The following is a 72089-nucleotide window of genomic DNA, read 5'->3' on the forward strand; positions in this document are numbered from 1 at the left end:
GAAAATACATTAATAGAACCAACCTAGCAAGAATTGGAGCTTAATAACATAGTCCACTACAGAGTTCTTTCCCCTCATAATTGTCTAGCTGAATGGCACTGCTCAGTTTCACTGTGGTAGCTTGAATGTAGTTGGTCTCCATAATCTGATAAGAAGAAGCACAATTAGCATTGATGGAATAGGTATAACCTTGGTGGAGGAAGTGTGTCACTGTAGGGGCAGGCTTCGAAGTTTCCTATGTTCAGTGTCTCAGTCAACTTCCTGTTGCCTGCAAGATGTAGAACTCTCAACTACTCCTCCCATTGGGAAGTTGAAAAATCATAAATTAAGCTATCCTGAGCCTGAAAACTTCTGGATCTTTCCAAAAGAACCTATCTGTGACTCTAGAATTATTTTCAATAGTACTCTAAGCAGCTACTATCAATAATTAGAGTGTTGTGTAAACGGCAGTATTTGTCACCATTTATCAATGGTAGCAACGTGCCTAGTCCATCTTTTCTTTGGACCTGTCTTATAAACGTATCCCATGTGAGGCAGCCAGCCCCACCTCGCTTGATAATAGCCTGTGTGCATATTCAAGTTTGAAGAAGGGCGTGTCTTCAGTGGTACTGGAGAACCTTCGATAGCTGAAGAACATCAAAGCAGTGCTAAGTGAGTTGAACAGACTTCATATATATAGTCCCCAGACCAGGGTGACTTAGAATGCCACATTGAAATAGAGAATTTTAGCCATTGTGAGATGTGGCAAACAATCAGAAGATTTAACAAGGACCTTCTGAATTACTCTTTATAATGGACCCATTTCTTAAATGTTTACTTTTTTATTGTCAAAAATGTCATTGAAAAGAGAGTCATTAAAGTGTCCTGATTTTCTGTCTGTAGACTAAAGTCAAACCTCTGGATAGATTCCTGGTGGTGCTGATGGGATTTTCAAAAGGGAAAAGTTGTGCAACTGTATCTGAAGGAGACAAAAAGAAAGAGACTTTATTAGAAATCGAAATGCAGCATTTTCCCTTTTTCCTTCTCAAATTTTTAATGAACAATGGAATTTGCAGGGAGCCAAAACCCCTTTTTCTTCCTGGTTGCTCTGCAGTTCTTCAGAAATTACTTTCTGTTTACAAAAATGCCTTTTGTGGAAGAGAAAGAAACTACAGTTTTCAATTAAAGCATCCAGAGCCGACCGCACCCCAAGCAGCTTTATTAGAATAATGGCTGATACAATGCTGCCCTCTAGCAATGGCTCACACTGGGCCTGGGCCCTAGTAGTCCTCTCCCCATGTCACATGAAGTCAGTTGGACCCCTCCAGACACCCAGAACATGTTCAAACAGAAAAGGATGTTTCACATAGATTGACTCTCCAGTGAGAATCTAACAATGATAGTTAACTAAGGCTCAGAATGACCAAGTAACTTCCTCGAAGTCACACAGCTTATCATTGATATACCCAGGATTGGAACCCAGATTCATACCTTGTTTTATTATTATCCCATTTATTATATGCCCCCTGCTCCCTTGTTCTCTGGCTGACTTTCTGTGATCAGGATATGGAAAGTTTGTTGATGTCAGAAAAGGGAAGAGTCAATGATTTATTACCATGGCAATAAACCAATTGTTTAGCTTATCTTAACTTTTAATGAGAGGAAGAAGAATACACAAAAGAGTGAGCACGAATTCCTGGAAATTCCAATGTGGAGTAGAGTTTATGGATGTGCAGTAAACCTCTCATGCAAGCTTGCATGCACCTTCATTTGTACGCAACCACAATTAAACATGACTGCAAAAAAGTTGTGGCCAGTTTGAGTCAATAGGGAGAACCTGCCTTCTAAACCTCTTTTCATGGTTCTCAACGTGTAATAACACAGTTGAGGTTAGGGTGAAAAGTGAGAGGCACATGCACATATTAACTCATGGATTCATTCATATATATATGTATATATATATATGTATATACACTCTAAATAAAATTAAAAAATTGAAAATGGACTGCTGTATGCATTGGTGTGTAGTCTTCAAGCACAGGCATGCTAATCTTCTCTGGATAGTTTCACTTTTAGTACATTGCCATCAAAATGCATGAAACAGACAAATAAGCTTTTATTATACTCCATTTTGGGCTAGTGTGGAAATATTTCCTAGCACAACAATTAATAACTTCCTTTCCTTATTCATGTGTCCCTTTTCATGATGAAAAAGTGAAAATACCAGAAAATTAGTACTGACAAAGAAGACTCAGCACTTGGCATAACCATCAAAATCTCTTCCCCTTGCAGAGTCCTGGGCCCAAGACTTCTTCCTGGCCAATGAGAGGATGCCTTAGGATAGTTTAGCTTCCTTAATAGTTCATAGCTCAGACCTGAGGCTGCTCACTCTGAGACTACAATCTGAGAGTGTGTGCATAAACTCCTAGGGTTAATGATAGTCCATAGTGATTGATTCTGTTCCCTGAATATTGAAAATTTTCCCCATATGGAAAGAAAAATTCATGTTGGGGGAAAGGGGTGAGCAGGATTACTTTTTATTCAGACTTCCACTGTTATAAGCTTCAAATATTAGCTGATGTTCAGCAGCAAATTTGTTCAGTGATCCCTCAGAGGGGTCATCAAGGCTAAAAATAACAAAGCTTTATATGTGCAGTAGTTCCCTTGTATAGGCATCTGGGAACAGATTTCACATGTTCAAATCCCAGCCCTACTGCTTTCTTTTCTCAGTAGCTTCAGGTCATGTGGTGGTAAGAACAAGAATAGCCTCAATGGGCTCTTATACTTGAATGCTTAGGCACTAGGAAGTGGAACTCTTTGAAAGGATTAGAAGGATTACAAGGTGTAGCCTTGTTGGAGAATGTGTGTCACTAGGGGTGGGCTTTGAGGTTTTAAAAGCCTAACAAGTCCCAGTGTCTCTCTCTGCCTACTGCCTGCAGACCAGGATGTAGAACTCTCAGCTACTTCACCCACACAACATCTGCCTGTGCTGCCATACTTCCCAACATGCTGATCATGGACTCAACCTCTGAAACTATAATGTGTTCTTTTATGAGTTTCTATGGTCATGGTGTCTCTTCACAGCAATAGAAAGTGACTAAGATAGGGCAGTTACTTAACATTTCTGTGCCTAAAGTTCCTAGTCTAAAATAAGATCAATATGGTCACCTGATTCTCAAAGTTGATAGTGGTTTTCTTGCAGAAGCATAAAGCTAAATCTGTCCAAAGAAGGTGCGTTAGACTTTTCATTGTTATAGTAACACACCTGACATAAACACCTCAAAATGAATAAAGACTTATTTTGGCTCACGATTTCCAAGGTTTCAGTCCATGGGTCACTGGCTCAGTTGTTTCTGGATAATAGTGACATGATGGCAGAAGGATGTGGCAGAACAAATTTTGTTCAACCCATGGTACCCAAAAAGCAGAAAGAGACAGAGCAAAAGGGACCAAAGTGAGATAGAGTTTCTCCTGACCTACTTCCTCCAAAAACTCTACCTCTAAAGTTTCCAGTGCCTCCCAAAATAGTGCAACCAGCTGCTGACCAAGTTTCCAACATGGCTCAAACATAGGAGCCTATATTTAAGGGCCATTTCAGATCCAAATTGTAACTAGAGGCCAGTACTAGTTAAACCTCTCATTGTTGTGTCCCAGAATCAAAGTTCCCAGCTACAGTAAGCCTCTGTGTTCCCTTCTTCAGCTAAAGTGGGGTCAAGTGGTGGCCCTACATGGTCATGGAGCAAGGTGCTCGCCACAAGGCAGTGGATCAGTCAAAAAACAACAAGCAGAGTAATTCTACTGAAATCTTCCCCCCAAAGAACTTCAGAAAATTCTCAAGGATTCTAAAACACACAGGTGAGGGCAGGAGTTGGTGATATATAAGTTCTGCTTGCTTCTGGGGCGTTATTTTTATCCATAAGTGTGAGGTATAGAAAAACAAGAACCACCATTTTTTTCCATCTGACAAAAATGGTCCCAAGTACTTGGGTATAGGATAGCCTGGCTCCATGAAGCTGCTGAGTGGCTCTTGAAATATTTCTAAAAATAGCTGCCAGGGTTGCTGGACAAGGGAATGGACTCTGAAAGAGTGATTGGCCTTCATCAGTTCCATTTATCTCTAGTGAGAAGAAAAAAAAGCAAGAGGAAGATGAGCGGCTGCGGAAGAAAACTGAGAAATTGCCATTGCTGTCCATTATCGTGGCCATAAGAAAATGAGTTTTATTTTGAAGATATTTTCCTTCCTGTATGCATTTTACAGGCATGAGTTATGACTTCCGTATCAGACATTTCTTTTTCAGTAGATTTTTGCTTGCTTTTCTGAGATAAAAGCAACCCTAGCTGAGCATGAACATCCACACTCTACTTGGGTCTAGACTGGGCCAGATGTAAGCCAATGGGCAAAGAAAAGAGGGTGAAAACTGGGTCCCCTAGGGCTGGTTGTCTCCTTGCCTAAAATTTGTGTTGCCCAACTTACTGAGCTTTTTTTTGTTTCCCGAGGCAACAGCACTAGTAATGGAGGCAGCCCCTAGAGCCAGATTCTCACGTACACTGCTGTGGGGCTGCCAGAGTGTCTGCCAGTCTTTGCTTTCCTGAGAATAATTTCCCTCTTCCTGGAATTAGATCCAATGTTTAGGGTAATGAGGCAGCAGACTCAGAGAAGTTTTTTGGTTCTGCCCTTGGTGTTCTTGGCATTCCTTCCACAAGACTAGATTATTTGACCAACCAGTCTCCTGGACTATTGCATCAGGGGATCCAACTGTCTCTGACCCCTTCCTCTACCCTACCTCCAAACTGTCACCAACATAGATTTCTATAATGTTTCAGATGTTATCAATTTTTCTGTTTTTAAAATATCTTTGAATACTACACTACAGACGTTTTTACTGAACAAATAAATTGATCCTATTTCTATAAAATTTCCTGTTTTCCTGCCTCTTGTTTTCAAGTCATCTTATCTGTATCATTTCCATGTATTCTTGCTTGTTGTATATCCCCTACTTAATTTTGGTGGAATTTTAATATGAGAAACGGTCTTAACTGTCCCTCAAACAGTGGTCAACTCATTGTGTTGAAAGAACTCAAGGGTAAGAAAGATAGCTTTCCAATATGCATCCCTAAGCCTGAATCTGATGCCCAGGCTCATGTTGGAAGAAGAGACTCGACTCCCAAAAAGTATTTTCTTGCCCATACATATGCAACTTTTCCCCTCCATACACACACAAAATAAAGGTTAAAAAAATTAGAGAACTCAATAAATCAAATTCTAATGTCCATAATTAATTCATTTTTCACAAATGGCCTTTATTTTTATGATTACAAATGTAATACATGCTTACTGTAGTGAATCTGGAAATCACAGAGAACAGTAAAAAGAAGAAAATTAAAAAAACACCTATAACCCACCACCTGAAGGCAAACACGGTTCATATTATGTTCTAACTACCTACACCTGTTTAGACACCAAGACCCTTAAGAAGAGCGCTGGCCATAAAGCACAACAGCCAAGGGGAGCAAGGGCAATTAAGAACTGAGGGGATCACCCAGATGTCATAGCTAGAGATTCCACACCAAAGGACAAGGGCCATAAGCAAGAGATCAGAAGCTAACAACACAAGAACAAGTTAGGTACTATAACACTGTAGTGAGATGGTGCTTGGCAAGGGTTTATAGCTCAGTACCTGTCACGTGGCACATTACCAACAACTGTTAGCCATTACTATCACTACTATTAATATTATGGGTCAAAACAAATGGTTCAGGATCGAGACTATAAACAGGGCAAGGGCCCTGGAGACCCATTTAGATACTATGAGTTGGGGCATATAAGGGTGATTCTACTGGTTTGAAAGGGTGGTATAGAAGTGGGTATCTCTCTCTTTATAGGCTCCCTGCCAGGTGGAATGGGACAAGGGTTTCCTCAAGTTTGCCTGATGACGCATGGCAAGACACTCTAAGGTGTTTGGAGGTAGGACATGATTTCTCCTGCCTAGAATTCTCCCTGGACCAAGAATTCAAACTGGCCTTGATGATGATGACGATGCTGATGGGAGTTCAGAACTTCATACACCATACACTCTTATAGTCCACACTGATTGTCAGGGCAGGTCACAGGCATGTAGGTGAAAGAGAAGGTAAAGGCAACCAAAAAGGAGATAATGCGCCTGGAGGGGAAGGCTGGAAGGTGAAGGCAACAAGGTTTATGATAATAGCTGAATGGAATGGGTCCAGGAACCAGTCCTCAAGTTAGCAGCCAAGTCAGAAATCATGTACGACTTCAAGGAGTACTACTTGTTGGTGGGGGGCTTCTGTGCACTCTGTCGAAGGTGGTCATGAAGACTCTCCTTGGGGTCTACATGTTCTTTCAAGTAGTAACAGCGTTTCGAAACATGCTGGTGCTGTGAGAAAGGGGGAAAAAAGCATAAATAAGAACCACAATTCCTTTGACCAAAGGCACTCTATCTGATTACGTTCAGTAAACCAGCAAGTTGAAGAACTGGTTAATTTATCAGATGTGTAAAAAGTGTGGCCAAGTGCTAAGTTGATGAAATTCTCTGGAGACTTGAGTCCATAACACATGTGGCTAGAAGTAGGACCCAGTCCATAAAAGAAGTCTCGCCCTTAAAACTCCACTTACAGTAAACAGAGAGTTGGGATTGGGCCTACTGAGTTTTCCTACAATCCGAAACCTTCAGTAACCTGAGTCAGACATGGTTCCTGAAAATGGCTAATAAAACCAAAATATCCCTACTCACTGATAAAATTCTACACTGGGCTCTTATGGTCTAGGAACTCAGTGCCTCCTCTAGGCTATTCCTTCATTCAACATGAAAGACTATGGGCTTTAATCCATCATCACTACTTCCTTATTTTTCTAATCAGAAACTGTGAGCATATGTCCCCCTGATTACCTCCTCGGTCTGCTGCTGAGAGCCCAGTTCGTTATCCATGGCCTCCTCATTGTTCCGCTTACAAGCTGTTGGCCCAACTTGGCTTGAGTTGCCTGAGGATTCCTTCTCTTCAGCCAGCTGGCACTCAGTGTACAGAGACCTATCTATCAGCTCCTTTAGGCTGCCGGCCACCTTCAGGAAGATACGACCCATTTTGGTGGCAATGGCTTCCGAGAGTCCTTCCAGAAACCTGGTCCGTAGAATGGAATCAGACCAAGATAAATGTCGGGCCAGCAGCAGGAAGTCAGTGGCATACTGCCTGACTGACTTCTGGCCCTGCTTGGGATGGCAAAGAACAGCACTTAGGATGTCTATCTCGGACAGGGAGTCATATAAGCCCTGTGATCTTCTCAAGAAAGATTTATTTTCACTCGAGAGGGGGTTTCCTACCTCCATCTGCAAGATGGACCACCTCTCTGCTGCCCCCAGATGAAGAGACACCAGAAACGCCATTTTTTCAGAATCGTCCAAAAACCCCTTCATTTGCTTCTCCTCATCAATCTCCTCTGCGTCTTCCTCCATAGAGGAAGCGGCCCGGGCTGCTTCTTGCTCTTCTAAGAGGTAACAGAGTGCTGGGGTCAGCATACCAAAGGATGGCACTTCTTTGGGTGGTTGCTTCTTCATTTCAGGGTTTGTGCCAGTCATGTGTGGTGTGCTCTTTGCCCCAGGGAAAAAGTGAGAGGTAGATGCCTCTCCCAAGTCTGGGGCTTTGTTACTCAGAGTGGGTGTCATTCCAAAGGCAGTCTGTGGTGTGGATATTGTTCCAGGTGCTGGGGTCCTCATGAGTGGTGTAGACATGTCTCCAGAGGTTGGGGCTGTCATTTGTGGCATGGCTATCCCTCCTGACGCTGTGGCCCTCAGTAGTGGTGTGGACATCATTCCTGAAGCTGAGGTTCTCATAAGAGGTGTAGATACTGCTCCAGAGCCCGGGGCTCTCAGTGGAGGATTAGCCATTCCCCCAGAAGCTGAATTTGTTGGCTGTGGCAAGGATGTAGCTCTAGAGCTCACGACTTTGGTTTGTAGAGTTGACATTGTCCCAGAAGGCATGGTTTTCATTAGTGGCATAGACATCTCTCCAGAAGTCATGGGTGACATCAAAGGCATGGGCATGGTTCCAGAGACTGAAGCCCTCATTAGTGGCTTGGACATCTCTCCAGACATCACAGTTGCTGGTTGTGTGGTGGACATAACTCCAGGACCTGGAGTTCTCTCTAACTCTGTGGCCACAGCTCCAGCAGAGGGTCTCCTAAGTGCTGTAGATATGCCCAAAGAGGCTGGTGCTCTGACTGGTGGTGGAGATATCCCTACAGTGACTGGAGCTCGCACTGGGAGTGAACACATATCTCCACAAGCTGTGGTCATCATTTGAGGTATAGACTTTGCTCTAGAAGCTGGGGTTCTCATCAGTGGTGTGGATATCACTCCAGAATCTGTGGGTATCAGAATTGGTGTGGAATCTGATACAGGGACTGAAACCCTCAGAGGTGGCATGGACATCATACTTGAGGCTGTACCTGTCATGTGTGGATCAGATGTTGTCTCATAAACCGGGGCTCTTGGCGATGAACCTGTCTCTCCAGAACCTGGAGGTCTCATTAGTAGCAGAGGCCTCTCTCCACAGGATGAGGCTTTTGAGAGCAATGGAGCCATGTCTGATGAATCTGGGGCTCTCGTTAGGGGTGTGGACGTTGTTCCAGAGCCCTGGGATCTCATCTGCATCCCTCCCAAAGCAATGGGTCTCGTGAGTGGTGTGGATACGCCTCCAGAGTCTTGAATGTTTATTGGCTGACTAGGCATCTTCTCAGAGGCTGTGGCTCTCATTAGTGATGAGGATGATGCCACAGGACCTGGGACTCTTGTTAGAGGCATGGCCATGCCTCCAGAGGTGGTGGTTGGTATCTGTGATGGAGACATTGCTCCGGAAGCTGCGGCTCTCATTAGTGGTATGGACACACCTCCCGAGGCTAGATCTGTCGTGTGTGGCATGGACAGAACTCCAGAAGCTGTGTCTCTCATTAGTGATGCGGGCATTGCTCCAGAAGCTGCAGTTGTCATTTGTTGCATGAACATTCCAGAAGCCTTGGATGCCGTTAGTGGCTTGGACAGTGCTCCAGAGCCTGGAGCTCTCATCTGTGGCATGGATATCACTCCTGAGGCTGTGTCTCTCATTAGCAGTGTGGATGTTGATCCAGAAGCTGTGGCTCTCATTAGTGGGGTAGACACTGCTCCAGAGGCTGTGGCTCTCATTTGTGATGTAGATGTCAATCCTGAGGCTGTGGTTCTTATTTGTGATGTGGACATTGATCCAGTGACAGGAGCTCGAATTTTCTGTGTGGACACTGACCCAGAGGTTGCAACTGTTGGTTGTGACCCAGGCGTTATTTCAGAGGTTGTAGCTATACCTGGCTGGATGGACATCCCTCCAGAAGTCGAAGCCCTTATTCGCTGTGCAGAAACTGCTCCATTTGCTGTGGCCTTCATAAAGCCCATGGGCATTGTTCCAGGTGTTTTGGCCATTGTTAAATGTGTAGACATCACACCAGGGGCTGTGGTTGACATTTGTTCTGTGAACATTGCCCCAGGGCTTGTGGCAGCCATCACTGGCGTGGACATTGATCCAGAGACTGGAACTGTCTTTTGTGATGTGGCCATAATTCCAGAGGCAGGGACTCTCATTAGCTGTAAGGGCATTGTCCCCGTATCAGAAGCTCTCCCTGGTAGTGTGGACATCATTCCAGTGGCTGGGATTCTTCCTGGTGGAGCAGACATGATTTCAGGGTTGATATTTTGTGCTATGTCTGGGGACATCACTCCAGAACCAGATGCTGACATCAGTTGAGTGGGCATCACTGTGGAGGTGAGAGCAGTCATTAGCAGTGGGGACATCACCTCAGCCTCTGGGACCGACTTTGGTACTGTGGCTATATCTCCAGTATCTGGAACTGACAGCAGTGGTGCAGACATTGCTCCAGAGTCAGAAACTGGCATTGGCAGTGAAGACATGACTCCAGAGTCTGAGCCTGACATGAGTTCCATGGGAATTCCTTCGGGGTCTTGAGGGTTTGTTGGCTGAGTTGAGGTCTCTCCAGAAGCAAGGGCTGACATGATCAGAGAAGATAGCACTTCAGAGTCTGTACCTGACATTAGCAGTGATGATATCTCCCCAGAAGCTAAAGCAGTCATTAACACTTTTGACATTGCTTCTGTATCCTCATCTGTAATTTGCAATGGGGACATTGCTTCAGAGCCTGGAGCTGTCATTGGTGGTGTGGATGCCACTCCGGGGTTCATATCTGGAAGGAGGAGTGGGGATATCTCACCAGGATCTGATCCCAGCATTAACGATGCTTCAGAAGATGAAGTACTCATTATGGGCACAGATACCATTCCAGAGGATGGAACTGGCATTGCCAGTGGTGATACCTCTGCAGAATCTGATGCTGCCATTAGTGCTGTGGACATAGTCCCAAAGTCAGGAATTGTCATCATCCCTGGAGACATTAATCCATAGTCTGAAGTAGACAACAATGGGGACAATGTTCCAGAATCTGAGGCTGGCATTAACAGTGGAGACAGTGTCCCGGAATCTGAGGCCGGCATTAGAAGTGGGGACAGTGTTCCAGAATCTGAGGCTGTCATTAGCAGGGGAGACAGCGTCCCAGAGTCTGAGGCTGACATCAGCTGTGGGGACAATGTCCCAGAGTGTGGTGTTCCCATGATAGGTGTGGTGGGCAGAATGTCAAAGGCTGGGGACGTCATCAGCTGTGTAGATGTCCCTCCGGGATCTGAGGCTGAAGTGGAGACTATAGGCAACTGCAATGGAGATTGCAGGATTTGAACCTCTGCTCTGGTCTCTGCCATTGGTCTGGAGAAAGCTGCCCCCCTGTTTTGGGGGTCAGCATTTTCCTCCCTCATCATATTGTTGAAACGCAGTGAATGCAATGGTATTGACGTATCGGCCATGGCTACAGGACAAGGCAGATAGAGACTCTAGTGTGTTGGCATCAGAGCCCTGGGGAAGCCCCAGAAATCAAGAAAATCTGTAAATGAAAAAGAAGTTTAAAGGTCAAAAGCCAATTTCAGGAATAAATTCTAATAATTCATAGAGACCTACTTTTATGAGTTGACATGCATATGGCTTTTAAGGTTATTCTATCAGTTCGAAGAAACTATATAGCAAATACCCCCAAATCTGGAGCAATGTTCCTTTCAAACTCTGTCCTTTTTAAACCAACCCACCCAGTTAGTTACACAGCACAGTCTCAATCTTTTTAAATGTCAACAGCAGGCTCCTGAGCCGAGGAAGTCCTGTCTCAAATGGGTCAGCAGCACCACCTTCTGGCCAACAACAAAAAGTTCAGGTTTTTTTGACAGTGCTTTTCCACTACAGAAGTCAAAAGTCTACCCAGGTACTGGTAGGCAAGAATCAGAGAGCCTTTGATAATTATTAGTTCCTAATACACATTGAATACCACCGATTATTTAACCCATATTGTACTATTATGATATCCCTGAATGTCTTTCTTAGGAAAGTAGCACATTAATCTGATCAATGACTGAGAATAGCATTCCACAAAGTAAAATTTTCTTAATACTGTCATTATTATTACTATTAATAACAGCCACCACTGCAATACTGGTTACTCCGTAGGTGCATGAATATCACTGAACTTTAACTGTACAGAATTTTAAACTGCCTGTGATATGCAAGACTTTGCAACCCTGATTACACTTGGGTCTTAAATTATTATTTCCATTGTGACAGCTTTCTAAGATTAGCAAACATTGTAGCTAAAATAAGGCCACAGTGATGGTAACACTATATCTTTGCCTCTTCACCCTTTTCTTGAGGTTGCATGGTCTTTGGTATCACTAAGGATGCGTGTAATTGTTTGTCTGACATCCAAGACTGTAAATCAACAGCAGCTTAGTCTTTGTCAATGTGCAGAATCAAGTTGCCCTGTTTCCCTGAAAGGGAGCTGCTTACTCCCATAGCCTCACCTCCCTGTCCTGCTTCCATAAGCACCCACAGAAGGGATGCTTTGACACACAAGTTGTAGACCCATGCAGACAATCATATAAGATTAGCATATCCCCATAGCCTGATCATGCCCTAAAAGGCTGGATACTGGGGAACCGTGTCAAAGAAATCATCAGTCTCATGGCTTTGTGCCTCCATCACAAGGGGAACACTGACAGCAAATATACCAACAGCAAGCAGGACTGGAGCGTGCACTGGCTGGTAGTTCTTCTAGGCACTTTACCTGCCTTACATCATTTCACTCACACCGTAACACTCCGAGATTTCTAGCGGTCCTCCTTACGCTGGGAGAATGAAGACACACAGAAATTTGATCATTTGCATGTGACTTAAAAGATTCTCTGGCCCATTCAATTCTATAGCCCCCTACTCCTCGCTAACGGCTGTAATGATTCACTTCTTTTCATCCTCAAACCCATTGACTAGATAACCCCAAGGTAAGGTGCCAAAGAAATACTAGAGACCTGCTGACACTTCAGTTACCTTAATCTTAATTCATGCCATGGGAAAGATGAGCCAAGAGATCCTACAACTCTACCTTCCATTATCAAAGAATCCCTGTACGTACCCCAATTTTCCACTAGGCACAACTTAGAAAGATCTTACCTTACCAGTGACAGAGAAGAGTGATTGTGCCCTTTGCACTGCAGCTCTTTTGGTCTGACCAATTGACTTATACCCCGTGCCAGTTCATTGCAGCAAGGCCCAATGCCCGCAGCTGTTCTCTGCAATCTCCCTTAGCTATCCCCTGCCACACCCCCCTCTTGCCCGCCAGCCAGCCTGCCGGCCCGCCCACCCGCCCCACTGCTTTTGACTTGCTAGTGCATGCTCTGGCTCTCTGGTCCCAGATTCCTGCCTCTATATAGGCTCTGACATTTGCCGCTGGCCGCCTTTCACTTGTCAGCCCTCCAGACGCTCCGCTTTAGCTCTTGACCTTTGCCCCTTGCCTCCAGAAATCCCACCAGCCTCTACCTCACATCATTCTGGCCATCTCTGACTACCCCAAAGAGATCGTCACAATGAAAGAAATGAACTGGAAAGTGTCCTCGGTCAGGAAATGAAACCTGCAGGTCTCTGCAACTAGGCGAGCACAGCTACTCAGGGTCCTAGATAATGCAGCTGCCCAGACTAAGAAGTGCTGGCTCAGTGTTAGAGGGAAGGACTAGGGCTGAGGACCCAGAGAAGTAGCATCAGTGAAACTCAAGGAGGTTCAACGGTAGAAAAGGCGGGGAGACTGAGTGGTACGGACTGGGAACTGAAGACCTTAACAATGACCCATAGTCACGAGAAATTTTTCAAAACTAATATGCCCTAGTGACAGAGACAGGGTGCAATATAGTGGCCACTGTCCATTCTGCAAATCTAGGATTCAACAGGAAATTCCATAGGTTTCAAAGACCTGGCAAGAATATCGTACTTAAGTATGCCCAGTGAGGACTCATCTCAGATAAACAAGGATGGAGCCTGCTTTCTAGAAGGAGGCACAAGGTCAGAGAAGAGGCACAGAAAAGTAACAAGATTCCCTCCCCACTCTCTTTTACTTTTTCAATACTGGGTTGCAACCTGGGATCTTATACATGCCACCCAAGCTGTCTACTCCTGGGACACACCCCCAGATCCACTCTAGGCTTTCAGATTAATGCTACTGAAGCATCCTTTAGTCTGGGGGCAAAATTGGCCATTACACTTCAGACAGTCAAAGCCATCAGGTGAAGTTCAAGGAACTCAGGTTTATGGACTCAAAATTGGATGTCAGAGCCATTTACAATTATCACCCAACAGCAACTCATAATAAGCAGCAGACCATAATGAGCTTTTGGGCTATGTACTAGATACATATTCCATTATCTTGCATTATATTATATTATCTTCCCGGCAACATGTGGAAGGTAGTTACTGCTGTCATTTTATTTGACAAGTAGAGAAACAGGCTTGGAAAAAAATCTATGACCAAGCTCGCAGAACTAGTCCCAATAAGAAAAGTTGAATTTGAACCCTGATCAATTTGCCTCAGAAATCATTTTCTGTTTACAGTCTATGGCTAGAAACACTCTGAATGCTCTCCTTGCTGACAGATGCCCACCCCACCAAGGAAGGAAATTCTCTTACCCCAAGTGGTTAAACTATAGTGGCAGCAGCAGTGATGTTAGTGGCAGGCATAGTAAGGCCTGGCCTTGAATACTCTTCTCATAGGTCAACAATTGTGCCAAGGGCTTTGTGAGGGTTATCCCATTTGTTCTGTACAACTAGCCCTTGAGCTAGACCTTGGTAATTCCCAGTTTACTGATGGGAAAGTTGAGCTTCAACAGGTGTTGTGGTTTAAGTGTAAAGTGGTCCCCGACATGTTTGTGCATTTGAATACCTGGTCGCTGGCTGGTGGAACGGTCTTGGAAGATTGTGGAACATTTGGGACATAAGACACTGATGCTGGGCTCTGGGAAGGCACTCTGCCCTCTTTCCAGTTTTGCCTTCTGCTTTCTGATGCATTCCGATGGGAAGTACCATCACCTCTGCATGCTGTGAGCTGGTGATGCCCAGCCACCACAACTCCCACATGCTGACACTCAGACCCTGGAAACTGTGAGCCCTCTGAAGTTGCTTTTATCAGGAATTTTGTCAGTGACAAGAGAAGTAACTAGCACAGTAGGTGACAATGACAAAACAAAGAACAAAGAAACGCACACCTCTGCCGGACTTGAGTTCACTGCTCAAAATGAAACTTTCCGATCGGTTTCCCCCAAATGAAAAATCAGTCATAGAAAACCCATTGTCAGGTCAGAAAGAAGGCTCAGCAGATTAAGAAAAAGCACTTGTGATACAAGGCTGATGGCCAGAACCCGAGGTGGAGGGAAAGAATCAACCTCCAAAATTATCCTCAGATATGTGCTCCCTGGAAACATACATGCCTGCACTCACACCACACAACACACATGCACATGTATGCCCACACGTATGTCTGCAAACACATACACACACAATAATAATGATAATAATAATAAGTGAAGTGTAAAGAAAACCCATTATTTTAATAATAGCTTCACAACAACCACTGTTAATATTATTATTGTACCTAGTGATTAAAGCTAACAATTACTGTGTCAGGGACTGTAGTAAAGGCTTTGTTTCCTTACGTGATCTCATCTAAGGAAGCATCCCTATGAAGTGGGTGTTATCCTCACCTTCATCATCCAGGTGAGAACCCAAAAACACAGAGACATTAACTAACTTTCCCAATGTCACCCAGTTATAGAGCTCAGTTATATATAAGAACAAAAAGTTGGCAATAACCTGAATACCTGATGCTAGAGAGCACAATTGCTTAAGGGTTAAATGAGCCTTGGTATGATTTAGCAGCCCCTAATATATCTATTAAGAATCAAAATTTAATGTGGACTTAATTACAAGATCCATTTAAAATAAAATAAATGCATGCGTTTTTACTCTGTGTGATGTTGTACACATGTGTAATCCCCAAACTCAGAAGTCTGAGTCAGGAGAATTGAAAATTGGAGGCCACCTCTGAAAGTGAGGCTGTCTCAAAACAAGAAAATTACAATTGTTTTAAATGTGCATATTTTAATAAAATTTGGTGAAATGATAATATAACTACATTTCTCCAGAAAGTTAAAGTCTCGAAGAGCATTTTGAAATATTAACAGTAACCATACTTGAATGGCAGAATTACATAATATATTTATTTTCATTTTCCTTATCAATATTTTCTCATTTGCCTAAGATTGTCCCATTATAGTTATTTGCAAAGAAAATAAGCAAAAGTTAGTTTCCCTTTGTAAACATGTCTGACTCCCTGTGTGTCTATGTCTAGCCCTTTCCAGTCCTCTGCATGCACTTGTGAGGGATGCCCAAAATTCTCCCACAAGCAACCTTCCCCCCCGCAAAAAAAACTTAACAGTTGCACCAGTTGGGCCTTTCCTTCTGAAGTGACCTCTAAAATTGTATCTTGAGTGGCTCGCTATTATTGCTTTTCTTGGTTTATATATAAAAATTACTCTTTCTAACTTTCATTTGTGTTTAATACGCAAGTAATCTAGGAATTTGAAATCTCAGTCCAGATAAAGTCCTGAGACTACTCCACCCTGCTTCCCCACAAGTCCCACTGCTCGGGCTGCTCAGAGTTGGGTGTGTCTCCTTGCAAACTTTCTCTACTTGCAATGGCATTTAAAGTTTATATCATGCAATTGCTTGCAAAAACCCAGTGTGCAAAAAGCTACAGCTAGAAAACTGTGCTAGCCACTCCAAGGTTTCATGGTCTGGTCCACTGCGATAGTTTTCATCAGCTTGCTTCTAAGAAGGCTACTGAGAGAGGGCTTTTGCATACTCAGCCTATTTGGGCACAGAGTTCTGTCTTATTAAAGTAAAAAGTCTCTAAGAATACAGAAAAGGAAGGTCTCCTAAGGCAGGAAAAGTCCACAAATTGCTGCTTAGCATCTCTCAGATCCCTCACGTATCCACCCAGTCTGTGCTGATCAATACAGCTAGGAGGTGTCGAGCTCCTGCCGCCTTGCAAGAGGTAATTGAGTTTGGGGGATTGCAAGGCTAGCTGCTTGGGGAAATAAGAATAAACAAGAGACTGTTCAATATGTCAACAAATAGCTTTCTAGCTGTTGAAAATAAGCCTGCCTCTAGATTTCCAACAATATTTCCCCCAGCCCTAGAGAACACACACCCAGTTACCTGAAAACAGAGAAGCTTAAAGATCAAGCTCTAGTTCGGGGTCCCCTACCTTCCCCCATCATTCAGGAGAGAAACACACACACACACACACACACACACACACACTATTTTGCTCTCCATCAGATTTAACGCTTAAAATGCCCATCCAGTTCTTTGTAAATCAAGTGAGGAATGGTTAGCATTTACTAAGTTCTTGTTATGCCAGGCACTGTGCTAAGCATTTTACATACACTATATTATTTTATTGTACAAAATACCAATAAAGTGGAGGAGCTGCCCCCATTTTATAAAGCAGCTGAAGAGCTGAAGTAGAGAGAAATTAAAATGCAGTAACTTACCTTGGCTCTTACAGCTGAGAGGGAGTGAAGCTGGGCTTGTCACTCGGGTCTGTCTGACTCAGCCAGTGCTCACGGGAGAGTCACACACGCTGTCTTTGAGTCTCTGAAGGGCTGTCATATGGAAGAGAGGGTAGGTGTGTTCTGGGTAGCTCCAAAGAAAAGGATTTGACTGTTACTTGGGAATTATGCTTTCATTGGATGTGCTGCAAATTCCCCCAAACAACATGTATATGCATGTCCAACTCTATAGGGAAAAGAACATTAGGAGAAGAGCAAACGGAACAGCCTTACATTAGGTGCCGTCCTGAAGGGTCTGTGGAATCAGCGAGAACAAGAGGACTGCAAATGGGCAGTATCCCAATTTTCTTAAATAAGGAAACTACATAGCAGTGTACTGTAAACTCCAGAGCTCTGTGCTTGATGTCAATCCTTAGAGATCCTGCTGCAGACTATGAGGCAGGTAATTTATAAGCAGCTACGATGTGAGTGGCATCAGGAGGTACCTAGTGGTACTCACAGGACTCTGCAAATGAGACCAGTCTCCCAGACTATTTCTAGCCATTGCAAAGCCCCCAAAGTGTGGGGGGGGGGGAGGCTGACTTTTGGTTACCAGAGTTTTCCTTTTCCAAAGAAAGGCATTAAGAAACAAAACAACCCCAAATTATCATTTCCTAAAGAGAAAGGGCTTTCTTTAAGACACCACAAGTAAAGGAAATAATCTCAGAATAAAAGACAGTCCTTTCAACACAATACATTTGTCTCCCTTTTACAAATCATTTACTACATAGTCCTCAGGCTTTCTCCTTGCAGAGGGGGGGTGGGGGACAGGACACACTGCTGCAATATTTCTGGAGGATGGAAACTTGTCCAAGGACCTGCTTTCAGGAGTCACTCAGAGTTAAGATACCAACACATATAAGATCCGATACCTGTAAGATACCAAGTCTTTCTGGCCAGGAGAGAGGAGAAAAGTTTGACCTTAGCCTAAGTAAGTACATAAGCATAGATAAAGTGTCCACAGGAACAAGTCACAAAAAGAAAAGTTGCCAAGTGAGAAGGAAAACCCTGCTGGGGCGGGACTTGGCCGAGACATTTGACCTGTGCTACCCCTTGGACCATACAACTTCCTTGTAGGAATACGTGTTGATGCCATTAAGCGTTTCTATCACAAATTAGTTTCTGACCTGATGATCCCCAAACAACCTTCAAACTATTACTTGTCTTCTCGGGGCCGACTTTCTAAAAGTAGAACATAAAACATGCGAAATACCAGTTTCCAGAGCCCGGAGCTAGGTCTAGAAGGGATTTTCTTGCCGGGGTCCTCTCCGCTTCCACATTTTTACATATGCTGTAAATAAAGGCACTGATGGGATTCTTACATAACTTTTCTAGAGCTGAGAAGCCTAGCAGAAAGGTTTACATTTGAAGTCCCATGGTTTACAATATGTCTGTCTGCATTTGGTCATTTTCTCCCATGGTCTTTGCTGCCAGTTCACTGGAATCCAGCAGTTTGTGCTTCTCATGAAAAACCCTTACAGACCATATGCTCATTGTGCGCCCCGCACCCTGACTAACAGATACCTTACTCTACAGAACAACTGAGCAACCATCCTGTTTCTGTCCTCAGCTTTCAAATAAGCAAAGAGGAGAGACTGGTATCCTCCTATTTGATGAATCCGTCTCCTTTCCAAATGCTTTTAAATTGTGATTTGACTATGTCTATTGACACTGACCTTGTTTCTGAAGGTGACCACAACACAGTATACACCACTTGCAATAGCCTCTAAAACTGCCTTTCTCAAAATAAATGTATGGTGTGGAGCCCGTGCATCAGTTTCCCCATAGGAGGCTAGAAACATACACATTCAATTGTCTGGGGATCCATTTTCAGGAGTCAGGCATAGGAAATAAGAGGTGAGTCTAAGAAACCGGCAATTTAACCAATGATTCCCAGATCCCTGAGTTTAAGAACCATTTCCCTTATTAGGAGTGGGAGTGTGTTTTGTTTTGTTTTGCTTTTTTAACAATATGCCTTGTTATGGAGCCCAAGCTGGTCTCAAACTCATGATGATCCTTTTGCCTCAGTATCCTGCATGCTGGGATTACAAGTGTGAGCCACCATGCCCAGATAGGATATGTTCTCTGATTTTACCATCATACAAGCCTGAGCTGAAACCCCAGTACTTCTAATCACTTCTTAAGCTATTCAGAATAATCCCAGACCTATCTCATACCTCTTTAAGAGCTTTAAAGAAAACAACATGTATAGAGTTCTGGCACATGAGCTGAAGCTCAGTAACCTCCCTTCGTTCTGTTTCTTCACAGACTCTGCCGCCTGCCTTCTCTCTCGGTTCAGCTTCTGCCTCTGTTGCCAAACTGCTCACTCTTTCGAGGTCTGGTATTCAAACTTCCCAAGAAAGAGATTCTCATTGGTCCAATTTGAGTCACCAATATACTTGGTGGGCAAAGTTTTCATCCCTGGTTCCATCATAGGTTGCTTGCCAGCCTATAGAATGACTGCTCATGGATCAGGTGCCCATTCCCCGCTCAATCAGCTCTTGCCTGGGGGGGAGGGGGAACAGAATCACGTGGTACCAAACATAGCCACCTATTCATAAGAAACTGCTACTTCCCTCGGCTAGGGTCTGTGGATAGAAACTCCTTAGAAGGGGCCCGTGGGTGTGGCAGGAATTCTGAGGCTTAGCCGGTCCAGCACACCTAGGCTGCTCATTTATCCAGCCTGCCAAAGGAATGAAGCATTCAAGTTAACTGAAGTCTCTTTTTAATTCCAACTTTTCATCTCCAGCAGGCCAGAAACAGCAGTTTAAAAAAAAAAAAAAGCTAGAAAAAAATTAGACCACAGTTGAGGAGGGGAAAAACTTAACCCTAAAAAGAGATCTGTTTCTAGAACACGTTTTTTTTTCTTCAGTGTCCAAAGCACTTTCATACCCAGTTCCTCATTGCAGAGCTCACAGACTGGCAGCCACAGGCTAGATCCAGACTGCAGACAGATTTTATTTGACCCATGCAAGTTTTTTAAAAAAAAAAAAAAAAAACATTTTTAATTAGTTGCCAACACTTAGAAGTCAGGAGACTTCCCATAAAACCCTGGATTTCTGGCTTCTCTGGGAAAAACAGAACGATTCAGATTCTCATTCCGTCATGACAAGTGTCAGCTGGGACTGAGAAGACTGCTCCTTGCGGATGGGAGCAGGAGCTCACTGGATCCTCCCAGCCACCTTGACTTTCTCACAGTGACCTACTTGGCCCCTAGAGGCTTTTTTTTAAGTTAAGTAACTAGAGAGAGTTTATTCTGTCCTTCCAGCACGTGGGTCCCAAGGATGGGGCTCGGGTTGTCAACCTTCACAGCAGGCATCTTTACTCACTGAGCCACCTCACCGCCCCCCCTTTCAGGATTCTGAAGCACGATTTGAGTCCCTTGGATAGGTGGATAAAATGGTAAGAAGCACAGATTCTGCATCCTGACTGGGTTGGAGTCTCCACTCTGCTCTTTACATTCGGGACTCTGGGCAAGTTATCCAACTAGTCAGACTTTTTGTTACTCATCTGTAAAATAGGGATGATAAAGATATCATCCAACTCAAAGACATACTGCGTCAACTAAATGAATAAACATGTACTTAGAACACTAGCTGACTAGCTGGAACATAAGAAGCATTAAATACCTATCCAATTCCTCCTCCTCCTCCTCCTCCTCCTCCTCCTCCTCCTCCTCCTTCTTCTTTCTCTCTCTCTCTCTCTCTCTCTCTCTCTCTCTCTCTCTCTCTCTCTCTCTCTCTCTCTCTCACACACACACACACACACACAGTCCCTTCATCCCTCCCTCACCCTCTTCAATGCATGGAAATCCTCAGCCCTGATTCAGAGTTTGCCTAAGTTGCCCAGACTAGCCTAGAACCTGAGATCCTCCTGCCTTGCCCTCCAGAGTTCCTACAGATAGGCATTTTCCTCCAGGCCTAGCTGTTTACTAATTTCTACTCTGGCCTACAATTTCCTTATGTGCCTCTCTGACATCTCAAAGTTTCTGAAAGCCAACATTTTTGTAGCAAGCTCATTTAGTAGCAGAATTGGACCTGGATTGATACTAAGCTATTTATTCCATTTTGAAATATTGATGTGTTTTCACAAGATACTCTCCCAGATTCCATTAGTGGGTGTTGTTTAGTATATATTTTATGCACCAAACTGCTGTACAAAAGCCCCCAAATTTGAAACTACAAAAAATTGATTATGACTACTTTGTATAACTACTCAGCAGATAGAAAAACTCAGCTAGCTTCAGAACAGTAAGCAAACAACTTTCCCAAAGCTTCGTGACTTATAAGCAGAAACAATTCAGAGCACTGGATATGAAGCCCATCGTGGCTAGAATTTTCGTATTTCCTGATGTCACAGTAGGCAGATTGATGCAGAGAGCAGCTACCAGGCAGGGTCTCCTGAAGAGTTGAAGACTATCACAATTTATTGAGAGGGGCAGAGTCTACTTTGGGTAGTGTCTTTTCATCACTCTATTAATCTTTGCTATATACCTTTGGGATAAAATCAGGAAATAGATTATTGTCTTCTTTTTAACAGAAGAGGAAACTGAGGGCCAGAGAAGAGAAGTAATTCACTCAAATTCACACACCAAAAAAGGGGGAGGGAGAAAGAAAGGAAAAAAACAGGCAGATCTGAAACTCCAATTCTGTGCTTTTCCTTCTTAAACCCATGGCCGGTCCAACAATGACATACACTGACCTTTTAACATACTGACCCTCAGACGCTGAAGACAGTGCTAAAGTTTGCAACATACCTGATGAAAGGATAGTTTCCCAAGATCTCAGCAAATATAAAAATGAGACAGCATGTCTGGGTGAACCTCATCCTTCCCTGTTCCATAAGCAGCAATGTGCAGACATCATCCAGTCTGAAGCCAGGGAGGGGAGATTTCTCAAATCCCAAGAAAAATCACAGAGACCCTACTGTTTGCTCTTCTCTGTTGATTTTTAAGAAGCTGACATTTACTTATGCCAAAGGCCAAAAGAAATGAAAAATCTACTGGAAAGGGAATTTCATCAGTCATGAAGCAAATATGTTAAAGAAACCTTTGCACAGTATCAGTTCCCTTGTTTGAAATGCAGAAAGCAGAGCGGAGTTATTTCATATTGTTAGGGCATCAGAGACTGGGGCATGAAAACAGCGTGTCCGGGACCTCTTTGTAGCCCCCTGCCTTAGCACAGGGGAGTTTGGAGACATCGACTCTAACTTGACAAGTTGGAAACAAGAAGGCGGGCCATAACCCGGGTGACCTCCTGTCACTCCTAAGCTCAATGTTTGAGTTCCTGCTACCAACAAATCCTGACTTTGATCACACACCCACAGCGACCCAGATCTCTGAATTCAGCAATTCTTTCTCAGGTTTCAGCGAGGCATTGGAAGCCAGAGCTATTTTGGGACACTTTCTCTGCTGTGGATGCCACTTTCGGAATACGCCAGGAACATGCTAAGGACCTGGAGTGCTCGCTCTATTCTAATCCCGGACCTGTTTGGGGGTTTGCTCTCTCTCTCTCTCTCTCTCTCTCTCTCTCTCTCTCTCTCTCTCTCTCTCTCTCTCTCTCTCTCTCTCTCTCTCTCTCCTGATCATTTGGAGGACAGTCACGCCTGCCAACCTAATCCCAGAGGCCTGACTACTTTGCCCAGCCACAGGCTCCAAGAGACAATGTGCCTGCCAGCACCCTCACGGTAAGGGACATGGAGGCACAAAGCAGCCTGACAGGATGGAAACCATCCTAAGGGATGGTCTAAGTTTGGATGCAGGCTGAGAAGACAAGAGGAGGAGGGCTGGGGGTGGAGGAGATGAGGGTTTTTTTTTTTCTCTTTTTCCCAAACATCTTCTTCCTACGATCATCACTTCCCAATCTGATGCAACTGACTCGGCAGGCATGGAGGAACCTGTGAGCTCCATTTTCCTCTTCTAAAATCTCCTGCACCTGTAAGTACCCGGGCTCACTGATGTTCACGCTGACTTCTGGGGAGGGAGAGAGGGGGAAAGAGTGTGGAGATGGTCATCATTATCTGATTCAGTGTGGGCAAGTCCAAGGCTTTGGAAGAATGTCTGGCAGAACCCCCCCCCCCCCCGCCACCGAACTGCTTCTTAGCTTGAAAACTGAAAATGCCTCTGTTCTTTCCCATGCCTCCCCCCAGCATAACAGAAACCCCACCTATCCTTTGGGGTACTTTGTTCATCAGTACTATTCACACCTGATTTTTTTTCCCTCATGTTGGATTTAATGGCAAGAGTGTGCCCTTGGCATTTGAATTTCTTAAATGCATCCACAGCTACTATTGTGGGCACAGCCCCTGCTGATTTCTCCATCTTTTATGCAGTAATTTGCTGAAACTGTGAAAGATGTTGTAAGCGGGAGGGTATAAATGAGAATCTAGAAACTCCGCCATGGTAAAAAGGAAGAGCAATGTGGTTGATTCTCAACGCAGTTAGAAATGCTGCCACAATGGGGAGGCTTCCTGCTAGGCAGCGAGATGGTCCCTTTCAGTGCCTTCATATTTTAATGGAAAGAGAGGCCAAAATAGCTGCTGGCTCCCCAGGAAAGGAGCATTTCTGATGCTTTTACCACTTTACTGAGAGACTGGACATTGTTTCCGGCCAGCTTATCAGTCCCTGAAGCAGCTCCAGTGGCTGCCCCAAATGGAGGAGGGGAGAGAAAGAGAAGAGTGTCAGCCCTTCTATACCTGCTTTGGGGTACTGCAGAGCTGGAAAATAGCCCAAGATGGCAAAGCCAGGCCCTGCACACACACACACACACACACACACACACCTTCCCTCAACACCAGACAGACCAAATCATTCTCAAGATCCAGAATCAGTTGGGAGGTGAGAGTGAAGTCTGTCTTTGGTGGGAAGGGATTTGAAGGAACTGCCTGTGTCCTAGTGTCCATCTGAGCTCTTGTAACAGCTCTCTCAGCCACAGTTAAGAAGGGGCTCTTTCCATATGGATGCAACACTGTCCTTAAGCAGAGAAAAAGTGTAAGATGTCCCTTAGATCAGGCTGGCTCCTTCAGTGTCTATGATGGGCAAAGTCAAATGCTTCTTTCTTGGGTTCTACAATGAGCGCTGGGTAGAAAGTGGGTTTAGAGAGAATGATGTTGGTATCTGGACTAGAGAAATCCTGAAGGGACATGTATGATATGTATAGTATAGAAAAAGAATTACTTCACAGTGTACAGAAAGCTGCTAGCCTCAGAAGGAACTTGTTTTCTCCTTGGCTGCTGCCTGTTGGTTTAGTATTTGGGATCTCATGAAGTTTCTCTTTCTGGGTAAATGACGCTCAGATCTCAGAGGTTGACTGTCAAGAAGGCTTTGTGTCAGAGCCTTGAGTGCTAGTGGTAGTCTGAATCTTATGTCTACCTTGTGGCATTCCAAAGCATTAAAACTGTTCCCCCTGGCCTTCTAAATCCTCCCTATCCACTCCCAGGGGCTTGAAAAGTCTTAAGTACATAATTCCTTTAACCCAGGGCTTTGGCATCAGTTAAAATACCAACCTCCTGGGAGGGTCAGCCGGTTAAACCTCATCTGGGTAAATCCCATTCTGACAGCAGATCTTGACAAAGGGAAGAAGAGGAAAGGAGGAGGGGAGTTGAGATCACTGCAAGTCAAAATGACCCTGTGATGGGAAACCTGGGAGTAGAACCCAGATTACAGCCCAAAGCACCGAGAAGCTCTGTTTGTCAGACAGAGCTCTAATCTTGTTAAAATGGGGTACAAGACAATTTACTGAAGCAGAGGCTTTAGAGTTTGATGAACAGAAATCTAATGCATGAAACTGAGATTTGGAAAGAATCTCATCTTCAAGAATGGAATAATAGGTGGGTGAACTTCTCGTAACTTTATCTTCAGGGTGAGTTACCTGAGCCACTGAGTAGGGGCTGCCAAAATTCGGAAGATCCTCAAGCTCAGGGGTAAAACAGAACTAATATTCTGCAACCTTTTTACTCAAGAGGCCAAGGGAGAGGAATATACAGGAATTCATTTCTCTGCTCTGAGACCAGCATTAAAGCATACTCTCAAGGTGTTTCATGGCGAATGCAATGGCACATTTGGCTACTAAGAGCCATGAGGTGTAAAGAGAGGTTACCTCACTACAGCCACATGTCAAGGATTAAGCACCCCTACATCTCTATGTGGGTTCCTTTCTAGGCCATTGGGAACAAAGCAGGACCACCTGAGTTCAAATCTTAACTCTTCTACTTCCTAGTTTGGTGGTCCTGGTCAGGTCATGTAACCACTTTTGGTCTCATGTGCAAGGTGGACACGGTAATGACAGGATCTGTCATATAGAGTTGTGGAGGCTAAATAAAACAATGTCTGTAAAGCCCTAAATAGTGCCTAGTACAAAGGACATGTTTAACAAAAGTCAGCAATGATGAACATTTCCTGCTTTCTGCTGTATGCGTCATCATCTGAGAATGTCTCACAGCAGCAGGCAAGGTGGTCCCCACTCAGTACAGATCTAAAACAGCACTAAGGGCTGCTGGCTCATCATTTTCCTCATTTAAAGTGGCACTCTTCCTCTTTTCCTGCCAATAACCCTAGAGTAGAGCAAGCCTTTTCTCCCACTGGTTCTGCATCCACTCCATCCTCCAACTAACTAAACAGAATCACTGCTAGAGGTCCATGAAGTCCTCCTCCTGGCTACCTAATGAGTCTTTGCTGCCCATTTCCTAACTGGAACAGGAAATCAATTCTGGGAGGGTGGATTCAGTAGAGTACAGACCCGTAAGTCCCAAGAAGGATGAAGGAGCCCCACATAAAACTCAGAGTCTCTGCTTCTTTTCGCTAACCTCCTTATGACATCAAAATGTAACGATACAGCAACTGCTGTCACTGGGTTTCCCCAATCCTGTGACTGCTGGACCACTGTTGTTCTCTTCTTCCAACACCACCCACCCTCCCTCCCTCTGAGGAGTCCCTTTTCTGCCCTGCTGAGACTTTTAGAGGCTTTCCTCAGCTTCCTCTCTCTGCCCCTCCCTGTGCTTTCCTGGGGATACAGAGTTCACTCTCGCAAGGGGTGTGGTGGAAGGAAGGAGCTCTGCTTTCTGTGCAGGCATGCCCTCAGCATGCCCTCTGCTTTTGAGCCCCCCCCCCCCGTGACTCTGCTCCCCAAGAGGAGAGGAGGAAATGTCTCTGGGCTTGCTTAGATTGCTACCTCTCTCTTTTCTTTTCTTTCTTTCTTTCTTTTTTTTTTTTTTTTTTTTTTTTTTTTTTAGTGCTGGGAGCCCAGGGTTATCAAGCATGCAAGGCAAGTACTGGACCACTGAGCTATAACCTACCTAGCCCCTGTCAGTATCTCTCGAATCAGAAGACAGACCTACATTTTCTTAAAGACTAAATGAGGGTGTCTCTTGAACTAATTTGGTCTGGTCGTTGTCTAAAATACATACTTTAAAACCATCTCCATAGAAATATAGTCTCTGGGTTTGGGCTTCAGCCCTGGAATCTGCATGTTTAAAAGCTCTCCTTCAGATAATGAGAACAAAATCTCTGCCAAAAAAAAAAGAAATTTTAAAATTAAAAACATAAATAGCCAAGCAAGAAAGAAAACCCTATAAAATGATATACACACATGCACATAGTCCCTCAGCCTTCCTGAAGCTGCCTCTCCGAGAGAAAAGAGATTCATTTTCTCCCTGCCACCCTTGGCCCTCTTCTTGTTTTTAAAATAAACTTTTTAGAAGGAAAAAGAAACAGAGAGAGAGAGAGAGAGAGAGAGAGAGAGAGAGAGAGCTCTCCTTGAGCCATACCTTAAGAAACTGCTGTGCTCCATCTTGTGGAATGGGGGTGGGCATGAAGGTGAGGAGGAGGAGGAGGAGGAGGAGGAGGAGGAGGAGGAGGAGGAGGAGGGGAGGAGGAGGAGGGGAGGAGGAGGAGGGGAGGAGGAGGAGGGGAGGAGGAGGAGGGGAGGAGGAGGAGGGGAGGAGGAGGAGGGGAGGAGGAGGAGGGGAGGAGGAGGAGGGGAGGAGGAGGAGGGGAGGAGGAGGAGGGGAGGGGGAGGAGGGGAGGAGGAGGAGGGGAGGAGGAGGAGGAGGGGGAGGAGGAGGAGGAGGAGAGGCTCATGACCCAGCTTTCCACCCCTAGTCTCTAGGAACATGTGTAAAATCCTCCTGGGTGTTGTTTTGGTCTTATCCAAGCAAGAGCTCCCAAGCAGTTTCCTCAAAACCTTAAGCAGTTTCAGATTTGGGGAGTGCAGGCCTAAGCCATTGATGCTATCAGTCTGAGGTGCAAGATGGGGAGAGCATCCTCATCTAGATTTGTTCAGAGGTAGTTGGTGTTCTAGAAAATCTCGGTAGTTGATAATGTTCTGTAGCCAAACTGTCAGGGTATGGGTCAGCCTAGGCTTCATAGGCTAAATGACCCATGGTTTGTTCTCCACTGTGAAACAGAAATGATAACACAAGGACTACCTACCTCATGGAGCTGCTAATGTGTAAATATGGGTTACTTCATGTAATATGTTGAAAACTGTGCCTGGCCTATATTAATCATTTAGCAAGCAATATTCATGATTCTTATATATATATGTGTGTGTGTGTGTGTGTGTGTGTGTGTGTGTGTGATTACTACACATAAATTAATATATTATTAAAATAGTAACATTAATACATCTTTTCTAGTATTGACAGTTGAACCTAGAACTTCATACATGCTAGACAAGTACCCTTCGACTGAGCTATATTCCCAACCATTTTGTATCTTTGTATGTATATATGTATTTATTTATTTTTGTACAGATTATCAAATACAAAGTTACTTTAGCTGTTTTTAATAGGCCTGTACTACCCAGTGTGGGTAAAACACACACACACACACACACACACACACACACGCACGCACGCACGCACACACACACACACTAACTAGCTAGCCAGTTGCTATCCCCAAGTAATAAATGGGTTGGTGTGTGTGAAAATAATCAGAGCCATTATTAAGTATAGCCCTAGAAACTTTAAAAGAGAATTCTGTAAATGCTCTAAGGGTTCTATCAGAAAAATGTCATCTTAAATCAATATTTTGGTAAGAAACATTGACCAAGGGTCATTCAGAGACCCAGAATGAAGATGGCAGTTTTGAGTCTCTTACACTAAAAATATTACTCAGACTCTTCTCCCTAACTTGTTGCATTAGATTTATGAGATTATGGGATTTAGTTCTAGGACCTGCTGGGTCTAATTAAAGTTTTAGGACTCCTAGGAGACCAGTTGTGGTTGCACAGACTGGATCTAAAAAAAAAAAAAAGTCTCAATGATGTGCTCCCAGCTCCAGCTTCCTAGCATGGAAGGTTACAGTCACCATCATGGAGTTGTAGCCTTTTCCCTTTGGGCTCTAAATACATTTTGGGTCATTAATTTGGTAACATCACTACAACATAGTATCCCAATCCCAGAAAAGACAAACAGCTCCCTTCACTCCAGGCCAGTGTCTCCACTACCCCACCCTTTAGAACTGGATGCTCATCTGGCTATGATTCCAACTCCAGGCCCTAGATGTGTAAAATAGGAGAAGAGAAAGTGAAGCCATGAGTTCACCAGTACCATTTGACCTCCAAGCCTTGCCTGGGCTCTGGGCCAAGATTTTAGCTTCCTGCTGTACACAGCCATCTAGAAGTTCCATTGGTATCCCCAAACACAAGTCCATATACTGACCTTGTCAACTATCTCCACCACTCCTCCTGTGTTCCTTGCCTCCACTGACAAATTAACCACAGATCCTAGCTGGAATGTCAGGGCCATTGTCACCTTCTTCCTTCACCTTGACCCCATGACACTCAGCTCCGTGCTTTCTGCATATTGATGTATGTCTGAAGTTATTCCCTCCTCTCAGCGCTCACTGCCACAGTCTCTGGTTCAAAGAAATTTCCTCTCTTGCTTGGACCAATCAGATGGTCAACCTGCCTTTACGTTTTCTCCTCTACATCCTTGCACCTACCCTGGTGCTATAAAAACTGACTTCCTTCTCAGAAGCCTTCATTGGCTATCCTTATTGCTTGCAGAACAGAGGCTCTCATCTTGGGCAAGGAAGCTCTGAACAGCTGACCCCAGCCACCTCTCTCACTCCCCTCCACTTCTACCAATCACACTCCGCTGAGTGCCCTACACTTTCACACAAGTATAACCCTTCTGCCAGAGGTGCCCTTCTGTTCCTCCATTACTGTTTCTGGCAAAAAGAAAAAAGAAAACCTCCATCCCTCAGGTTCCAGCTGAACCTCCTTCATCTTTCAGTCTTTCCTAACTTCCCCAGGTATGAGGTCAGTTACAACCACTGCCCCCACAAATAGATATTTGCTCATACTACAGCAGCCACTCATCCATAAGGTTTTATGTGTGCCTCTGCACCTGACAAGTTAAGTAGATCCCCAAAGTCTAGTTGCTCGTATATATTCTCTGTACCTTCAGGCTTATTTACAGTGATACTCTTTTCCTCGTTTATGATATGGGAGTGCAAATGATAGCTACTATTTTCTAGAATTATAAAGAATGGGTAAAGTGATATAGATAGTATGCATGAAGATAATATAAAGAAGGAAGGATACTCAGCATTCATTCAGTGCTTTGAAAGGGTCAAAAATTGTTCTAAACTCTTCATATGACTTTGAAAGTAGGTAGAACCAAAGAGTTACTCCATGCTATATGATTGTGTGTGTGTGTGTGTGTGTGTGTGTGTGTGTGTGTGTGTGTTTGTGTGTGTGTGTGTCTACTATGGGTATAGTATAGATGACATATATCCAAAATATATACCCTACGTTATGTCTGATATGTAGTGGCAACTCTAGTTTTTCCTTTCTTTTGTCCATTTTCCTGTCCTCCATTACACTGTCCAAGCCATCCTCCCATATTTGGTCTCTGTGGGATAGGGTAATAGAAAGACAATCCAGGAGGCTCTGCTTCATTATCCATTATAACAGACCAGTTAGAGGAAAAGAGAGAAGCCCCTGGGATCACCTTTGGAGTTGGTGTCTAAAGGATAGCTCCTGATTTTAAGTCACCGCTTCTTCAAGGACAGAGGCAATATTGTACTACAGTTCATGTTCCCCATAAGCACCAGCACTGTGGTGATCAAGTGACATGCACTAGATAAATTCTTGGCCTTAGGATTTCTAGTTATCAGCATTTTCAGTGATGGCTGGAGCAGATGCTAGACCATAGCTAACAGGTTCTCATGAACAGACAGACAGCAACAGCTAAAGCCACCCAGGAGAAGCCCTTTTGACTGAACTTTGATGCGGGTTGCCAGCAGGCCAGCATGCCATGGACTTGTACCCCCAAAATGTATCCTACCACCACCATGAGGGTAACCAGATGCAAATCTCTCCACTTCCTTGGGCCTCCATGTCCTCACCTGTATAATGTTGCCCCTCCGGGCTGTCTGGGAATGCATGCAAGGCAGGGCAGCTGCAAAAGTTCCTTGCCAAAAGGCTGCGCAGAAGCGAAGTGTTGCTAATTTCAAGTGCTGGGGCTTCACTCACCAGGAAACACTCAGGAAGAGGGTGTGGGGGAAGAGAGCAGGGACTTGTGTATCCAGGACATATGGGGGCCTATATTTGTTGTCCTCCTGCTTAGCAGCATTAACGATTCAAGCTGGTGCTGCCTGTGGAACAGTCTGTCCTTTGGGATCCTCAGGGATAGGAGGGGCTGCAGAGAAGCAGGGCTGCAGCCAACGGGCAATCCAGTGAGAAATAGAGTGATAGCGATGAGACGCCACGCACACAGGTTCATACGCATGCATTCGCACTCCTCGCAACCCCCAGCGCTGCCTCGGAACAGCAGCTGGAGCTAATTACAGACAGACAAACAGCGCCTTCTCTGGCTCTTCTCTCAAAACTGTCAACCCCCCACCACCACCACCAACACTACCACCACGACCCGCCCCTGGGAGTTGCTGGAGTTCTTGGAGCGGGTGTTGCCGGCGACACAGCTAAGTGCCTAGAAAGAACATTGTGGGAGGTGGGGGTGGAATTTTAGGGAAGTAGGAAGCCACCATGTGGCTCCCTGTCTTGGGGTGGGTAAAAAGGAGGGGACGAAGCGCGGGAGAGAGCTGGCTTGGATACAGATGCAGCTTTGTGTTAACAGATGTGCTCTCCTGGCAAGCGGGAGCCCAGGCACTTAGCTCCTCCCTTCTCCTTCATCTGGATCCACCCAGGGATCCCCTCTCAATCCTTCTCCCTCTTAAATCCCCAACTTCCTCTCCAATTCTATATCTGGCATAAAGCTTAATAAATGTTGAATGAATGGATGGATGAATGAACACATGTACCCTCCTCAAACCCTTACAACTCCCCAGCTTTATTCCCCACCCCCACAGACCATAATAACTGCGGACGCCCTTTCTTCTGCATTTCTTTCTATGTACTCCCTTAGGGTACTTTCAACTCTCACCTACATGCTCCAAACTCCCAAATCTCTTTGCAACGTTCTCCTCTCCAGCTGTGTGAATGTTCCCGGGGCTTCTTAAACTCAAAATGGCCCTCATTTATATCTCCAGCAATAACCTCCTCCAGGATGGATCTCTAATGGTGCCATTTGGTATGCCAAAGTGGCTGCACAGGCAAGAGAGACCTGCCTCCTAGCTTCTAGAAGAGTAAAGTAAACCCCCTGATACCAGGGCCTCTCTTTACTCCAGAACAAGTTTCTTCCTGTCATCCTCTCACTCCTGCCCCACATACCTACAAGGGTAGTCAAATTGGAAACTAACCACCAACCTGGCGCTAGCTGCCCACACTAAGAACGGTGAACTAGAACCAACAAATAGATTCTGCAAGAAGCTCTTAAAAGAAGCTGTGCTATTCCTTCTCCACCATGCCCTTCCTAATCCACTGTCATTTTGCAATTCTGGTATTGTCACCCCCGCTTCCCTCCCCGTGGCACCATCCTTCAGTCAGCCCCTCAGACTTCAGCTCACTCCTCCACTCCACTCCTCCGAATTTTAGAACCCTCGCCTCCAATCTCACTGCAGTCCTCGGGCAAGTACTAAACCGAGACTGGTAGGGTATGAGAATTTCATTCCATGAGAGGAGCGCTGGAGCTGAAGACCCAGAATGTTTACTGAGAGCCTGCATTCAAATTCTTTCCTGGTTTTGGCAAGGGTAAGAGTAAATAAAGACCCTCTTTCCTCCAGGCCACCCTAAATTTGGATAGCAGTCCAACAAGTAGTGAACAGACACAGTGGCCTTTGGTTTTCTGACAGCCTGGGTCCAATGAAAGCAGCACCGAAGTGTCTTAGTTAGCGTTTCTGATGCTGTGATAAAACATCATGAGGAAAAGCAGCTTGTGGAGGGAGGGTTTGCTGCAGATTGCAGCAGTCATGTCACACTCTGTGACTGAGGAAAGTCAGACTAGGAACTCATGGCAGGAACCTGGAGGCAGGAGCTGAAGCAGAAGCCACAGAGTCATGCTGCTTACTGGCCTGCTCCTCATCGTCTGCTCAGTCTTCTTTCTTACAGCGCCCACGACCACCAGCCCAGCAGTAGCACTATCCACTGTGACCTGAGTCCTGCCATGTGAATCATCAACCAATAAGAGGCTCTGCTTGCCCACAGGCCAAAGTGGTAGGGAGACATTTCTGAATTGAAGTTCCCACTTCCCAAATGTCTCTAGCTTGTTTCAAGTTGGCATACAACTAGCCGGCACACCAAGTTTCTTCCTTCCTCCCTCCTGGGGGTCCCTAGGACTGTACACATGCAAGGTGCCATTATGCCCAGCCACGTAACAGTAACATCTAGACGTTTTCAGGTTTTCAATGCAAAGTGAAAGAGGCATCAGTAATTTCAGTTTGGCATATATACAGGGTGTGGCGTAACTTATTCAAAGCCTTCACCCCTAACTTAAAAACAAGCATTCACTTAGCAAATCTATACTGAGTCAAGCAAAGACCAATATTCTGCAGTTCCCTCCTTCAACCTGCTCCTTTTCTTCTTGGTGGGGAGACAGCATTCAGACATTATTAGTCTTATTACTAATAGCTGCATTACTGTTAATAATACAAAACCATGTCAAGTGTCATCCTATGCCTGATGTGACATTTTATACAGCTCTGGAAGTTCCTTTGGCAGCACTGAAGTGTGTCATCCACTGGCCTGTCGATGCTAGTGCATTCTTGTGCATTGTGAAGTGGTGAATGGGTGTGAGCCTAGAGCTCCTGAGCGCTCACTAAAGTTCTTCTGTGCTCTATCTGTGCAACTTTGGCTAACACACTTAGCCTGCCTGTGTCTGCTGCACCTCTTCTGGAAACTGAAGACTGCAATAGCACTCACCTCACAGAATAATACCTATTAATAAACTAGATGGTTATGGACTGGCAAGATGGCTCAGAGAGAGTATCAGCACCTGCTACCAGGGCTGATGACCAGAATTCAATTGTCATAGCCCACCAACACCAACCTATATGTTGGAAGGTGAGATCTCCTACAAGTTGTCCTCTAATTTCCATATGCATACTGACACTCACACACGCACATGCACACGCACACACAGAGAGAGTTTAATTTTTATTCAATCAGATAATTAATGAAACACTTAGAATTACATCTGGCACAGAGTAGGTGCTCAAAAATGTTAGCAATTGGGACTGGAAACATGACTCGGTGGTTAAGAATGCTTTCTGCTTTTGCAGAGGACCCAGGTTTGGTTCTTAGCACTCACATAACAGCTTACGAGAGCTCCAGTTCCTGGGGATGTGGCACCATCATCTAGCCTCCATAGACACGAGGCAGCGTGCAGTGTTTGTAAGTAAACAATCATAGATGTAAAATAAAAATAATTGAATTGTTTTAACGTTAGCAATTATTATTTTCATGATAGATATACTGACCTTTGTTACCACTGGAGGTTATATTTTTGGGGGGCCTCCAAAAGAACCCAGTTAGGTGCCCTAGTCACTCACCTATTCAATCAATGAATACATGCTGATTGCCTAAAAGGTCTTGAGCTAAGCATTGGAGTTATATAAACAAAGAACATATGAACCCTGCCTTTGGGACTAAAGAATTCCTCCAAAGCAGCCTTGGATTAATAGTGCCCTGAAGCTCCTAGATGAAGCAGAGACAAATCCTCCCTGGAGAAACACACCTTCAAACCAGTTTTCGCAGGATTACCAAGGTAAAGTCTGGCTGAACATGAGCTCATAATCAAAAATTACAAAACATACAATGAAGTCAGGAACAAGGAAAACAGAATTAGATCTTCAAAGACCTCAGGTATTGCAATTATGGAAAATGAAATACATCTTATGAATATTATAAAACAAAAGCCTTTGCAAACATTAGCATGGAAGAAGAGACTAGCACAAAATGCAACTTTTCTAAGTAACTTATTTTTATAGAGAGTAAAGATAGCACTCAAAGAACATTAACTCCTTTCATGTTATGTGGTTAACAAGAAATTACCCAAATCAGTATTTCAGAGGCTATTGTATTTTTGACAAACTTGGTGATTAGAGCTATGGCATTTCTTCCCCAAGTCGTGCGACATGAGTACAAAGAAAAATGACAGATATGGTAAAGCCCCTGCCCCCAAGTAGCTGAAAACTCAGATCACACATGTGAAGCTACAAGTGCTAACAGTCTGTGTGTTGGAAGCTACAAAGGTCTTGAGTGGTTGGAAGTGAGAGCTGAGCAGGTCTTTGAAGCATGGGTGGATCTGAGGTGAAGAGAACCTTTTTACATTAGCTAGGAAGAATGAAAAACCTGGAAAAAGCCCAAGAAAGTTATAGTGCGGGCTGGAGAGATGACTCAGAGGTTAAGAGCACTGCCTGCTCTTCCAAAGGTCCTGAGTTCACACAGACAGAATATTGTATACATAATAAATAAATAAAATATGGGGCTGGAGAAATGGCTCAGAGGTTAAGAACCCTGACTGCTCTTCTGAAGGTTCTGAGTTCAATTCCCAGCAACCACATGGTGGCTCACAACCATCTGTAATGAGATCTGATGCCCTCTCCTGGCCTGCATGTGTACATGCAGGCAGAATACTGTATACATAATAAATAATAAAGAAAGCATTTTTTTAAAAACAAAGTTATAGTGCAAATGAGCAGCAAAGCAGTACAAGGAAGGGTGGTTGTGTCTTGAGAGCACAGAGAACACAGAGGCAGATCTGGGCTATCACACAAGATATTGTTACCAAAAGGGTCCCAAGTTTATTTGATGCTCTGTCGTCATCTTGAAATTCTCAGTTTCTTTGAACATGAAGCTCTCTCATTGTCATTTTATACCTGGTATCTTCTTTTAGTAGCCTCAGTCTCAATGCCTGGAAACAGGCTTTCTCAGTGAACTAGACACATACTATTTAGGCCAGAGACGTCCTGAGGGAATGCCTGTCTACATCTGACCAATGCTTGGGTTAGACATGACTGTGCTTTCATGTGGGTATTTGGGATTTGAACTCAGGTCCTCATGTTTGCAAAGCAAGTACTCCTACATACTAAGACATGTTGCCAATTATCTTCTCTGCTCTTCTAACACTTTAGACATAGTACTACCCTAGTCCATAGAAAATAGAGGCTATCGTTGTTTATGTATCTATCTTCCTCATTGAACTGTGAGTGCCTTGAGGTGGGGGTTGCATTACTGTATCCCAGCTGCCAGCACAATGCCTACCACATAGCAGGTGTTTAGTAGACATCTAAAGAATGAATAATGTGGTTCATGAACATTCTTATCTTCTTGCCCATGTCTTCTGCCACTATTTCTGTCTGAGCTCCTATTGTTTCATCACAATAGCTCCCTGATTGATTTTCATCACTTCCTTCTCCAACCCATCCAAACACCTCTTCTCCCCAGCGATATGTCTTTCTAAAATCAGAGTCACTGTACCCTCTGTTGCTCAAACACTTTCTGTGATGCTTCCCTGTTTGCAGAGCAAGTATCCTAGTGATATTCAAGAGAATATGCTTTTCCAGCCATGCTCCCCACTTTCCCCCACGTGAGACTGGCCACATTCATGAACCCTGTGTGTGCCTATAATCCAAACATTGGGGGGATGGAGACATGCAGGCCTCAAGAAGTCACCGACCAAGCAGTTTAGCCAAAATAACACACCTCTAGCTTGCTGAGAAACCCTGTCTCAGAGCAATAAGGTCGAGGGTAATCTAATAAGGAACCTGATGCTGATGTCTCTGCATCTGCATGACACACAAAAACATGTACCACACACAGATAACACACACACACACACCTAAACTAAGAGCCTCAAGGGAGGGTTCCTAACGAAGACAGGATTCAAGAATTCAAAAAAGAAGGACCATCTTAGCTGCAATTTGAAACTGGAACCCCACCTCATAGGAAAGGCAGAGAAATACACCCCAGGAAGAGATCACCAAATGCAAAGACCCACTGAAAACCAACCATGAAATAGATACTGTACTGTAGACTGAGGATCATAGCTGTCATCCTGGCTCAAGCCAGTGAAAAAAGACAACTAATCAGAGAGTAACAAAATGATATAGCAAAGGCTGTGATCTGAGCACTGGAGGGGTTGGAGGGGAGGTATCTTACCCAGTGGGAGGGGGCAGGGATTAAGGAGGTATCTTCTGTAAAGGAATCATTTTCTGAGCACTGGGTACTATGGATGAGAAAGTAAGTGTCAGCTAGGTAAAGGAAGGCAGGAAAGGGAAGGAAAGGCATTGTAAATGATGGGTGCCAATACACGTGGCTCTAAAAGGAATTCTTAATAACTCTGTGTGATGAAACTCCAGAATGAGTGAATAGCAGCATGGTAAGATATGACCAGGGAAAAAGACCTTTAGTGCCAAGTCCAGGAGTTTGGACTCCATCCTTACAGTAGCTCCCAGCCTTCGTTCCATATTAGAGTCACCTGGAAGGCTTTAGACTATTCATGACTGGGTCCCACACCAGGAACTCTGCTTTAATTTATCTGTGGGGAAGGCATTGGGATTTTTAAAAGCCTTCCCAGTTTAGTGTAGTCTGCAGCCACAGCTTCAGGGAGCCAAGTTCTAAATGTGAGTATTTATCAGAATCATCTAGAGGTTTTGTTAACTACAGGCTGGAGGTGGGCACTCCCTAGCTCTGATTCAATAACTCCAACTCTGGCGAGTTGTCAGACTTGCTGGTGCTGCTGTTCCTAGGACCTCACTCTGAGAGCCTCTACTCACAGATGTTGCGAATCCAGTTACAAGGATTAAGTATAAAGGTATTTGAAAGATCACTCTGGTCCCTTTGGAGAGAATGCATATGGGCGTGGGGAAGAAAGTGAGAGGGCTCATCCGCTTCTGTAATTACCTTCATAATACCTGCACAAGATCAAGCCAACATAGATTTGGGAGAGAGGCCCTGAAGGCCCAACCCCTAATAGAGAAGTTTTGGACAGGTTATGGCTTCTAAGGGACAGGGAGTTAACTGGTCTTCTTCAAAGATATGGCCCTTGGTATGCGGCCCATGCTCCAGAGGCTGACACTACAACCACGCACATATGGGCAGCACTAATTGAACTCAGTAGATTAGAGGAGGAAGAGGCACAGGAGAAAGAGCCAGAGTGGAAGGAGGAAGAAGGAGAGAGGAAGATGAAGAGGAGGGAGAGATGAAGTTAGAAGGAGTATATGGCGGGAGTCTGAAAGGAGCTGAAGTGGGGAGCAGAATGCAGACTTTAAAAAGTGAGATGAAAGGAAGCTATTATAAGAATCAAGGTAAGAGTTGTTTGGGGAAGGACCAGCTCTGAATGAAAGAAGTGGAATGGAGAAGATTGGTTCCAGTCAAGGGATGCTGAGGATGTAGACTTAGCAGAGCACAGAGATTGGCTGAATGTAGAGGTGAGATAAAAGCCACAGCAAAAGGCAACTCTTGTTTTTTGTTTGTTTGTTTGTTTGTTTGTTTTGTGCCTTAGATAACCGATGATGCTGGTTGTACTGGGCATTTTCATTACGGGAATCAAAAAAAAAGCTAAATATGGGAGCCGGTGAGATAGTTCAGTGAATATCTCAGTTGGGTATATTATCTGATACCAAACCTGACAGGACTCCCCAGGACCCACATCATGAAAGGAGAGAATTGAGTTCCTCAAATTGTCCTCTGACTTCCACATGTATGCCATGGTATGTGTGCATAAATGCATAAAAACACACATGGAGGGGCTGGAGAGATGGCTCAGAGGTTAAGAGCACTAACTGCTCTTCCAGAAGTCCTGAGTTCAATCCCAGCAACCACATGGTGGTTCACAACCATCTATAATGAGATCTGGCGCCCTCTTCTGGCCTGCAGGTATACATGCAGGGAGAACACTGTATACATGATAAATAAATAAATCTTAAAAAAAAAAACACATGGAATGACTCTAAGAGATTTTAAGTTGAATCTATACGGGGGCTTTAGTTCATTCCAGGGTGAACTTGTCCATCAGGCACAATGCCCTGGGTTCAATTTCTAGCGCCGAATAAACTGGACATAGTAGGGCATGCCTACAATCCCAACATTTAGGAAGTGGAATTAGAAGGATCAAAAGTTCAAGGTAGCAAGTTTGAGGCCAGCGTGAGTCACAGGAGGATCTTGTCAAGAAAGGAAGAAAGGAGGCAAAGGAAAGGAAAGAGAAATAAGGGAAACGAAGAGTGACTGGGTATGGTGACACATGCGTATGCTCCAAGCGCTCTAGAGTTTGAGGCAGGAAGATACTGAGATCCAGGCCAGCCTCCACCCCAAGACCGAAACGAAAATTGCAATGTGTTAGCAGGCTTGAATGGGCATAGGGAAGGAGGGCATTTCTACTCGCACGTCCATAGCAAGAGTCTCAGAGACTTCAACAAGGCAACGTGTTCTGCTCTTGGTACTGTATGTTTCACTTCAACCTTAATCAGCTTGGGATTCCTTTCCAACTGCATGTGAAGTGAAGTGAAATAGCAGGCACCCTGACAGGAAGATCAGCCACCTGAGGCCTGGGTACAAAGCCTGCCTCTCTGCTATACCCCTAAGTATGCTTATCCAGTTATCCACCCATCCGTTCACTCTTTTGTACTTTCACAAAGTTGTAAAATGCTGTTTCCTAGAGAGGTGCTTTTGTTTTTAAGTAAAGAAATAATTTGGGGAGCTGGAGACATGTCTCAGAGGTTAAGAGCACTCAGCTCTTCCAGAGGACTGGGATTCAGTTCCACTAGGCAGCTCACAACTGTCTGTAACCCCAGTTCCAGGGGATCTGACACCTTCACACCAATGCACATAAAATAAATTTAAGCAAATTATTTTAAAAAAATAAGTAATTCTTGAACTGGGTATGGGGTAGCTCAGGCCTTTAATCACAGCACTATGAAGGCAGAAGAAGGTGGATCTCTGTGTAGTTGAGGCCAGCCCGCTCTGCAAAGCGAGTTCCAGGCCATCTAGAGCTATGTGGTGAGACCCCGTCTATAAACAAAGCAGCAAACACTTGTTCCACATCCAGGTAAAGAATTCAGAAGGTGCCCTTATATAACCAATGTAACAAACACGACTTAAGGACAGCTAGCAAAGGAATTCATTCTGCATGGATAGAAAAATGTACAAAAAAAAAAAACCAAGCAATTGTCCAGTACATCATCTTTGTGACTATTTCTAAGTCTCCTCCATGGGCAAGTAGACTGGCAGCAATCAGCAAGACCAGCAGGAGTGATGGATGGGATAATTGTCCATTAGGGTAACAGATAACGTTCATAACGGGAAGGATTCAACAAGGCAGACACGTGATAAATGGAAGGAGAGTTAGCTAATGTGATAGGAGCTGCAGTGCCGTTTGTTAGCGGCTATGCTGTGGTCGAATTGATGGTTTGAGACCCTTTGCTGATGGGAGCACAACCTCCCCCCCCAACACACACACACACACACAGAGAGAGAGAGAGAGAGAGAGAGAGAGAGAGAGACAGAGACAGAGACAGAGACAGAGACAGAGACTGACTTTAGGCTAATAATATAACATCATTAAAATATAATAATATAACATCATTAAAAACTGTTGTTCAAGAAACTCACTTACTTATACCCACAAGTCATGCTACAGTAAAAAGTGTTTCTGTGAGCTCCTTGATGACAGAGGCTAGATGTAGTGTGTGTGTGTGTGTGTGTGTGTGTGTGTGTGTGTGTGTGTGTGTTGGTGCATGGTATAGGGGATGACACAGAGCGTTCGACAAATGTTTATTAAAGTGGAGTTAATTAACACATATGTCCTTTCATCCATCTGTTTCTTCCTTCGACAGACATTCATTACATGTAGGAATTAACAGCTCTGGCCCTGGAAATCCAGGCTTTGGGTTTCAAATTACGACTCCAACTCTCTGTGCCCACCTGGGAAAATAATGAGTCCTTCTGAGCCTAGTGCCTGCCACATAAAGCGGGGGAAATTTGCATATAGTTGACTAAGGATTTGATGAGTTAGTAAGTGCTCACTAAAAGGCGACTCTTAATTGTGTGTATGTGAGGCCAGGCCTCTCTCCAGTAACTAGGTCACTGTAAGAGGCCCCAAATGTCTGAAGAAATGACAAGGCTTTTTGGCCCAAGCTGGTTTTCATTAACATGCTTATTTATGTCCTCAGCCCAGCGCCCCACCGCCCCAGGCCTGCCATTTCTGGCCTGCTGCCCTCCTATGGCAGCTCAAACTGTGTCTAGGTGGGTTTGCTTCCTAGAGAAGCCTGAGAACTTGTGGAGCTAGGAGGTGAAAGAGGAAGGAAAAAAAACAGAGAATGCAGTCAACCATTATTATGCAACCCCCACCACTCTCCATCATAGGCAACTAACTAGGGCACTTTCCTAGACTTCTTTCTACCATGGGGATTTTGTGGTGGTGATTTCGTGGTTGGTTGATTTTTTCGGGGGGAAGGGAGTTGTTGTTTTTGTTGTGTCATTTTTGCTTTGATTTTTTTTGTTGTTATTTTGTTCTTTTGTTTTGCTTTTTGTTGTTCTCTTAAGACAGAGTCTCACCACATAGCTCTGGCTGGGCCTGTATCTCAGCAGGTAGAAGAGGCTGTCCTCAGACTTGAAGCAATTTTCTGTCTTCTGCCTTCCGAATGTCTCTTTCAAAGCTTTCACAGACCTTGTTTGCACATATCCTGATATATACTCATCAACAAGGTCATGCTTGGCTTTTAGATCAAACACATGTAATAAGTTCAAAATTATGCTTCCAATGTCTGTCGTCCTTCAAGGTTGTATGACCCACTTGAAAGCAAGAGCTACAGCTTGCTCAACTGATGTGTGTCCAGTTCATGTTTGGCAGAATGTTCAACTATGTTGGCCCATAAGCTAACCTAAGTTGTGGATGGCTCCCATCTTACATTGTCACATGAAAGCAAAAGGAAATGTGCGTATTGGATATAGCACAGGCAGGCCTGGCTTTGAAGCAAGGTATGAAATACCAACCAGTCCCAAAAAACAAAATGATGGACTGGATAAGCACTAAAAGAAAAAAGAAATAAAGTGGAAGGAAGAGAAGAGGAGGAGAAAGCAGAAGGAATAGGAGGAAAATAAGGAAGAGGAAGACAGGAAAGGAAAGAAAAGAGGTAGATGGAGGAAGGGGAGGAAGAAAGAAAGGGGGCAGGAAGAGAAAGGGAAAGGCACTGAGGGAAGGAAAGGGGGAGAAGAGGGAGAGGAAAGGGGAGAGTTGGATCAGTGGCAGTGTAGTAGGGAAACTCCCCTACAGATGAATGTTGTTCTCAAGGGCGAGTGGGTGGCTAAAATGCACTGTATAAAGAAAATGTAGTGTAATTGAGGCAGAAAACCCCAGGTTTGAATCTCCGCTCTCCATTTCTGTACTGTGTGCCTGTGTATTATGCTTTCTGGGCCTCCGTGTTTTCGTTGTAAAATTAAGATAATGATGGTCCCCATCTCACAACTCTGGTGAGGATGGCATAAGATACAGCATAGAAAGTATACTATAACACAGTGCCTCGCCTGTAATAAGGGACTCAGAGAAGCTATTTGATGTGTTAATGCATGAGTATTTTCTGTAAAACTGCGTGAAAGGAACTTCGGATTACCTTTAGCATCTGCATTAAATCTGGAAGAAGAATATATAATTCCCAATAAAATTTGGTTCAGTAAACCAGGTATGATGGCACACATCCGGAATCCCAAAACTTAGGTGGTGGAGGCAGAAGGTCAAGGTCATCCTCAGGTGCATAATGAGTTTAAAGTCAGCATGGGCTACATGAAACCTTGTCTTAAAAAAACAAAAAACAAAAAAAAAAACATTGGCTCCAGAGCCAAATAGAGTGGTACGCACCTGTAATCCTGTAATCTCAGCACTCGGTAAAGAAGGCAGACAAATTATGAGTTCAAGATCACCTGACCACATCCAAAAATGCTTTTAAAATTAATACTAATAAGTACAAAGAGCTAGTTCGGCAATTACACTCCTGTTTCTTAGCACACAACAACTAATATTGAAAACAACAGAAAATTAGCTTGACAAGAGCCAAACCATTCACAGTAAAGTGCGTAGGAAGAAGCCTGCTTTGCCCATTGTAGCTGCATTGTTAATTGACCTGAGATGTTCCCAGAATGTGAAGAAGTGTTTCAAAGACAAGCACAAGCCAGAGTACGGAGTAGCTCATTATATCTGTTCCTTCCCTACTCTGCTTGCTAATAAGGAGAGTCAGGCAAATCAGTCAGCACCAAATCCACAAGAAAAAACAAAAACACAAGCCAAAGTGCTTGAAACCAACCATGGTAGCAAACTCACTAGACTGACCCTCTCTGTTCTTGGCCCTGTGGACTTCCCAGCCTACCCAACATCTTGGACTGAGCAACTGACCCTGGCAGGGTAGTCAGTTGTCACCATGTCACCACACATCCTCTGTCCTCTGTAGCATATAGGGAACAAGAGCTGGTGAGACAGAGTTAGCTTATAGCCCAGGCTGCAAAATTCTGTCTTTTATTCTCTTCTCTGATTTCCCCCTACCCTGATCTTGTTTGGACATGTACCCGTAGAGCAGTCAAGACTCCTGCATTCCCTGTCTCTGGTTTATTTTTTTCTTTGTCTCTGTATGTGTCTGTGTGTCTGTAGGTCTCTGTGTATGTGTGTATATGTGTGTGTGTGTGCGTCTGTATGTATGTGTGTCTGTATGTCTGTGTGTATCTGTGTGTCTGCATGTTTCTCTGTGTGTATGTGTGTGTCTGTATGTCTCTGTGTGTATATAACTGTGTGTGTATGTGTGTGTCTGTATGTCTCTGTGTGTATATAACTGTGTGTATGTGTGTGTCTGTATGTCTCTGTGTGTATATAACTGTGTGTGTGTATGTGTGTGTCTGTATGTTTGTGTGTATGTATCTGTGTGTCTGTATGTCTGTGTGTGTATCTTTGTGTGTATGTGTGTACATATCTGTGTGTGTCTGCATGTTTCTGTGTGTATATGTATATCTGTGTGTGTCTCTGTATGTGTATATATATATATATATCTGTGTGTATGTGTATGCATGTCTGTGTGTATCTGCATGTCTCTGAGTGTATATGTGTGTCTGTATGTTTGTGTGTGTATCTGTGTGTCTGCATGTTGCTCTGTGTGTATGTGTGTGTCTGTATATATGTGTGTGTATCTATATGTATGTCTGTGTGTGTCTGTATATATGTGTGTGTATCTATATGTATGTCTGTGTGTGTCTGCATGTCTCTGAGTGTGTGTGTGTGTCTGCCTGTCTCCTCTGTGTGTCTATATATCCTTGCGTGTGTCTGTATGTCTGTGTGTGTATGTGTGTGTGTTTGGATTGGCCATTTGCCAAGATGGCTAATCAGCATTTTCAAAGAGCAGGTGAGTTATCGTCTCTACTATCTGAACTGCCTGCAACTTAAAACAATCAAAATCTCCTTAGGATATACAAGTCTTTCTGGACCTTCCAAATTAAAAATCCACTTTTGGCAGCAAACAAGACTGTCATTTTCAAAGTGTAGTAGCCACTTTTAGGAAATTTGAAAAGTGACCAAGAGATTACGTTTCTCATGGCTAAAGCACTCTGTGTTAGCTGTAATCAACTGTTTGATAAGTGGCATCATAGTCATGGGTGTGAAACGTCTGGTTCCTACCAGAGTATGGGTGGTTTGTTCACAAGTGGGGAAGGCAAAGTAAATATAGCTTTGCCTCCTAGTCTTAGAGTTGGCCCCAACATGCAAACTCCTGTCTACAAACTTATTCCATGCCAGGATTTGATAGGTTAATGTCAGCAGCTGGCAGAGATCTGCCTGTGGTTACCGTGAGTGCCACATGGCGACAGGTAACGACAACAGAAGGCTGCCAGAGAGGAACGCCCAACTTGTCTGAGGGGCAGATGACCTAGATTGCTGGTCAGCAATGTTAACAGGCCCTGATCCAGGCCACTATTGGAACTACAGAGAACATTCAGAAGCAGCCTGGACAGGGCACAGGAGATGACAGCTACCATTTATTGAGCACTTACTCGATGCCAGGCCCTATGCCAGATCTGGCTATGTTTTCTTATTTGATCCTAGCATGAACCCCATTTTACAGAAAGGGAAACTACAGCCAGGAAAGAGAAGGCCGATCCAAAGCAGAAACCGGGAACAAGACTAAGTCCAAAGCACTTTGAAGGCAAAGTGGTTGAAGGCAATTGCAAACAAACATTCAGGAATCTGAGCTCTTTAGAGCGGTGGTGACTGGGAGTTGGAGATTTGTGCCTGAGCCATTCCATCCCTTTGGCAGACTCGCTTTATCGAACTAGCTCTGGCTGTCAGATGTCAAAGTGGCTGGCAAGGGTACAGTGCTGGTTTGGCAAACTCTGGGTCCAGAAAGGGAATGGACAGGTGCCTAGCATAGATTCCTTTGAAGAATACCTTAATTGCCACATGCCCTAAAACTCCAGCTAGCACGGCAGTAGGAAGGGGAGACTGGCGAACTGCAGTAAGAAAGATCCTTCTATAATCAACACTAATAACATCCTTGTCTAGAAGATAATATTGCACTATCATGGCTACATGCCCATAAGCACAAATATTCTTGACTGTCAATCATGAAGAGTCCCTGCTCAACTTTCACAGTTACTACAGCGCAGGCCCAGGCTCTGCTGACACTAGCACACAATGGAAGTCACAGCTCAACCCTGATGCATGACCTGTCTGTTGAATCTTGTCCCACAGACATCATCAGCATTATGTTCCTGAGCCAGTACTGTCCTTGGCACCAATCAGCAGTCTGAGGACAAACAACACTGGCTTCCAGCCTTCTGCCACTAGAGTGCTTGGCTCCTATGCCCAAGAAAAGCAAGCATCCCTTACTTTCAGGAATTTGGGCTCATGGGCATAAAAGTAGGTCCAAGTACACGAACAAAGTTCCATCCAGCTTGGGCTTTTGAAGCATGAGGAGGTGTGGCAAAGGTGGCATAGGAACTTCGCAGAGATCCAGTCACAGTGGCTGGGCTATTTAGCAAAGTCCAAGGGGCTGGTGGAGGACCTTAAATAATAATACAGTTGCATTCCCAGCTGTGTTCAATGAACAGCATATCATGATTGCCTTTTCACAAAAATATCAGTGACATAATCCTAACAGGCTCGCAGCCCTCTCACTAGTGCAATAAAACAATGACCCAATTATTTCTGAGAGCCGGAGCAGCAGATATGACGACTGGGTGGGTCGTGCAGGGCCCTGCACATGATGGATGGGGCACAGTAGGGCAGCTAAGTGTGTGCTGGGATTGGAAGCCTGCCTCCCCAGCCAAAACTCCTACCATTCATCTGGTCAACGGGGGGAAAAAATAAAACCATTCAGTATGAAAGTTCCCGCTTGTTCTAATGACGGCGGCACAGCACTGATTGAAGCAAATTCTGTTTAAAAAGCGAGCCAGTTTGTGGGTATTTGTTTATTTATTCCTCCCCCTCTCTCTGGCTCCCCACACCCTGCCTCGTTCTGCAAAGGATTTGAGATAGGATTTGAACACTGAAAGTTTGTTTAAGTCTTAAACAGGTCCAGCCACTTTTTAGACTGACGACAAAATGAAATCCTTTGGATCAGACACTGTGCTCTTCAAACACAGGTTTGCCCAGTCAGAACTAGTGGCCCTTGTACCCTGCGGTCAGAGAGACTCCTTCCACCAGACCGCTCTGGTCCCCAGTGCTACCCTTCACTAGGGAAATAAACAGGAGCCCAGAAGGCTGCAGCCAAAGGAAAAGAAGGCCACAGAAACCCACTCTCTCTCTCATGAGTTCACTCAGTCTGCACATATTGACGGGACCTATTCTAAAGCAAGTTCAGGGGAACGGGAAGAAGTCTCGGTTACTTTTTACCCGAGAAACTCCAAGTTCAATGGGAAGGACCAACAGGTAAAAACTTTACATTCAAAGACAAGAGGCAGCTTGGCGGTACACACACTGCATGCCCACCCAGTGTGCACAAGGACCTGGGTGTTCTCCCCACCACAGGAGGAAGAGAAGGTCCCTGCTCATGCTGTGAGAGATGCACTCTCGAGGGTAGTGTGGGGACTGTGAGTGGTGTGGCCAGCTTAATTCCCGCACTGCTCTGGCTGCCTCTGACTTCAGCTTTTGGTTCTGTCTTTCCATAACTACGTGGCCTTAGGCACTTTGCTTCTCCCCTCAGAGCCTCAATTCCCTCATCTGTTAAATGGGGCTAAGAATAGAACTGACGTCGCTGCGTTATTATGAGGATTAAATGAGATAATCTGTGTAGAAACTGAGAAGCATTCCTGGCCCACAGAAAGCACCCAATAAAAACAAGTTCGCTTTTTATGCTTTTTATTTCCTTTTGTTTAAGGACTGGTTTCTAAAACAAAATTGTTTTCGAAAAACTCCTCCCTTCCAGGGCCACTTTTTTTTTTCTTTCATATGGAATGACACAGATCTGCCATGGTCTTTCCCTCAGCAACCATATGTCTGGCAAGAATCTCAGGGAGAAAACATTTCCCAGATGGTTTTGTTTATGTCGGCCTACTATGTGCCAAACTCCACTCTAGATGAGAGCGGGCACATTGCTAAGCCATAGAGACAAGGCCCCTGTCCTCTTGGTGTTTTCATTCCAGTGGGTGAAACATACCACAAACAGAAAACATAAACAGGTATAAATTCCCAGAGAGGTAAGAACTGAGGAAGCCTTGCCCTCAAAAGGAATATTAAGAAAGAGCAAGGATCACTAAAGGGTGGTAGCAGGACACAAAAAGAGGTTGATCTTCAGAGTAGTTTTAAAAAGCTGAGACCCAAAGGTTAGGAAGAAGCCTCCCATGCCAAAAGCAAAGCAAAGGCAATCTAGACGGAGGCAGTATGCACAAAGGTCCTGGGGCAGGAAAAAAAAAATGTTGGGAGTGTTCCAGAAACTGAAAGAGCAGTATGGGTGAGCTATAGGTCCCTGACAGGGAGGTAAAGCAAGCAAGATGGTTGCATGCACATTGAAGCTGAGAAAGCCCAGAGAGATTAATGGACTTACCCACAATGCCTCGCACACAGTAGGCGCTCCATATGTTGCAGACTGCTCAGCCAGTAGGGCGGGGCTCAGGCCTTTCGCCTTCCAAATTCGGACTGAGATTTCCCACCAGAACTAGGAACCAGCTACCCAGGGAGACTGAAACATACAGTCTTTTTTTTTTGTTGGTGAGTCATAGGCAATGCGCATTAGAGTGTGGGGTCGAGTGGCCCCAGCTGCTGCCTGTGTGTAAGGGGCGGGGGTGGGCTCAGGCCGTGGCTGAAGCTTTTTAGCATGTTTATGATGAGCTGAAAGCACTCACTGCTTAATTTAAAATACCGCTCACACATACACATACAATTCAGCAGCTGGGGGAGCTGCCAGGAATTGAGGCTAAGTGTAGAAAATTGGAGGATCAGGAATATCAGGTACTCAGCCCTGTTTCCTAGCTCCCAAGGGCTGTCTCTGATCCCATATAGTCCCATCTTCCGGAACAAACTCCTCAAAGTCAAGACATAGATGAGGACTGCAGCAGTTTGGGAAGCAGAGACCTTTCCAGAACCCTTCAGGCTAGCCACACTGGTAGCCCCACCCGGCCTTCAGCTTGCCTGCCTTCCTCTGCATCCACGCCTTGTAGCCCAAACCCACCCCCTTGGAGAAGCCGCCTCCTCTAGGCGCCTCCCAGCTCTCCTTAAAATCTGACAGTTGGGAAAACTCATTTAGTCCAGATTGCAAACTGCCTAGGCTGGCTGCTGCTGTTTCCGGGGTGTGTATCTTGTCTCCCCAACCACAGGGGGGCCCCCATCACACACTGAGTATTCCTTTGTGCTCCTCCCTCTTCTCGGCACACACAGAGAGGCTAGTGTACAGTTGCTCACCGGTTGCATGGCTGTGCATCCTTTGCAAAGCCTTTCTGGGTTGAGTACCTGCTCTTAATAGAAGAGCATGACCTTCAACTTGGCAAAGAGGTGGGGAATACCCAGGGGTATCCTCTACACAAAAGGTAGCCTGGGGACAAACTAGATGAACCTGCAGCTTGTCAATCACAAAGCCGCTGTGGGGTCAACTCTTTGAACCTGTTGCTCATAACGTTCCTTCTGCCCAGAGGCATTCTGTGCCAACACTACCGGTACAAACGCCTATTCACCCATCAAAGGTAAACGCTCTCTTCTGTAAAGCTCTCCCAGCTGGGACCTATGCACCCTTCCTCCCTTCTATGTCCTTCACTGCAGAACTAGAGTAACCTAGCTTTGGATCCCAGCTCCACCCCTTCCTAAGGTAGCATCCATTTTCTGGAAAAAAGAATGCCACAACAGCGTCAGCGGGCTGTTGGGAATGGCCCATGAAATGTCACCTACAGCCTTCTCATCCCAAGATGGGCCCTCCAGAGCACAGAAGAACACTTCTTGTCATGCTCATTGTTCCTGGGAAGGAGGGGAATGGAATAGTTAAGAATGCGAACTGGAGAAACAGACTCATCTAGGTTCCAAGGCTGGTGTGGTCACTTCCTAACTATGTGACCTTGGGCCAGTCACTTCCTTTCAGAGGCCCACTTTCCTGAACGTGTAAAGTGAAGCCGTCCTAGCCCTTTCCCATCACAGAACCTGCTGGGAGGGTTCAACGATGAACTGGACGCAGGGCAAGCCTGTCGCACGAAAACTGTCCGTGGGGCCACGCCTGTCTCCAACCCAACAAACTCCTTTAAGGGCACAGACAAGTTTTTACTTATCTTCGCATCTCCGCTGCCTAGCTCAGCCCAGAACCTCTGCAGCTGGCAGGCCTACAATAAATCATTGTTGAATTGAATTGAAAACCCAAACCAGATGTGCCTCCTCCCCTGTCAAATGAAGCTTTCAAGCTGGTGGGCTGGGCCTGCTGCCCCTCCACTCCCCCTCCTTCCAGCTGAGCTGCCGCCATTGTCTAAGCTCCGGCTCTAGGGAATGAGGCTGTGGGAGTGAGAGGTGTGAGCCGTAGGGAAGGGAAGGATGCTCTGTCTGCTCCCCAGGGGCCTCATGCAAATTACCCTGGAAGGGTCCTATCCTAGTGTCTCTGTTGAACGCAAAGAGGTGACACACCCTTAGGGAAACTGGCAAGCAACAGATGAAGCTTGCCTTCCCCTCCTCCCCCGAACACCGAAAAATCGCGCAAGTTCAATGCATGAAGTTATGTGGAGAAAGACCCCTTCTTAGTCCTTCTTAGTCCATGGAGTTGAGACCGGGAGGTTTGAAGAAGCTTGGCTCTGAAATCCTAACAGCAGAAGTCAAATCCCAGCCCACTGCCCACTCACAGAAGCCTCCTCTCAGAGCCAGTCTTGCTACAGGACAAAAGATTGCCTTTCCCCCTCCACCCCATCCCCACACTGTGAGACCCCTGGCAGCAGGACGCAGGCCAGGGATGCATGGTTGGGATGGGCTTCACTGGGAGAAATGCTTCAAAAGTTCCAACAACACAGTTTTCAGACGCTGTGTCTTTATTGTTTCTGAACCAGAGATGATTAGACAAGGTGGGGGTTGGGGGGAGAACCTATATTCTACAGCACAAGGTCAAGGTTAAGAACCAGATCCCAGAACATAGCAGGCTGAATGGGAACTCTGGCTTTGCCACATGTTAGCTTCCCTGAAACCTAGCAAGTGACTTAACCTCTCTGCCTCTGTGATCCCACTTCACATGGTATTAATAATGGTACCTTCTCCCCGGCTTTTCTATAAGGACTAAATGGACTAGTGTTTATACAGCCCTGGCCATATGCACAGCACATGGGGAACACTAAACTGTTTGCTAACTAAAAGATAAATACATAGCCCAGCTCCTCTACAGGCAGACTAACAGGCAAGGTCGGCAAATGGTTAGGGAGCTTGCCTTTGAATCCTGGTCTCAGAATTTCCAAGTCACTCTCCCTGAATCTCAGTTTCACAGTCTCTAATGTGGGGCTAAGGGAGAATTTCTTGGGAAACATTGTGCCGGGGTTGAAATGAGATATCTCCCGCAGTCCTCAACACAGTGACAGACGCGCCATGTGGAGTGAGGAAGTGCCCAATAACAGCAGAGCATTCTTCCTCTGAATCTTGGGGAACACTATCCTCGACCCCGAGATTTTCCCCCTTTTCTTCTGGACTAACTCGCGGCATGTAGCTTTCGAAATCCTGCCGCAGTAAATGAACAATCTCAACATTTTGCCAATGAAATTACTAAACATGTTCTCCCCAAGCCAGAAAGAGGGAGCGTTTTTGGTCACCTCTTCACCAACCAAGTATGTGTAGTTAAGTTTCCGTGTTTAGCAGACCAGACCCCCTCCCAACACCCCCCCACACACACACACACAGCAGAAGTCACTCCACAGTATAAATGTGAAGGAATGAGTGTTTTACTGCAAACAAAAGCCATCTTTGTTTGCTGCCCAGCTTTAGGAGAGAAAAAAAAATACCTCAACCCAGGAGTTTGGAAAATTCTTGAAAGTTCTCATTTTATTCCAGCAAATCCAACAAAATTGGCAAGATTTCTGGACGTGTGAGCCTGAATTAGAATGAGCCGCCTCTACCCACTTGCCTCCCCACAGCACCCAGAACCCAGGAAGGGTCTACTGGGCATCAATACGCATTGATTGTCGGTCCCTCCGTGACAGCCCCAGACTCGACTTTGACATAGTCTGCCGCTTTGCCAAAGCATTCGCCAAGTGGTGCTAAAAGCACATTTTGCAAACAGGGAGGGAAAAAAAACATCCATCAACTCACCAACTCTAACACAACTCTTAATTTGTGTGGAAACTTCTCCTCCCGGCTCTATCCACGTGCAGACATATTTTTACAGCTCTGTAGTCATAGGGAAAAACTGCAGCGGCTCCAGCCAAGAACCAGATACCATACAGCTCATGTCACTAAACTTTCCAAGTGAGGGCTTTTTCCTCCCTTACTCACACCATTCATTCATTCATTCATTCATTCATTCAGTTAGTCAGTCAGTCAGTCAACAAACAGGATTGAACCAGACTCTTGGGCTATGACCTGGCGAGAACTGAAATAACAAAGGCACACGACCCACCTTTAAGCTGCTCCCTGTTTATCGAAGGAAAGAAGAAAAGTCAGCAGGCAGTGATAGGATGCTGGAGTCGATGTGTAAATGCAAAAATGTAAAAGCAGAGAAGAGGCACTTCTAAGGGAGGCAGGAAAGGGGCACTGGAGATGGTGGGGGTGGTGGGCAGAGGAGAGCAGGGTGTTATTGGGTAGCCTAAAGGAGTCCTGCTCTAGGCAGGTGTTCGTGGGTGTGGTTTAAAAAAAAAAGGAAAACAGGAACGAGATCATTAAGATCGAAGGTTTCTTGACTACTCTGAAGGCTGGGCGATGCTTTTGGAAGGATGGGAAGCAAGGCAGGAGCACACACACAGGCTCATTTTAGGGAGCTGGTCCCAGCAATATACTCAAAGCCAGACTGGAGGACAGGAGACAGTTAATAGTTAACAGGGGACCCACCATAGGAATCTATCAAGATGAGGGCGCTCTACGCTTACAAACTGTGTCACTGGAACAAGTGCCTTGCCTCTCTGTGCCTCCATCTCCTCCCTCTGTGCAGTAAGAATCACAACAGCATTGCCCTTTGCGGAGCTGCTGGGGGATTGGGTGAAAGGCTGCAAGCAATGCACCTGGCCCAGAGGCTTTTTCACAGGAGATGCTTGAGCTATGAAACTACTGTCGCCCTTTGTCCCCTGCCCTTCTCGTCAACCTTCCTTAAAGTTTGGTACAGTACTAAGTGTGGAAGTGGCGGGGGCAAGATTGGTGCAGCCCGTCTGACTCCAGAGAGCCATGAAGAAACTTTGAAAATGCTGCCGTCAGGACAGTTGATGAGGACTGTTTAGATGAGAGGGTGGCCCCGCAGAGGTTGGAAACGATGACTTCCTAGTGGGACTAAACAACAAAATGATGGCATTTTCTCTGATGAGGAGGAGACTCAGTTAAATTTATCCAGACTTTGGATTCTGCCTCATGAGCATGGGGAGGGAGTTGTCAATATAGGCAAAATCTTGAAGTCTATGTTCCTGGAGTTAGGCAAAGCACCCAGCTACCGATCTCATTTCTGCCACAACCTAGCTGTTGGGGTTTAGGTAAGTCACTCAAGCTCTCTGAACACCAGCAATCTCATCTTACAAAGGACAACAGTAGCTATCTCAAACAATTATTGTGAAGACAACATGAAAACATAGAAATGACTCCATGACCGGCCTATTATGTGTCGGGCGCATACATATTCATTACTATTCTTATCATCGGTGTTTTTTTTGAGGATGAAAAGGGAAGGAAGAAAGGTAGGAGGGGTTGATGGAATGAGACCATGGATGGAGGAGCTTCAAAAGCCTGGCAAAGCTCCTGAGGTAAAGAGAGGAGCTCTGAGGTCAGCAGGCAGGATGTGGATGGAGGAGGTTCTGGCTGCTGATGAAGCATGGTAAGGCTAGGAGGGAGGTGTGTCCTGCACATGGACTCGACGTTAAACTCACCAAGATTGATGTCAGGACTTGGGGTGGAGAAGACAGTGAGCCAGATGTTGAACTCTTCCTTGAATGTGGGAGTGGGGGTTGACCAAAAAGAAGAGCCGACGAGGAGAGGAGAGAAGAGGGTGCTGTAGCCAGATGGCATGGGAAGGAGGAGTTCTTGGCGGAGGATGGAGGACTAAACGAGTCTGGAAGCAGACAGGGGAAGCTGGAGCACAGACCCCACCTCCGAGCCCCAGGGTGCCTGTAGTGGAGAAGTGCGGACAGTGGCCACTAGAGGGCGCTGCCGGCAAAGCCTTGAACTCCGCGGCGCGACTCAGGTTTCAGCACTTCCAGCAGGGGAGGAAGACCGACGACTGTGTGTGGAAAAGTTTATCCTGAGTAGACAGGGAATTGTTGGCTGTGGGATGGCACTTCTACAGGGCACTGAGAGGAGTGGAAGATGGCAGTGATGGGAAGTTGGATGAGTCGGGAGGGCTAGGGATGGGTTTATGAAGCAGTAGGGGGGAACAGAGGAAAGAAGACGCACAAAGGGCAGGAGGCTTAGCACTTGGGCTGTAGCCAAGGACAGGGGGATGTGAGGCCTGGTGGGATTAACTGTCCTAGCAGTTATAAATGGAGATCTTGTTCCCCTCTTTACATCTTTTGTTTATTATAAAACTAACACGTGCTTGTCTCAAAAGGAGTCTAATCATCACTAAGGTGAAAATCTATCTCCTGCAGCTTGCTTGTCAGAAGCAAGGGCCCTAACAAAAGGCAATGCCCTTAACAAAATCGTAGCCTACAATGTGATTTTAACACAACGCTACATGAAGCATATCTCTGCATATTCATGTACAAAGATAGAGTTTGTCTTTATTTGGGGCTATGTTGTCATTGTCATTGTAATCTAACTAGAATAGAAACGGTTAGCAACCATTAGCTGTTCTATGCCAGGGGCTACCTGACCATTTCCTATGTGCATTATCTCATATGTTTTTCATAGCTTCTTGATGGAGATTTTGCCAATTTTCACATTTTAGCGGTAAGAAACTCAAGGTGTGTTTAGAAACGTCCTTGGTACCAGAGCTCATAAGGGGAGCGTGATAATGGAGCCCAAGGTGTGTGTGTGTGTGAACATGTCTGTGTGAACATGTGTGTGTGGACATGTGTGTGGACGTATGTGTGTGAACATGTGTGGGTGGGTGGGTGGGTGTATGTTCAAGCATTGTGGGCATATGTGTACCACAGCCCATGTGTGGCAATCACAGAACAACCTGGAGTTTCTGTCCTTACCTTCCATCTTGAGACAAGGTCTCTTATTTTGTTGTTGTTGTTGTTATTTGTTGTTTGTTGTTTGTCTTTTTTCTGCTATGTGCCGGGCTAACTGGCCCACGAGCTCCCAGGAGGTCTCTGGTCCCGGCCTCCCATATCTCTATGCTAAGCTGACAGGTACTTGCACTGCCACATCCAGCTTCTGTTGGCTCTGGGGAGTCAGCCTTAGGTCCTAGCACTTGTGTGGCAGACACATTGCCCACTGAGCCATCTCCCTAGCCTCAAGGCCAAGCCCTTCCCCGGGTTCCCAGCAAAGCTTTCCTAACACACTAGTCAGATACACTGTGAATGGTTTCAGCAGATCTTCTCTGAAGTCATTTCTGTTCTTTCCACTCTGTTGCTGTTTACAGGTAATATTTAAGTGAGCAGTACTTAACGTAGAGCCTTTTGACGGTGTGCCATTTCCATCTGCTACCCAGAAGTCAAGCTTATTCAGATATGTGCCAAGCGTGCATGGGTGTGCTTGCTGGTACCATAGCCTCACAAACCTAGGCTTCTGCAACCTTTTGAATTTGGCCTGTTTGAAAGATAGAAATGGCATGTCAATCACCTCAACACAGTCTTAATTTCCAATTATTAAATATTACTCTTTTTATGCACCTGTTCACAGACTTAAGCTTTTTGGCCAGTACCAACTCTTTAAGCATGCTGCTACTAGATTATGCCTTAGTATTACGCTAATCCACAGGAGCGCCCTCATTCATCCCGTCATTTATCAAGCCCCAGGCATTTTTCTAACACAAGGAACATAGGAGTGAATAAGGGAAACCTCACCCTTCATGAAGTTGATCCGACTGTATGAGAAGTTGATAACAAACAAGCAAACGATCACTGAATGCGATTTCAGATCGTTTCCGATGCACGAAGGAAAAGAGTGAGCTTCTTGCAATAGCACTTCACAAACGCAGACGGTACCTGACTCACAGTAGCTCAACTTGGATTTTCAACATGTCCAGTGAGAGAGCAATACACAGTCTGCAGAAACCTAGAAGCCATCCTTCCGATTTGGGATGTGAATCTTTTCCTGAGCTAGCGATACACAGCGTGCTGTTCTGTCATAACGCTGGACAGCACAGCGGGTTCCCCAGTTGGGCGTATGATAATAAGGGGCACAACTGGTCCTCCACAGTGTACTGGGTTGCTAAGCAATGATGCTCAGGATGAGAAGTGTAGCCACTGCATTTTCAATTGACAGTGTGTTCAATTTCTAATGGGTCTAAGAGGCTATAACACCATGGTAAAGTGGGCCACAAGGATTAGCCTGACTCGTACATCCTGCTTGATCCTTTGTCTTTTGATTTGGCTGTTTTATCGAAGTTGTTGGATATTGTTTAATGTCTGTGTAATTTTATAACTACGAAATTCTCTTATTCCTCATCTCTTTATCCTTTTACTAGTAGCGTCATCGCTTTGTGATAATTGGTTATTGTTTATATGATATATATTTTTAAGTTGTTGAATTTTTATGCAACCAATTTATCATTCTCTTTTCTGTGCAACTCCTGGTGTTTCTTTGCTGAATTTGTTGGGACTGTGTACTTCAAAAAAAATTAATATTATTTTATGGTTTTGCCTTTGGCATCTATAAAGAATCTGAATTATGATTTTTAAGATCTTTTTCTGAGACTGGTCTTATATAACTACAGTTATTCTCAAACACATCCCCCATTCTCTGTGCGGATTTGGCCCAAGGCCTCTCACATGACAGGCAGGAAAGAGTGCCTGTTTTGTTGTTGTTGTTGTTGTTGTTTTGGTTGGGTTTTTTTTTTTTTTTTTTGATCTAGCTGGAAATGATTTCAGGATAAAGAAAGGCTGGGCTTTGGTTTTCGAATGGTGGACTGGTTGCCACAGTAAATAGTACCAAGGTCAAAATGATAGACCCTTCCCCACAGACATGAGAAGGGTGACGCCCATGGGGTCATCAATTCAGTGGTGTCAGAACTGTCCGTAGATGCCCGCATTGCTCCCTCCCATGGCCGTGACACACAAATGTATAGCATTGTTAGAGCTCAATCCCACGATGCCCTTAAACTCTGCCATTCCCTGCTCAGTCCATGGGACCCACACCAGGATTCCACATAGCAGCCATTGTGTCGTCCCTTTGCAATAAGACCCTAGCAACTCTCCTTGAGAGCTAGGAGTTCAGTGATTCAGAACAGCTGACACTGGTTAAAAAAAAAAAGCAGACACCTGTGGATCTCTGTTGCCCTGCTTCACATCGAGGTAACTTAGGTCACAGAGGTCTGGGGTTAGAGAGTAGATAGATTCGCTATGGAGGTACCACAATAGGACGTGTTTAGTCTGAATAAAGAAATCTGGCATCATTTTACTTCAGTTCCTGATAGGGCAGCTGCCAAGGGCTTTTTCACAGGGCTGCCTGGAATTATTTCAAAGTGATAAGGTGAGGGTCTTGGGGTCTTTGGAAGCTGCAAGGACTTGTCCTGAGGTCCCAGTTAAAACAGGCCTAGGATCCAAAAGGTTATCCTTTTTAAAAAGTGGGCATTTTTCTATTTCTTTTAAGGAGTGGTGTGTGTGTGTGTGTGTGTGTGTGTGTGTGTGTGTGTGTGAGAGAGAGAGAGAGAGAGAGAGAGAGAGAGAGAGAGAGAGAGAGAGAGAGAGGTGGAAGTCAGAGAACTTGGGGCAAGAGAACTTTGGGCACTTGGTTATCATCTTTAACCTGTGAGTCCCAAGGCTTAAACTCAACTCATCAGGCTTGAATACAAGCACTTTTGCCCCTTGAAGCATCTCTCTGGCACACAAAATTTATCCTGAAATGGCCACTGCTCGCATCGTGGCTAGGTTATCCCTTACATTAGTAATGCTAAGGCAGGCTTTCCCCTTTGGGTTCACATTTCCCTAGGCTGTGGGCATTTTCATACCACCCGTCAAGGAAAGGGGCACCCACAACAGTGTCCCTGAAGGAAAGGGAAGGAGAAGTGGGAACTGAAATCATTCAGGCTCCTGGGAGACAGCCCTGATACGCTCATATTTTCCCTCGGTTCCTAGGAGGTTTTCAGCTGAATGTTCAAACAAAATAGGTGTATAATTGCCTCCATTATTTCTCTTGGCTTTCCATGTAAAAGCACAGCCAGGCAAGCACTTGCCAGCACGTCCCCGGTTGATACATTGTTGCTTCTCTCTCAATCTCCGCAGCAAATGTATTGCCTGTAATAAGGTAGAACAACCTTTTTCATCCCCTCTGTCCTCCACCTGCAGACAGGGCAGGCAGCAGCCTCTGCCATGAATCTGAAGGTCCTTCATCGCACTAATGATAGCTTGTAGAAACACCACAGATGCAGTGGCAAGAGACCTGGTGCATGGACCGGAGAGGAGCTCGGGGGTAGAGTATTTGCCTAGCATATCAAAGACCCTGGTCCCCCCCAGCACAAAAAGATGGGGAGGAGAGTGGATGGATGTATGGAGGGAGGGAGGGAGGGAGGGAGGGAGGGAGGGAGGGAGGGAGGGAGGGAGGGAGGGAGGGAGGAATCAAGGCCGGGATCCCACTCCAAAAAGGGATACAGACATAATCTAATAGAACGTGGTCAGAGGTGTGAAAGACGAGGCGGAAATGACAACAGGATGGGGAGGGACTGGATCTGCCTGATGACCAAACTGGGCTGGGGACCTACTAGAGTCAAGGAAAGTGTTGACACATCAAAATTTTCCCTGGTGTCCCCTCAATCCTGGCCTGAATAAAAGTGATTGAACTAAGCAGGGAAAGTCCCTTCCCTTTATTTAGCAAGGTCAAAGGTGCCCGAGCACCTCCCCCTGGCTTGCTAGCAGCCCTCTGCTGGCTTGAGAGAATACCTCTCTGTTCATCACTGGCACCACGTGTGCTCAGTCTCTTGACTCCTACACAGCTTGAGACAATAGGAGACTGTAAGATTCCCTGAGCTTTGGCATCGGGACGCTCTAGCACCTAGACATGCTCCGCGTTAGGATCCCTTCTCTGCTGTCTAGAATACTGCCTTGGTTGTATGATCAAGCGCCCACATCCCAGGACACGTCCGCATACTCCAGTTATGATGGCCTAGATTTGCGCTTAAGTCCACAGTCCTTATTCATCATCCATTTGCCACTGTTGACCATGTATCTCCTCTGTCCCAGCCCTCGGTTAATTAGGCCAAATGAAAGCAGAGCCAACGTGATCTAGGCCCCAAGAAGCCAGCAGGGAGTTTTGAACCTTACCAGCATCACCACCCATACACCCACCTGCCCCCCTTTTAAAAATAATTGTAATCTTCGTTCACTCCTGCTCCCACCATCAAATTAAATATATAGATGTTGTACTGTGCCCCGAAGTGCAAGAATATAGATGAATATAGATACACAGAAAGAGGAAATGAAAGCAGCCCATAAGAAAATACTGTATGTGAACACTTGCCCGAGTGTGGGCTTGACAAAGACAGAGAGCTGTGCCTTTGCATTAAATCCCTGTGACGGCAGCCGCAAACACAAATGGGTAGCGGGACATTTCCTTGATTGCTCTCATTTCCAAAGAGCACAACTGTTGACATGATTTTTTTCGAAATGAGGGATGACTTGAGGTCAACCTCCGGGCAAAACAGCTCCACATTCCATCTCTTTTCAGAACCTTTGCACTGGCAGAAAGACCCCTTTGCGGTTATAGGAGAAACATGTGAGGTCACACGACTATAAATCGGGTTTTCCCTTCAATGGAAGTCCAGCAAACGCTCAAAAATCATGTGGATGCTGAGGTTTCCAAGACTGTCCCTTTCTGATAGACTAAATACCCTCTTGTAGTTTCCAAAAGTCCCTGTAGGGGGCAGTATTGTCTCAGTTGAGAGACAGACTATTCCTTTCCCGTAGGACAGGGCCTTTCCCCGGTTCTCACCCCTGCTCCCACTTTATCCTCCTTTGTCTGGTGTTCGACCCTTGCGTCTAATGAGATTCCTAAGCTTCAACACTCCGAATCAGTTCAGTTAGGCTGAGCAGTACTTTTCCTTCCACCAAAGCCCTCTGGCTTGCACTTTGGTTGCCTCTCTCTAAAATACCCTTAGGGGACTCAGCTTTTACAGCTATTATCCTGCCCAATCCGAAGAGGTGTCCTTCATTCTGCACTTGAACATTTGTCCACTCACACCTCCACCTCCTCTGGACCCACCCAACCTGTTGAGTGAGTGGAGCAAGGCAACCGCAACAAGGTTTGAACTCGCGCCTCTCCAAATCTCTGTAGCAAGGGTACCTAAATAGCCAAGAATCACCTTCTGCAGATAGCAAGGCGAAGACCAGAAGCCACTTCTACCAGCCCCACTCCAGAGAAACCCCAAACTATTGAGAAGCTGGCCCAGCTCCTTGCCAAGTGTTATCGTCAGGAGTGCTTGCCTGAGTGGGTGGGGGCTGTAGGGCCTGGTCTACTTGACGTTGTTCAGTGCTTCATTTGCTAATCTAGAAAATGCTAGTGATAATGAATTATTTGTGTGGTGTATAGCCAATGATCAACACATAGTAATCCCCAACTCCCAAAAGCTCTTATTAGGATTCTGGTAAGCAAATGGTGTCTAGTAAAGTCTGGCTGGCTTGACTTGCCCTGCCTTACATATTTTCATGATGTCTAGACCAAAACAGAAGCTTTTAGTGACACTGACCAAAACACAACCACACTCTGGGTTCAAATTCCACACAATCAGAGACACTGGTCTGATAAAAAAAAAAAAAAAAAGTCTTTATCCAGTCATGAAGAATTTTTTTTTCAAAGTCCTGTTTTATTCCACGAAGCAATTCTGAGATGTAACAATTGAGCAGACTGGAATGGGAGAGCGCAGTTAACTAGGAACCAGCCTTCAACGGGGCCCCCGTACAGAATTCAAGAAGTGTCTGCAGAGAGGGCCGAGGCTGGCTGTCTTGTTAATCACCGCAAGCAGTGTCTGCACAGTGCCAGAGCTTTGGGAAGAAGGGAAAAAACACCATCAATCACCCAGGTGCCAAAGACAGCGATCAGCTGCGGCGCAGGGACAACATTAAAAAGTTGTCTTGGTGCAAAAGACTGGACTGAGGCAACAGACCCCTTTACGGTTCTCACTGGCTTGCTTGGCATCAAGAAGGGGTTTTGGAAACCCCGGAAACGATTGACTAGTACAGTCACACATTCATCAATCAGTCAATACTTAGTGAGCAGGTCCGATGTACCCGACACTCCGAGGGCTCTAGAAAGCAGAAGAGTGTAAGACTGACGACAGCCTTCCCATGAAGGAGTCACTGTCCTGTGGCTGGGACAGGGAAGAAGGAAGGAAAGAAGTCGCATTGCCAAGCAAAATGTTCAGCTCATACTTCCAGAGCACGCTCATGTCCTTTCTGTTACTGTATTTACAATCTCATAAAATCAAGCAGACCAGATGTTCAGCTATTTGGTAAAAGGAAAATACAGGCAGGTTTATTATGGTGAGTGACTTCTCAAGGACTTGCACAAAGTGATTCAGAACGGTTTTTGGCATCGGGAGGACGTGGAACAAACTTCTAGTGCTGCCACTTCCTAGCTGGCTAGTATTGCCCAGGACGCCTGCCCTCTTGGAACCGGTTTCCCCCGTGGACGTAGGAGCACTCCCTTCTTTAATGGACTGGCATGATAGAAAAGGAGGGATGCCTATAGCCAGCCATGATGGTACATGGCTATAATACCAGAATGCAGGAAATGCAGGCAGGAGTTGAAGGCCAGCCTCAGCAAATAACGAGTTTGACGCCAGCAGCCTGAGCAACACGAGAGGTTGCGATGGGGGGGGGGGGGGGGAGACACCTCTGTAGATCCCTTGGCATGGAGCTGAGCACAGGCCAATGTTGTCTAAAAATTAGTTTATGATGATCCTTAAAGGACAGAAAATGACCACCATTGGCATTTGACCAAAAATATCCAGAATCTCTGAAAGCAAATTCCTCCCTTTTTTGCCAGCAATGGGGGCAGGATGCTTTCCCTGTGGAGTCCTATTGTTCTAGTGGGAATGTGGGAAGTCACATATTCTGCCCACAGGTTCATCTGCCATTTAAGCTACCAAGCCCCTGTCCTTTCGTGACTGTGGCCCCTTGCTGGGAGCCCCTGGTCCTCGATTTCAATAGTGCCACTCTCCACTCACACCCCCTCTGCAGTTGCACACCCTACATTTTTCTTTCTCGGTGGAGTAGCTCTGAAAAGGCTAGAGAAATTGTAATGTGACCTTTTCAAAATGAATGACCCGCATTAGAGGGAAAAACAACAGCACCTTGAGAAAAGGCCCGTACAGAAACCCTCACGAATGTCTCTGACTCAGTTAAGATAAGCAGCCTGAATAGATTTTTTTTCAAATTTAATGGCAAAGACTTATCTCCAGATCCCCACTCCAGGGTTCCTATAGTTCCCACCCCAAACGGAAATGCTTTAGGATACTATGAGGAACAATGGCAATGCCAACAGCTTGCAGATGACACACTTTGCTTCCTAAAATGCTACCACAGGTATCTTGTTGTTTCCTGGATATTAATATAATACATTGTACCTCTGAGTCAAATGTTTTTACTTCTGCCAGGAGAAATCGTGACTTACAAGAAGTCTAACAGGCCTAATTAGTGAGGAGTTTAACTTAATCCGGTGGTTTTGCAACAACCCTGATGGAGTCAGGCTCCCTCCTGCAATTAATGGGATCTAAGTGGTCAGAAATGGTCTTGAGCTATATAAGAGAAAAGGTGGCTGACCGCTGTGTACAGACAAGGCTGGTTCTCTCGAGATGAAAATAACAGACTGAAGGACTGTAGTTACCAAGAGTGCTGTTTGTGTTTTTGTTGTTTGCTTGCTTGTTCTTTAGGGGTTTTTTGCTTTGTTTTGTTCTGTTTTTCATTCAGGTTCCTGTCTCATGCATTACCTGTTGCTTATAACTCCCTCTTGATTAGACAAAGCTATTTGCCCTTCCTGTTGCCAGTGAACATGCTCAGGAGAAAGCCTTTCATGGCCTCTTGAGTTTGCCCTGTAAGTGTGTTTTAATAGGCAATGCTTTTTAGGTCAGGCAAAATGAAACTGGAAAAGCACCATAGAAACAAGAGGCCTCTGACGTGCAATGGCCATGTGCGTTTTTGCAGTCCTATCCTGAGCATGGGGCTACAATTTTGAAAGGAAAGAAACCGTAAAGGCTTTAGAAGACAGCAAAGAAGATGATAAAAGGGTTGGAGAAGGGGATCCAGGAGAAAAGGCTAAAGGCATTAGGAGTATAAAGACGATTTAGACCCAAGAGGAAAATAAAATAAAATGCTCACGAGCTGTTCTCCCTTCAGTTGAGGACACAGAGATAATGAATGTTGTCTGGAAACATTTTAGCTTAAATAGAAGAAAGGACTTGAGGAGTAGTCTCCTTAATCAGTAAAGATCATTCCTTGTTCATTTCTAAAGCCTTGTGTGAGCCCAAACTTGGGGTAGACTGTTTGTGAGGCCCTGGTGGACCTCACTGGGGAAATGAGGGAAGCATGCAGACCTGATCATTAGAAGACAGGGCCACGTGTGCAATGGAAAGAACTCAGAATGCATGGGATTGCCCAAAGGTGATGGAATGCGTAATGCGGCCTACGTTACAGGTCTTCTCTAGTGCGGGTCTGAGGCAGCTCCAAACAACAAGTCCCTAGGGATTTCTGAAGCAAAAATATGGAAGTGGTCACCAGGGTTTGGTAAATAATGTCTATACATAGCTTCCTATCAGCTCAAATATATCTGCCAAACGAGTTTGCTATCAACTTCTAAAGGCTCTCATTTGAAGTTTGGAATCAAAGATATGGGCCTGAGAGCCAGTATAAGGAGAATATTCACCAGAGCCTGGGAATGCGAACAGCTACAGTCTGTGTGTAAACTACATGCCCCTAAATACCTCTGATGTCCACTCGCTCTGCTACCTCTGCTATCCTATGTTCTCTCTCCCTCTCTCTGTCTCACGTACATATATGTGTATTCTTCTCCACGTGTCTCAAAGGAATAACGTCTTTTGTGACCTAATGCTCATTAAGTATGCTGTGTTGTCATGATTTCAAATAGTTTGTCCTGGAGTTTCTATGAACATGTTCATGAACTTTCCAGAATAAAGACCTTCATGTGGGACTTCTCCATCGGGTAGAATCACTGTGTTTCTGTGAGAGGAGTTATGTCTCTGGCCCTTTGTGTTCTGTGAAGAACTGGGATGGAGAGCGTCTGATCGGCCTGTTTCTTCTCTCACACTGACTCCAGAAGATAACAAGACCTAGCAGGTGATAAAGAAAGCGGAAAGGCCACAAGGAGGAACACCACCTTCTGGTTATCAGGACTGGGGAACACCCAGTTACCCTCTCCCAGCCAGGCAGCTTCACATAGGGACAAACTCCCTTGTGGGAAAACATCCAGTGAACTCGGCCACACCCTCACAAGTTGTTTGCTTCCTGAGGAAAGGGATAGTCTATGGGTTTGTTCTGCTGTTGGGAAGACTCCAATTAAGCACCCTTTTCTTCCTCCACCTACCCCCTACCATCTCCTACACCTAACAAACTGAAGCCCCCCCGTGCAGCCGTAGATGCTTGCTAAAGCATGTCTTTCCCCTCCGCCCTCCAGGAATCTGAGCCCTCATCATTTCAGGATGAGCTCAGTCTCTAACCACTCCCTTACTCCCTCTGAGGCCTGCCTTCCCAGCCCCAGTAATTCCCAAGCACACATCTGTTGCAACACACAGGGCCCACCCTAGGCAAAACTGAGCTGGGGACAAGGTCGTTAGTCTGCTGATTTCCCACACCCCCGCACCCCACCCCTGCTTGCACAGCCTTCTTCTTCCTTGGGGAGTCAGTTCTCTGGAACCCTTCCCTCCCTTCTCCCTGACAGGAAAGGCTGTGATAAAGGACTTTTCAGTGCATATAAATAATAACACTGCCTTCCAGAGGCGCCCCTGCCAGGCCACTCCTTGCAGTCTAAGTCAAATGAATTGTATAGTGATGATGGTGTTCCTGGCATCATTCACAGGTTTTTAAAAAAAGATATTTGTGGACTGGATGTCTTCCTGGTGTCCATTGGATTATGGATGGAGGACCACCAAGTCAGCTCTGGCCTTTTTGATGTAGGATGGAGCATGGGAACACTTCTCAGAGTAATGGACTCTGTTTCCTGAATTCAAAACAGGTTATGAAGTCAGACATCTAGAGAGATTATCTGGAGAGGGGATCGACCTGGAAAGTCTGGGATCTTGGGATGCCAAAGGTCCGGTATGCTGGAGGAGGAAGGAAGAAGAGACTTAAAGCAGGGCTGTGTGCTGGTGAAAAGAGGAAAAAAGCAAAGGGAGGGGAAAAGCAGTGAGGGAGAGGGATGTGAATGTCGGGAGAGGTGAAGCAGATGGCTGGTTAACAATGGAGTGGAGAGAATAGTTAACTTCTCAGTGCTCGCTTTATCCTGCTGTTGCAGCTGTGCAATCCCACGTCATCTCCCACCACCACTCAATGAGATGAGAATTATATTCATAACTAGTTTATTTATATATTTGTTTTCATTGCTTTGAGATAGGGTTACGCCATGTATTCCAGATTGGCATGGAGTTCGCTGTGTAGTCCAGCCAGGGCTCCAATGGCTCCAGTGGGAGACCCCTCGCCTCTGCACCTCCAGCGCTCTGGATTACAGGCATGTGTCACTACAACAGGCTTCCGAGAGCTCTTTGAAAAGGGAAGAAACAGGATCACCGCAGGCATGTAATTCGTAGCAAATCACACAACAGCTGAATTGTAGAAGCCGAGCTCCAACACCGATTTCATTGTATACATCTTAGGTATCTGAGGAAGGAGCAAAGCAGCTGTAGCTTTTGCTGGGAGGGTCTTCCTTGGTACGTCTCTGGAATTCAGAGTCCCCAGACAACGCGTGCCCCTCCCCCACGACATAAAATCATCCACCTAAGCAGGCTGTGGCGTGCATTTCCAATACAAGCTCTTGGGAGGCACACATCTGAAGCTCCTTTCACACGAAGCACCAACTCTCGGGTTAAAGAATGCTTTCAAGAAGGGTATGGTGGCCCAGCCTTTAATTCCAGCACTTAGGAGGCAGAGGCAGGTGAACCTCTGTGAGTTTAAAACCAACCTTGTCTACAAAGCCAGTTATAGGACCTTCAGGGCTGCTACATAGAGAAACCCCGTCTTGAAAAAAATAAAATGTTTTCTGGGAAAGTACAAATGAATATAAATGTGTGTTCTGGAAATACGAGTGATTGGAACAAGCAGTTCCCTTCACAACAAAGCAAAACAAAACAAAAACCAGTATAGCCTAGAGATCAGTTCCAGGGTCTTGGAGGAATTGAGAAGGAGAGGCTCAGAGAAGGTGGGCTGCCTGATGGATCCCCAGCACTCTGTGGGGGAGGTGGCATATGGGCAAGGTAACATTATGGCATCTAGGCTGAGATATACTTGCAGTCTGAAGACATCAAATTCAAATTCAACTTGCTTCACGGTTTTGCCCAGAGCTGCCCTTTCTGCTCCACGCTGACACCGAAGAAGTGTCAGGGAGAGATCATAGGCACCGGAGAATAACATCAGAGGCTCAGGCCCTGGCTTCCTAACTGACTAGCTATGTGTCTCCACACTTGTCAACCCCATCCTGCGCTTTTAGAGCTCAATGGGTGGCAGGCATAGAATAGACATTCCCTTTCCAAAGTGGGGGGAGGGGGGGACGAGCAAGAAGAAAAGAAAAAAGATACCGTAAACAAGTTCAGAAAGAAACCAGCAGAGAATGTTACATCTGAAGGTTTTAGCGTAATCTTCCATTCCGTGTGCCTCCATTGGAACATGGTAGAGAGCTTAAGTGCCCAAAATATCGGGCAGTCCAGCCTTCTTGCTTTCACTGAGCTCTGCACATTGCAGCGGCTTGCAGTGCCTGTGGAGTCTCACTTGTGTAGGCCAGTGACTCAGTATATCTGGGGCCTCTAAGATTGCCTTTTCCCCACCTCCGCTGGGCAATTGCCCTGGCAGGGGCCATCTGTTCCGGCCTGCTGCCTGGAAGAGGTTTATGTCTCTGTCTCTAAAACTTTTTCAGTACATACTTGGAAATCCGTCTGGCGACCTCTGTGGTCCCACAGCTTAGCTAGTGTGCTCTGAACATCTGCCGAGTCAAGCACTCTACGAAAGCAGCAGGATCTTGCTGTTTGTAACCACCAAAAACTATGGAAACCTGGGGGCACGGGTGAGGAATTCACTATGGTATGCTAAAACGTGGAGAGCAAGCTCAAGGTAACAAATACTAAAGTTTCCTTGACAGCTCCAGTTTGATTTCTGTTGCTGTGGTAACCACCACCACCACCAGAAATGACTTAAAGGGTTTATTTGGTTTCCACATCCCAGGTCACAGCTCTTCACTGAGAGAAGCTGGGGCAAGAAGCAGAGGTCATGGAGGGATGTTGCTTACTGACTTTTTCCTAAGCTCACACTGCTTTCTTATACAACTGAGGCCCACCTGCGCAGGGGTGGCACCATGGGCTAAGCTCACCATCAAACATCAATCAAGAAAATGTCCCCATAGACTTGCGTACAGGCAGATGCGATGGAGGCATTTTCTTCGTGGAGCACTCCTCTTCCCAGGTGACCTTAACTTGTGTCAAGCTGACCAGAAAAAGAAAAAGAAAGCAAAGAAATAACCCACCATTCTGGAAAGCTTGACTTCAAGGTCCTGACTTGTTTTGAAAATCACTGCGAGTCCTTGGGACTCACTGTCTTTGTATTGAAGACTGCCAAGCTTGCTTTCAGTCACACTGACCTCCAACAAGAAGTTGCTGAGGATTTTCTCCCCCAGCTCCATCTTTCATTCCACCCATGAGCAGGATGAGAGGTTCCCAGACTCTGTGCTCCTCTTCCCTACAGCTATAAATGTCGTTTTTACCGCAGTCCTCTCTTCTTCCATTTTAAAGTAAGCATGCACAAAAAGCATTTGCAGCTCTTGAATTTTTGGCTGCTTATCTATTTCTCCTACCAGATATCCTAGTACACCGTTCTTAACTTCCAGCTCCCATTATAAGTCCTTGGGCAGGCATGAATACAATCCATCCACGTTCCTTGCAGCTGCATAAGCATGACCTTTACTTCAGCTTGTTATCTTATTCCTCATTTCTACCCAAGATCTCAATAGAATCGCTCTTAATCTCCATATCTACCCAAACTGTCACTGTTCTATGGCCCTTACTCTCCATAGCTACCGAGACTCTCACTGTTCTTTTCTTCTGGTCCCTGACCAGAAGCTGCATGCTTGCTTGCTTGTTTTTCCCCATCTCTAGAACAAAAAAGCTAATCAATTTCTGTCAATTACAAGCTTACCTGGTCTATAATATTGTGTTACAGCAGTGCCAAATGAACAAAGGAGAAAATTGGACACCCTGCGGGAGTTGAGATCACATGCCTACATCTACACTAGGCAGGACTTGCACAGTGGTAACTCAACAAATCCGAAGGCTCTGAAATGGTCTCGCTTCATGGCTATGCCAGGCAATGCCCTGGTTGAGGCTGCTGCATGGTTGTATGACAATGCATGCTGGCTGGGAAGTGACTATGTATGCCTAGGATTGATTGCTTCAAATTCTTGGATATCTTCTGCCTCAATCTCCCAAGTGGACTGCTGGGATTACAGACATGCTGCAATACCCAGTGCGGAAATGCAGCATTTATGACAGTCTACAGTTCCCCCAGCTGGGTCCCCAAAGTTCTTCTATTTTCTATTCAGTACTAGATTCCAACGTTAGTTGTACATTTTCAGAGATATTTGGTATAGAAACCGACTCACTTCTCACTTCCAATTCTCTCCTTAGTCTACATTGTCCTGTTATGACACAATGTCACAGCCCAGGCAATTTAATGATTAAAAGAAATTGACTGGTTCTCGGTTTTAGAGGACGGGAACTCTGAGACCAAGGGACTGGCACATGACGCATGCCATCCTGCCACGCCATCCCAAGCAAAAAGTGAAAGGACAAGAGAGCACAGGAGGAAGTGAAACTTTTTTTCATACCGGATCGAATTTCACAGAAACAGATTTCCCTCGTATCAGGGCAACACTAATTTACTCACACTCAAATGGTCAAAACCCGACAAACTATTGATAAGCAGTGTGTAATCGGTTATAATCAAGACATGTGAGAGCCGTGGGAGCCCAGCGGTACCGAGAAGGCTCCATGGAGAAAATATTTGCTAGCGCAGTTCAAAATTAAGTAGCTATTTTTAAAAAGATGAGTAAAGAATGTGTAAGGAAAAGGAAAGAGAATAAAGCATGCAGGCTTCTATGGAGCATGGCGTGGGCTAGAATTCTGGATGCCGTACATGTTGAGTGATTATGCCGGAAAAAAAGTTGAGGGGTACGGTAGTATTAATTGACAGTTCGGAGCCTAGAGAAAGATGAAATTGAAAAGTTAGCATAATAAGCACATGACATGGACACTGAGCAATTAGAAACTGCCTGCTGCATTAGGGAAGGCTGCATTGGGACCTCTGCATAACTGAATTCTTCATCTTCTTCTTCCTCCTCCTCCCTTCTCCCCCTCCTCCTTTTCCTGTTCCTCTTTCCGATCTTCTTCCAGTGGTATTAGGAATTGAGTCCAGGGCCTTGAGTAGTCTTGTGTAAAGAGCACTACCATGTAGCTACATCCCCAACTGATATGCCTCATTGATAGATTGATTCATTGGTTGATTGGTTGAGACAGAAAGCACTCCATGGGTGCGTGTTTAGATGGCAGAGTATAAATTATCGGAGTCAGTTCTTTCCTTCCACCATATGAGTTCCAAGGATCAAACCCAGGTTGTCAGTATTGGCAGAAGGACCTTTACCTACTCAGCCAACCCATCACTACACCTGGCTAATATTTCTAAGATATAGAACAATTTTTGTAGCTAAATATGGATAGATAACTAATAGATTTAGGCTTCTGTGTTACTTGGACATTTAGCCTGACATTGATATGTATATGTTATATCTATATCTATCTCTCTCTATATATAGTAACTATAACATATACATATTGCGTACACTCTAATATATAAATACACTAGCACACATACTATTTTTCAGAAGCAGTTTTACAAATTTCACACATATCTGGGCATAAGAGGTTCTTTACTACACAGTCTGTTCAGAACACTCCAAAGGAGGAAGAGTGGAGAATCTTAGCAAATACACGGGCCATAGCCATACACATAACATGTCTCTCAACACTGAAAGTCAGTTGAATAAGATGTCTTCTTCCCTTTGAAAATTGATTTCTGTAAATTTATTTTAAATGTGGTACTTAATAATTCTCATTAGCTTACCTTTTCCTTCTAATTGTTTATTGCCTTCATTAATAATGCCAGCTATCCCTGGGTTAAAGGATGAATATTTTTCAATTCTTTTTAAACTCCATGGAATGCTCACTTCATTAATTATCTTCTGATTTTCTCTGACTTATCCAAGGCCTCCTACACTATGATGCCAAGCTAGTATAGAATTTATTGTGTGACCAATTGCCTTTCTGTTCCTCCCATATGAGAGAGTCAGTAAGGCAGGGTAGCCTCACAATGAGGTTATATTAATCATTTATTTGAAAGTGAGCCAGGTCACCTTTCACATCAGCTCTCCTAGCACGACAATTTTGAGCACATTTCATACAAAATAGACCAAAGAAATCAGTTCTACCTTGGTAAGGGCCTGCTAGCAAGCCTTTTCGAGAAAATTAATTAAAACAAAAATGATTTTATTTCATCTAGTCCCAACTAAGTAGGTGAGACCAGGGCCACCTGCTGCAGACTGTGGGGTCAAATTCGAGGTTGTGTTTGTAAGAAGCGAGAGCCCAGAGTTTCAGCCTTGGAATTTGACCAGCTTCAGTTTAAATTCCAGCTTTACCATTTGCTTGCTGCAGATCTTTTAGTGAGAGAGGTTTGTTTGTTTTCTTTTCTGTTTTTTGTTTTTGTTTTAATGTCACTGAACCTAGACTTCTGCATTAATAAATCAGGGAACCAAACTACCAACTTTTCAGGGTTGAGTGGAATTAAAAGAATGCATAAAAGTGGAAAAGGCGGAGTATAGAGCCTGGCAGGAAGTAGACACTTATTAAGTTATGATTATGACTGTTATTGCTATCGCCAGCCCATTCTACCACAGAGGAAATATAAGGCTATGTGTCAGGAGTCCAAGTTCTGTTCTTAACTGTCCCACTAATAAGGCAGAAACATTCTCACCTTGCTGTACCTCAAGAAACCTTGTCTATAAAATGAGATCTGCTGATGGATGGATAATTGATAGCATGATTCCACCATTCTTTTCTTCAACACCCAATAAATCAGTAGCAACATTCATTCCTAATAAGCAAAAGCTTGGGGCTCAAGTCATTCTCAAAGCTGGGACCCAATTAGCTTCTCTTGCACAATTAAAGTTGGCAAAGGAAATGACGCTTAATTTGCCTTCCTTCAACTAAATGAGCTAAAATGTACCTTTCAGGGCAAGCATTACAGGGCTCTGTGGGAAGAGTGCCCTCTAATAATGCTTGCTACTCAGCTGAGATTAAGGGCTCCGAGTTCAGAGAGTGACTTCCTGTGCAAGGAGATGAAAGCAGACAGTTCAGCTTCATGGGACACACTACGATCCACCCGGATTTTTGTTTGTTTCTTAGGCTGAGTCTGAGCTCTGTGACCTTTGGTTTAACCTCTCTAAGCCCTGGTTTCCTCATTTGGGAAGGTAGTTAAAAGATGGTTGTGCAACAGATGTGTTAACATCAGGTGGGAAACTGGACAAAGGATACATGTACTACCATTCCAACTGTTTCGTAGATCTAGAAAAATGCTGAAATTTAGAAGCTTGTTTTAAAATGGATTGAAAGGAAATCGCTTTGAGGAACTGTGGAGGACAACTAAAATAAGTATAGGAAAGCTCCTCTTTTGGTTCTTTTATTTGGTTCCTTAATGTGTCCCCTCTGGACATCTCCCTTTACCTACAAGTTCGAATCTGTAGAACACCGAAGGAATCAGGGCATACCTTTGCTAGACAGTGATGCAAGCAGACTGACCAGTTTGGCAGCATTGCAACTCAGAACCTTGTTGCCAAGCGGAAGCCCAGAAGGCAAGGTCTGATACTCCTTTAAGCCAATGAATGTATCACACGTGGCCAGAAAGCAAACCGGCTGGCCTATCTTTATTGACCTCTGCTATGTATAGTGCTGGGGTGGAGGCAGGCAAGGGATGAACTGCGAGAACTGGAATAGAATGGAGATGATGAGGTGCGCTTATTGACAACCAGGGAAGCAGGTTCTCCCTTCACTCCCCATGCTCACGCTTAAAAACAAAAGCACTATTTCCAGATGAACCTTGAGATGGTCAAATATGTTAGTAGGTGAGGTGGAAAGAGGCAAGAGGAGATCAGTGCTATCCAAAGGTCCCTTTGCCCTCCAAACCCATCTATTTCTTTTCTCTTTTCTGATGTCTATTGAAGCATAGACTGCTTCCCAGGGTTTGGCCAAAGGATGGGAAGGTAAGACATTAGAAAGTAAGAGGAATAGAGAAAGCAAAGTATTGTTCTCTCTTCTTTTCTACCTTGTTTGCTGTCCCTAACAGTGGCTGGGCCTGTTTTGTGATTCTGAGGTTACAGCAGAGACTTTTAAGATAGAAGTAGCAGCCACTCCCTGCCTGAAGAAGCTACTGCTCCTATTTGGCTTGCCAGGTCCCTGCATTGAACCGCACTCTCTGGAATTAGTCAAGAGATTCTGCTTCCTGGGTTAGATGTTCATCGCCTGTGTGGCTAATTCTTTGCTCTGAGTCCTGGGTTGGACTTGGGCTAACGGATCCTCTAGTAGTCAATAGTTCAGGCCTCTTCCTCCCCCTTGCCAATTTTCATGACTCAAGACTTTCAATATGCTAAGAGAGAAAATTTGGGTGTGGGATCAGAGGAGTAGAAAGGGCCTGGGGAATTAGAAATGGAGGTCAACCTCACGTTGGG

The sequence above is a fragment of the Microtus oregoni genome, unplaced genomic scaffold (assembly GCF_018167655.1).
Source record: "Microtus oregoni isolate MIOR12 unplaced genomic scaffold, Mior012 000116F_ref0000321, whole genome shotgun sequence".
NCBI lineage: Eukaryota > Metazoa > Chordata > Mammalia > Rodentia > Cricetidae > Microtus > Microtus oregoni.